Source organism: Spinacia oleracea, chromosome 1, assembly GCF_020520425.1.
Source record: "Spinacia oleracea cultivar Varoflay chromosome 1, BTI_SOV_V1, whole genome shotgun sequence".
In the NCBI taxonomy this organism is placed as follows: domain Eukaryota; kingdom Viridiplantae; phylum Streptophyta; class Magnoliopsida; order Caryophyllales; family Amaranthaceae; genus Spinacia; species Spinacia oleracea.
Window position 1 is genome coordinate 71,752,754 of NC_079487.1, and position 72,089 is coordinate 71,824,842.

Sequence of the window (72,089 nt, forward strand, 5' to 3'; positions counted from 1 at the left end):
CCTAAGAACGATTTAATGTACTAACCACTATGTTTTATGTGAATATGTAATGTATCAACCATGCTTATGCGCGAAATCAAATGATTGGTTATGACATGTATGTTTTAAATGAATGACGAATAGAACGATTAAGTATGTCATGTAAGATTTCTAAGAATGGCAAGTTCGACTGAGCTCCAGTTTCGAGGACGAAACTTTTTCTAAGGGGGTAAGAGTGTAATACCCCGAAATTTTTAAACTCAATTTATTAAAAATAAAAATTATTTATTAGCTTAATATCGTTTTAAATAATTACGAATAATCGAATTTCGTTATTTTAAACGTTTTTACGATTTATTTTAAACGATAAATTCATAAACGAAAATTTATTTATTTTTCGTTAACGATATTTTACAAAGAATTATTTTAACTAAACATTTCTATTTTTAATAGTTTCCAAAAATAGCAACAAATTTCAGATATTTTGGTCAAATCTTGTGAAATTACTAAAAAGCCCTTAAAAGAGCCAAAATCCCATATCTCTTTCTCTCCTTGCTCTCCACGTACAAATGGAGTGAAGGATTTCTCATCCTTCTCCTTTTCCCTAAAAACCAGTCCACATTCATTGAAATATTCAAGTTGGATTCTTTCTCTTCTTCCTTTACAAACTCAACATTCATAGACCAATTTCAGACATCAAAAAGAAAATCAAAACAAATTTCAATTCCAATCTCCCTTTTCTCCTCTCTGATTCGGATCATCACCCACCACCACCACCGGCAGTAGCTGCCACCACTGAAAACCCCGCCACCACCGTTCGCCACTGTCAACCACCTAACCCCACCACCCTGTTGTTCCGGCCAACCGCAAACACCACCACACACCTCCGTCTCTGCCCTCTTCCTCATCCCACGCACGCCCCTGCATCCCTCTTTTCTTCCTCCTTGACGCACCACCCACGCAGCACCACCACTTCCGACAACCCTCACCATCCCGTGAACGAATCTCCGCCACAACACCACCGTCTAATCGCCCCTATATGCGCCCAAATCTACCACGAAACTCTCTCACAAACCTCCCCTGCTCCTTCCTCCTTCGCGCAACTCACTGCCTTTCCTTCGCCTATACCACCGCCGCTCAACCACCACCTTTAGCGTCGCATCTCCGGCGCTGCGCCGCCCAGCCAGCCGCCTTCCCTCCTCTGCTTCGCCCTCCCCTGTTTCGGTCCCTTTCCCTTCCCTTGCTCGTGTGCTTCTTTCCAGAAAACCAAATAAAATCAAGTTTCAATTTGAAACTTGATTTATTCTCCCAAGCCCAACTTGAGTTGGTTCATTTTAATTGTTTGGGCTTTTAGGATAAGTCATATTCAACTATCAGATTTTTCTACATATGAATATTGATGTTTTAATAAAGTTTTATTATATAATTATTTACTAATAAATTATTTAGTATTTTCAGGTTTAATTATTGATTTTTATTAAAATAAATTACTAGCTTTATTTATCAAAAACGGAATTTAAATAATATTCATGAAAATCGATTTATGAAATATATATATATATATTTTGATTGAAATTTCATTTAATAATATTTTCATTAAGTTATGAAATTATATTTCTTATTAAAATACGTTATTCGAAAATTCATTATTTATAAACTTATTATTTATAAAACGTTGATTTTAAATTATTTATCGTTTTAGGTACTGATTCAATGATTTAATATTTTGAAACAAATTGGACTCGGAGCTCAGGACGAACGAACCAAGGAAAACAAAACCCTTAGCAAATCGCGGAAGTGAGGTAACGGCTATTGCTAGTACCCGCAAGTCCCTTCTAAATGTGTTTATGAAATCATGACAATATGATTGAATTTATGATCTGAATGCTTTGACATGTTTTATTGAATTGCGGGAAATGAATTATGTTTTGATTGAATAATTTATTATAATATGATTTGATGGAATTATTCCTTATTTTACGATTGATTGAATTTCTTATAACATGATATTATGATTGATTGAATTTCTTATAAAATGCTGCTTATAAGAAACCATGAAAGAAAAGATGTTTGATCGTATGATCCAAAGGAAACATGTTACTTCAACTGAAGTAAAAAGGTTAAAATGTAAAATTAAATGAAACATGATAAATGAAAGTGAAAGACCTAGTCCGTTTGGCAGTATATGTTCACAGGTTACGATTCTCGGTCATGCATGTACCCATGGGGCATCCGCCCATTGAGCCAAGGCTCTCATGTTTTTCGGGCCAAGGCCCCATGTTTTATGGACAGCGGTCCATCGTGGAAGACGTTCCACCATGTCATACTTGCCACGGCTAGCATGTGCAACCTAAAGTTATGAATGAATTAAATAAAGGACTTTATAAAATGTTTTACATTATTCTATTCTCCCTGTGTTATTAAATAAAATGAATTGAAATGAATTTACGTTGCTAGAATAGTTCGTTACTGAGTCTTCGGCTCACCGTTTTTGTTTTCTGTTTTAGGTACTGCGGGGAACGATGGAAACGAGTAGTTGCGAGGAATTTCACTTTAATAATATTCACCTAGTTTATGCTTAAAGTTATAATAGTTTAATTAAGAACTTTTAGTAAGCTATGTACTTTTATTTTGGAAATATAAAGGATTATTATATTGATTTGGAGTTTAAAATGGCTTAGAATATGATGGTTGCCTTGTAATTCCCAAGAGGGAGTTACGGCAGGTAATGTCCCGATCAAATTAGGTTAATTCCGCTGCTAATTATGATTTAATACTTGGATTAGAGGTCAGGGTGTTACAAAATCAATCTCTTGATTTGAGTTCCAGAAACCTTTAGCATTGTTGCTTAGACCATGTCAACAAGTTAACATTCAAAAGCTCTATTTTATGGATTTTTGAAAGTTGGTTGATTTCTAGATCAATTCAAGACAAGCTAGTCTTACTTGTTGAAAGTAAAAAAAGATATGAACTATTGTTAGAACGCCTAGACAATAGAGTTCAAAGCTAAATAATGATTTTATGACTTTATTATTTCACATGGATTTGAGTGAATATAGGTTAATTACTCAAAGTGATATAAGTTTGAATCTGTTTGACTAGTTCAAAGATTCACAGAAAAATATAAACGAAGTCCACTTGGCAAGAAATCATAAAGATCTAGGTTAGATCATGTTAATGATTACTTGAGACCAAAAAATGATCATCAATAATTATGTGTTGTAATTTCACGATCTAGCTCCATAAGATATGGCATATCTACGTTGGATTGATCGAAGTCAATTAGTACTTGATTCGATCAATGATGAATCATAAAGAATTTTCCTATAAATTCTAAAACAAAATGCTCAACTACCACCAAACTAAACCAAATTCGTCAAAGCTATTGAAAAGTATTTTCAGAATATCTTTTCAATAATATATATCTAAAGAGTTGCTAAACTCAGTGGGAGCTTAGTGTTTGTTATTCAACAAACTAAGGCCCAAGAATAGATATATGTTTCATTTTGATTTATTCAAATGAGACACACGGTTATTGTTTCTACCACGAATTTTTGAGAACATAATGTTTGTTTGCTCGAAATAATGTCCTTTTGGAGATTCGTTTCCAAAATGACAAGTGGGAGAAAATAGACCTCGAAAGTCTTCGAGGCGAACAACAAACATAAACGGACATTCCGGAGGCTTTTCGAAGTGCTTCAGAAAATCTGAACTTATTATTTAAGGACTTTAGAAGTGGCTTTAAAGAATAGACATCTCTTAGAAGACTTTACAAGTGCTTCAAGGAGAACAGAATATTCAAAGGACTTTCAAGTGTCTGTTGATATTCTATTGTTTGATGTTCTATACCCAAGTAGGCATAGAGTTCAAGTCATTGAAACTTTGAGATTCTTCTATTAGATAGTGAAGAAACATAGAGTTCGGGTCAATGAAACTATGAGATTCTTCTATTAGATAGTGAAGAAACCTACAACTTGCAGTCAAACTATTATCATTAATGAGTTTGTGACTTGTAAGAAAGTTATGACGAAACCCAGATTCCCTAAAATGGTTAGAGGCCATAAAACATACTCAATGTTTTGATAACTAAATTGAAATTTTGTTGATTTGTAAGAATAGGTTAACACCTATTGGTTGCAAATTGGTTTTAAGGATAAAAACCATCAAACATGAAATTATGTTCACACACAAAGCTAGATTAGTTGCTAAAGGTTACAAGCAAATTCATGGTATGGATTGTGTTGAAACCTCATGCAAAATCGTAATGATCAAGTCTATAAATCAAGCAATGATTGCATATTGGTAAATATGGCAATTGGATGACAAAACGTATTCCTCAATCAAATGTTAGAATAAACTATGTACATGACATGTCATAGGATTTGGGGATCCAAATAAATACTTGAAAAGGAAAGCTAGCTTATGAAATCTAAGTACAGATTTAAGCAAGCAATTGGGAATTGGAACTGTATTTTAGTAAAGCTAATAAGTATTTTAGTTTCATAAAATGCAGATATATAAGAAGTTTAGTGGAAGTACGTAAAACTTAATTGGTCCTGTGTGTATCACACACATATCTCTCTATTGTGAAATAACATTCAAATGCTAAATGACTTAGATTTGAAATTATTCATCACTGACGGACCAAGGCGAAATTTAGTACATACTAGGTTTTAAGATCTATTTTACAAAGATCTTATATTATTGTTTTGGATTAAGTAATGGCAGTTACTAAATCAAACACGAAAGGATCCATTGGAGATATTCAACCCATGTGAATAAATCTATGTAAAGAATGTTTGAACTATGTATAAGCATTTACTAAGTTAAACATCAAAGGATCTAAATGAGATTCTTCACCTATATTATATGTTAAAGAATTTAGTTGGATTCAGTATCTACTGAAACTGAATGAGCTAAAGTTACATGAATAGAATTCAATTGGGAATTATTCTGCAAAAGAATTTATCATGTATAATATAATATGAGGATCGCCAAAAACGTATCGCATGGCTTTAGGCATGACGAACACATACCAATCTCTATTGGTCTAAGTAAAGATCAACTAGATTGAGATCAAGAAAAACTTATGGTACTTGAAAAGGTACATAGGATTGGTTCTTGATTCAAGGAAATAAAGATATGCTAAATATTGATGCTACACGCATAAACACTGGCAAAGGATCAAGAAAGATCCCTTTGGAGTTAACCATTGGCAAGAACGAGCTATAGAGCATCGTGTTTTGAAATGGCAACATGGATTGGAGACCATGAGTTGTTGCCTGGGAAATTAAATATTAATTTCTATGTTCTGAGATACAGCTGGAAAGTCTTCCACATGTCTATGACCTGCTTGGATAAGTAAATCCAAACAAAGCATCACTAGCAACCCAAACAGTTGAAGTAAAAATAATTATTGCCTAAGTAGCAATGAAACAGAGTTGTTTATGTTAAAGAGTTCTTCATTGAACTTTGGTAGATCATATGTCTGCTGGCTTGATGGTTCTTCATTGAAAAATGCGTAGAACTACTCTTGAAGCAAGAAAAGACTAGATCACAAAATAAACTTACTCAAAAGATCTTATCATCTATCTCGAAGAACATTTCGATGAAAAAGATATTGAGATTGGCAAATCATGATAACTAAACCTATGCAACAAGTGAGATACAACACTCACATTGTGGCACTGGAAATCAAACATAGTTTTGAATTCCTTTAAATATTTTAAAGATAGGTTCGAGGCCCATGGTTGTAAAACATTGGGGTTGAACATTTATCATATATGAAATATATTTTTCATATTCCATTTAATCTTGGTTTAGTATTAAATGATGAGTCCGTTCAATTTGACGATATATTCAAGATAGACTGTCAGGACCAGTCCTGTGACTAAGAAATGTCTATCAAGTGAACTTGAATGTCAAAAGTTGAAAATGGTCCATGGTCGGAGTTTTCTATAAAGATGGACGCATAGAAAACGTTAGACGACTGGAATGCAAGATGACTAGTAGTTCTGTTTCTTGAACTATGTGGACATGGCAATGTCGTAATCATTTGCATAGATACTTACTTTGGGAAGACTAGTATCGGACAGACCTATGAATCTTTAGTGTAAGAGATGAAAATCCGTCATAAGTAAATTTCATTAAAATTATTAGACACTAAATCCTCAATACCTGAGTGATTTGAGATTACTTGTTTGAGAACCGCTTACTTTTACGTTGTCAACCGTCGCACCGTAAAAGGAGGCTATAAAGGCAACGCTCACGTATTAACCTATCAAACGAAGTCTAATCTCAAGATCGCAAGATTGGGATTGTCCTCCCATAAATCGGGATGAGATGTTGAAAGTTGTACAAGACCACTCGGAGAGCTAGAAACTTTAAAATGCATGGACGTGCTCAGATGAATCATATAGGCTATGATTATCTGTTTATTTGATCAGTTGAACTCTGAAACCGAGAAACACCTCTGGACGTAATAAGGATGACAACTCTTACCTTAGGTTCAAGAGCAAGCATCGAGTGACAAAGGAATTAGGAAATGCACACTTGTCCCTAAGGACAAGTGGGAGACTGAAGGAAACAATGCCCTTGGTCCAAGTATACATTTAATGTTAAGTCTAATAAATGCGGTTCAGTATTAATTAACAAGTTAATCATTCGGTGAGATCAAGTGAGCTGAATGCCTAGCTAGAGGCCGCTTCAGTTCAAGTGGAATTAATTATATTAATCCACAGCTTACTCTTGACTGAACCCGTAGGGTCACACAAATAGTACGTAAACGGATCAAGTATTTAATGGCATTAAATACTCCATCTATGGATATTCGGAATCGACGGATCTTGGTTTCAGTGGGAGCTGAGATCGTCAAAGGCAAGTAAATGAGTACTCCGGAAACGATAATATTGCCGGAAACGGAAATATGGATCGTATCGGAAATATAAATATTATCCAAGTCGTAGATGTTGCCGGAAACGGAAACATGGTACGTATCGGAAAATATTATCGGAAATGGAAATATTGCCGGAATCGGAAATATTTCCGGAAACGGAAATATTGTCAGAATCGGAAATATTATCGGAATCGGAAAATAATTCCGGAAACAAAAATATTAAATATTTGTTCGAAGCGGAAATTAATTCCGGAATCGGAAATGTTAATATTGTTCGTATCGGAAATGAATTCCGGAATCGGGAATTTAATCGGAAGCGCGTCGTACGAATTAGCATCGGACGAGACTTGATAGACGAAGGCCAAACACGAAGCCAGACCCGCGCCCAGCAAGTTAAGCGCCCAACACACACGCTGCCAAAGCCTCGCCAGGCCCAGCGCAAGGCCAGGCCCAGCAAGGCATGGCGCGCGCGCATCGTGGATTGCGACGCATCATGGGCTGCGAGCTGTGCAGGTCGCGTGGGCCGCGAGGCTTGCGCGGGCTTTGCGGTGCTCGTGCTCGTGTGCGGTTGTGTGCGATACGAATCCTAAATCTATTAAAATTCGTTCTATGATTAAATCCTAATCCTAGTAGATAGAATTAATTTAATAGAGTTCTAAAGGGATTCTAATTAAACTAATTGGTATTCTAATAGGATTCTAAATCATTTTCCATGACCCTATAAATATGTGCCTAGGTTCACAAATTTATACACAAGTTTTCAAGTATTCAAAGCTAGGATTTTTAAGCAGAAAAATCAGCCATAACACTTGCCCTATTTAGCCGAAAATAAGTAGTACCTTAAGGGCGATTCTAGTTGGTCAATCTTAAGGCGGATCCGGACGTGCTGCGGACTTTCTACGGAGGGACGACACTTGGAGTCCTAAATACTTGTTCTTGTTCGGTTCGGGCGCATCTAGGGAGGGCATGCTACAAAGTGTATGCATTCTATACTAATTATATGATTATGTGCAATTAATATGTATCCTGACATCTAGGTTTTTCCGCATGATTTATGTTGTCCATATGTATCATAACCTAACAGTATCTAATACTTAAGAAGTTGAATTAGCAAGTATACAGTCTATAACAAAAATACCAGAAGATGGAACGACTGTTCCGTTCTTCTGATCTTCCTTAAGCTTTAAGAAATCTCTCTTCCAATGCCCCTTCTTCTTGAAGTAAAAGCATTCAGATTCAGAAGTGGGTTGGCTCACCTTCTTCTTTCCAGACTTGGTGCCGCCAGCTTGCTTATTTTGGCTGGCCTTCTTGCCACCTTTCTTAGCATTCCTCTTCTTACCGGAATTCTTGAACTTGCCCCCATGCACCATATGCACATCTTGCTTATCACTTTTGAGCGTCTTTTCAGCGGTCTTCAGCATACCGTGTGTGAGGGGGCCGAAAAAGCGCGAGGCTAATGCGTGACCTCGTCCCTCGTGGGTGTGAAGATTCTTTTTATTCAATCAAGTGTAATTGGATTTCCTGTGAGTATACACCCAATTGACTAGTAATATAGGAGTCGCCATTCAGTTTTTAACGACAATGAGAAAAACTGACAAAACCCGGTTATCGTGACATAAAGGGAGTGCAATTATGTTTGACCACGACGGCCGTAGGTTCCCTTGTGATCCCTGCAGTGGGGATCTCTCAATATACACCCGCAAGGTAGAGATTGAGGGTTCGGGGGACTGTAACTACCGAGGGGAGTAATTCGCTCGTCGATAACTCCAGAGGCAGGATATCCTTACTAGCTCAGCATAAATAATTGAAGGGACATGCGTTAACTATTAAACTAATCTGAATTGATTTTAGCAATATGCAACATGTAATACTAATTCGATCGTGATTATCTGGTTTAAATAGCATTAAGGGACCTAGCATGATAATCCGATTTCCCAAAAATATTATATTTGTTAGGCGTGATAGAACAATCAGATTAGGTTAGTTTAACAGTTCATAAAAAGGGCGAGGAAAGCAGTTAAATCATCGAAAAGGGACACGTTACGACGCACCCTTGAGAGGTGCGTCATGGTTCTCAGAAAACTAACCACTTTGACTTTGCTATTTCTCCTTTTTATTTAACGAATCTCAATTATGGGACAGGATACGTTCTGTTCGATTTATGGATCGATTGCGACAGAACGCGTGAACAGTTTCGCAACGAGAGGCTTAGGCTAAGGGTTGGAGTCAATACTCAGAATATAATTGTGTGTTGTTGTGTGTCCTTTCACGTCGAAATTAGGGGCCTATTTATAGGGAAGAGTTCGTGGAAAGATAGAATTGCAGAGTTCTAATCCACAAAGAATTAGGAAAAAACACGTACCCAGGTATTTTCAGCGCCCAGGCCTGGGCGCCGAAGATTTCGGCGCCTAGAGCCAGGCGTTGAAAATAGGGTCCGGGCAGTTTTGTTTAGTCAGATTCGGATTCCTAAAATCCGTAGAGTTTGAGATTAATTCGAGTCTTTTAGCGCGTATCAATTTTATGACGGAATGCGTCTGGGCCCGTTACGAACTCTAGGCTCGTTAGGATTTCAATTAATACGTAACTCTTATTTCCGAATCATATTAGGAATAGGATTCTCGCAGTTTTCTATCTCATTTAGGATTTATGTTGGAATGCAACACCTAATTCTGGCAGGTCTCTATCTTTTATGATTTGCCACTTTTAGAAGCTACCTTTTACGGCAGTTACTATTTTTAGCAGGTTTCCATAAATAGCAGGTTTCGGGTGAAATGAAATGGGGAATCAAGATTCGTTTATTTTATAGGAGATGCGTTGTCAAGTGTAGTTTTTACGTCTTCATCATCGAACATTTCCCTTTCGTGAATGGGGACAAAAGTAGGTGTCTACAGTTAGCCCCCACTTTGACTGAGTCTTGGAGTAAGACGATGGTCAAAGTATTAGACGGAGTGCGTCACACAAGCCATGGTGTATGTGACCTATTTTGCGAGGGTCTCACGAGCCCCCGAGTGATAACATTTGACTTAAGGGTCATCACTTGAAGTGTCGACATATCCCTTACGTGTCATTGGGATTTGTCAACAGATAGTATAGAAACTTCCTCACTTTGTCATTGGAAGGATCTAAAGGTGCGTAGAAACTCCCTCACTTTGTCATTGGGAGTAGCTACAGATGTTTTCGAAATTAAAGTTGTAAAGTGTAATTGGGCCTGGCCAAGCCCAATCACGAGGTAAAACGTTTTTAAAGATTCTCATTTTCAGGGCTAGCTAAACGAGAAAACCCCCTTGTTTTTATAGGACGTAAAACGAAGGAAAATCCAGCACATCGTTCTTTTTTGGAAAAACAGAAAACCAATCCTTTAATTTTTGGAAAAAGGGAAAACAAAAAAAGGTTATCGCTGCAGCGACTAAGGACCTGCGCGGTTAGTGACGCAGACCCCGCCCGCTGAAGGTGGGCGAGCCTGTCCGCTGAGGGTGGACGCCCCGTCCGATAGAAGTGGACGAATCTGTTTTGATGTTTTGAAAATAAGGACCTACGCGGTTTGTGACGTAGACCCCGCCGGCTGAAGATGGCGAACCTTATCCGCTGAGGGTGGACGCCCCGTCCGATAGAAGTGGACGAATCTATTTTGAAATTTATTTTGCTTTTTTTGAAAATAAGGACCTACGTGGTTTGCGCCGTAGACCCCGCCGGCTGAAGATGGCGAGCCTATTTTGAAGATTTTATTTCTCTCGAAAACTGAGGACCTGCGCGGCTAGTGACGCAGACCCCGCCCGCTGAAGGTGGGCGAGCCCTGTCCGCTAAGGGTGGACGCCCCGCTCGCTGGAGGTGAGCGAACCTGAATTCGTCTTTTCGATTTGGGATTCGTGTGCCGCGATCTTGCCCGTTTGAGGTGGGCAAGTCCCTATTTTTCTTGTGATTTCTTTTGAGAATTTCTTTTTATTCATTCTTATAGGAGCGAATTCTTCCGAGGGATGCTCGGATTTAGTTGCAACCTGAATGTGGGTTGACAATGTGTTTAGACGGACCATTGTCTTGTGGTCATCATCTTTCATGGTTTGAGCTAGTCTTTATGGCTCAATCTTGCCACTACCTGGGTCCTTGATTAGGGGACTATGTATAAGTATCAACGGCGACCTTTGTCTTGAGGTCGTAATCCGGTTTTATCTTTTGAGGTTATCCAAACACGGGACTTCGTACAGTGTAGTTTGGGAATACCGTTTTAACTTTGCACACTTTCTTTTGAAATATATATTTTCTTTCGAGCCCCCAAGCACTCGTGCTTGACGGTCATTTTTTGTCAAAGAGGTTCCTACGCATTTTGTAATGTCTTTGATTGTGTTTGGAATCGTGCTCGTAAGCGCGAGCGATCTTTGTAGTGGTGTGCTACTTTGACAAATTCGTGAGGTGCGACTTTCGGCAATTTTCAAGTCGAATGAGTATGGCAGGGCCCAATAGAAGTTAGGGCCTTTTTTGAGCCTGGGTTCATTTTCGGCGCCCAGGCCTGGGCGCTGAAATAATTCACGCCCAGGTGGGGCGTTGAAAGTGTTGTTTGGGCTGGTCTTTTGATGACACAGTTGGCCTCTTGTTCATTCGTTTATTTCACTTGGAAGTTCTATGTATTCTCTTTTCTTTTGTTTTTTCTTTGTTTTTAGAACGTGATGATTTTCTTGAGAAGCCGTAGCCGATTGGTGGACTACGGTGCTTGTCGCTTTGGGGCGATTATTTTAAGGAACTGTTGCTCTTAAGGCGTACAGTTATTGTGATAGTTGGGCGAGTCTATATGGCCCGAGGAACATACCTTGAGGCGTAAGACTTTGACCGCTCTTGTTGTTGTATATTTTTCCTTTTGAACGCGTTCGTGAATGTTCGATACTTAGAATGATTATATGTATGTACGAACGAGCGTTCATAGAATGGCCGTTGTGTGCAGTCCATTAATCAGTTTGCTTGAATCATTTTTTTTTTAGCAATGACTGATTTTGAATAGTTTGCTTAGAAGCTTGATAAGGTTCAGACCCGTTCATGAAGTGGGCTCAAACATCGTGCCCTTTCGATTGTTCAAACATTTGCTTCGAGATTTTTTTTATTTTGCTATGGTTGTTTCGTAGCTTGGAGCTCCCAAGTATGCATGTTGGGATGCTTCCTTTTGGCGTACGATTTTTGTAGGTTCTTTCGAAAAAGATGCCTTGGGGTTCCGCTCGTGTAGGTGCGAGCTATCCCTTTCGTGGTAGGTAATATTTTGCTACCTTTAATCCTTAATGTAGAAGTCATGGGGCTTGCATTTTGAATTTGGGCGATAAGTAGTCTTTGCCTCTTTTAGACGTGCTCTTGGTCGTGCCTACATTAGTGCAATACGCCTTACTCTTCTTTTAGACTTGTACCGTGGGACGGTTGAACTTATGGTGCGACGTAGGCTTGTGTGGCCTAACGGCGTGTCTTAGAACATTCCTCCAGGTGTTGGGATATCATTATTTTTTGCATTGGAGTACTTCATCATGCCTCGTTCAGGTGTTCGAACAAGTGTAGCATCTTCTGCATGGGTTTGGACGGCTTATTACTTCGTTCGATGCGAGGATTCATAGGTGTTTCTTTCTTATTTTTATATCTGGGTAAAACTTGGCTAGCAGAAAGATTCAGCGCCCAGGCTAAGGCGTTAAAGATATCGGCGCCCAGCTCTGGGCGTTGGAAATGATTTCTGGGTATATTTTGACAGTTCTTATCCTTGATTTTTTTTCTTTCGCTTTTACTTTGGAACGTGGTAGACTGTGAAACGGGCGCTTGTAGGGTGAAAAAGCGCGAGGCTAATGCGTGACCTCGTCCCTCGTGGGTGTGACGATTCTTTTTATTCAATCAAGTGTAATTGGATTTCCTGTGAGTATACACCCAATTGACTAGTAATATAGGATTCGCCATTCAGTTTTTAACGACAATGAGAAATACTGACAAAACCCGGTTATCGTGACATAAAGGGAGTGCAATTATGTTTGACCACGACGGCCGTAGGTTCCCTTGTGATCCCTGGTGTGGGGATCTCTCAATATACACCCGCAAGGTAGAGATTGAGGGTTCGGGGGACTGTAACTACCGAGAGGATTAATTCGCTCGTCGATAACTCCAGAGGCAAGATATCCTTACTAGCTCAGCATAAATAATTGAAGGGACATGCGTTAACTATTAAACTAATCTGAGTTGATTTTAGCAATATGCAACATATAATACTAATTCAATCGTGATTATCTGATTTAAATAGCATTAAGAGACCTAGGATGATAATCCGATTTCCCAAAAATATTATATTTGTTAGGCGTGATAGAACAATCAGATTAGGTTAGTTTAACAGTTCATAAAAAGGGCGAGGAAAGCAGTTAAATCATCGAAAAGGGACACATTACGACGCACCCTTGAGAGGTGCGTCACGGTTCTCAGAAAACTAACCACTTTGACTTTGCTATTTCTCCTTTTTATTTAACGAATCTCAATTATGGGACAGGATACGTTCTGTTCGATTTATGGATCGATTGCGACAGAACGCGTGAACAGTTTCGCAGCGAGAGGCTTAGGCTAAGGGTTGGAGTCAATACTCAGAATATAATTGTGTTATTGTGTGTCCTTTCACGTCGAAATTAGGGGCCTATTTATAGGGAAGAGTTCGTGGAAAGATAGAATTGCAGAGTTCTAATCCACAAAGAATTAGGAAAAAACACGTAGGGTCCGGGCAGTTTTGTTTAGTCAGATTCGGATTCCTAAAATCCGTAGAGTTTGAGATTAATTCGAGTCTTTTAGCGCGTATCAATTTTATGACGGAATGCGTCTGGGCCCGTTACGAACTCTAGGCTCGTTAGGATTTCAATTAATACGTAACTCTTATTTCCGAATCATTTTAGGAAGAGGATTCTCGTAGTTTTCTATCTCATTTAGGATTTATGTTGGAATGCAACACCTAATTCTGACAGGTCTCTATCTTTTATGATTTGCCACTTTTAGAAGCTACCTTTTACGGCAGTTACTATTTTTAGCAGGTTTCCATAAATAGCAGGTTTCGGGTGAAATGAAATGGGGAATCAAGATTCGTTTATTTTATAGGAGATGCGTTGTCAAGTGGAGTTTTTACGTCTTCATCATCGAACATTTCCCTTTCGTGAATGGGGACAAAAGTAGGTGTCTACAGTTAACCCCCACTTTGACTGAGTCTTGGAGTAAGACGATGGTCAAAGTATTAGACGGAGTGCGTCACACAAGCCATGGTGTATGTGACCTATTTTGCGAGGGTCTCACGAGCCCCCGAGTGATAACATTTGACTTAAGGGTCATCACTTGAAGTGTCGACATATCCCTTACGTGTCATTGGGATTTGTCAACAGATAGTATAGAAACTTCCTCACTTTGTCATTGGAAGGATCTAAAGGTGCGTAGAAACTCCCTCACTTTGTCATTGGGAGTAGCTACAGATGTTTTCGAAATTAAAGCTGTAAAGTGTAATTGGGCCTGGCCAAGCCCAATCACGAGGTAAAACGTTTTTAAAGATTCTCATTTTCAGGGCTAGCTAAACGAGAAAACCCCCTTGTTTTTATAGGACGTAAAACGAAGGAAAATCCAGCACATCGTTCTTTTTTGGAAAAACAGAAAACCAATCCTTTAATTTTTGGAAAAAGGGAAAACCGAAAAAGGTTATCGCTGCAGCGACTAAGGACCTGCGCGGTTAGTGACGCAGACCCCGCCCGCTGAAGGTGGGCGAGCCTGTCCGCTGAGGGTGGACGCCCCGTCCGATAGAAGTGGACGAATCTGTTTTGATGTTTATAAAATAAGGACCTACGCGGTTTGTGACGTAGACCCCGCCGGCTGAAGATGGCGAACCTTATCCGCTGAGGGTGGACGCCCCGTCCGATAGAAGTGGACGAATCTATTTTGAAATTTATTTTGCTTTTTTTGAAAATAAGGACCTACGTGGTTTGCGCCGTAGACCCCGCCGGCTGAAGATGGCGAGCCTATTTTGAAGATTTTATTTCTCTCGAAAACTGAGGACCTGCGCGGCTAGTGACGCAGACCCCGCCCACTGAAGGTGGGCGAGCCCTGTCCGCTAAGGGTGGACGCCCCGCTCGCTGGAGGTGAGCGAACCTGAATTCGTCTTTTTGATTTGGGATTCGTGTGCCGCGATCTTGCCCGTTTGAGGTGGGCAAGTCCCTATTTTTCTTGTGATTTCTTTTGAGAATTTCTTTTTATTCATTCTTATAGGAGCGAATTCTTCCGAGGGATGCTCGGATTTAGTTGCAACCTGAATGTGGGTTGACAATGTGTTTAGACGGACCATTGTCTTGTGGTCATCATCTTTCATGGTTTGAGCTAGTCTTTATGGCTCAATCTTGCCACTACCTGGGTCCTTGATTAGGGGACTATGTATAAGTATCAACGGCGACCTTTGTCTTGAGGTCGTAATCCGGTTTTATCTTTTGAGGTTATCCAAACACGGGACTTCGTACAGTGTAGTTTGGGAATACCGTTTTAACTTTGCACACTTTCTTTTGAAATATATATTTTCTTTCGAGCCCCCAAGCACTCGTGCTTGACGGTCATTTTTTGTCAAAGAGGTTCCTACGCATTTTGTAATGTCTTTGATTGTGTTTGGAATCGTGCTCGTAAGCGCGAGCGATCTTTGTAGTGGTGTGCTACTTTGACAAATTCGTGAGGTGCGACTTTCGGCAATTTTCAAGTCGAATGAGTATGGCAGGGCCCAATAGAAGTTAGGGCCTTTTTTGAGCCTGGGTTCATTTTCGGCGCCCAGGCCTGGGCGCTGAAATAATTCACGCTCAGGTGGGGCGTTGAAAGTGTTGTTTGGGCTGGTCTTTTGATGACACAGTTGGCCTCTTGTTCATTCGTTTATTTCACTTGGAAGTTCTATGTATTCTCTTTTCTTTTGTTTTTTCTTTGTTTTTAGAACGTGATGATTTTCTTGAGAAGCCGTAGCCGATTGGTGGACTACGGTGCTTGTCGCTTTGGGGCGATTATTTTAAGGAACTGTTGCTCTTAAGGCGTACAGTTATTGTGATAGTTGGGCGAGTCTATATGGCCCGAGGAACATACCTTGAGGCGTAAGACTTTGACCGCTCTTGTTGTTGTATATTTTTCCTTTTGAACGCGTTCGTGAATGTTCGATACTTAGAATGATTATATGTATGTACGAACGAGCGTTCATAGAATGGCCGTTGTGTGCAGTCCATTAATCAGTTTGCTTGAATCATTTTTTTTTTAGCAATGACTGATTTTGAATAGTTTGCTTAGAAGCTTGATAAGGTTCAGACCCGTTCATGAAGTGGGCTCAAACATCGTGCCCTTTCGATTGTTCAAACATTTGCTTCGAGATTTTTTTTATTTTGCTATGGTTGTTTCGTAGCTTGGAGCTCCCAAGTATGCATGTTGGGATGCTTCCTTTTGGCGTACGATTTTTGTAGGTTCTTTCGAAAAAGATGCCTTGGGGTTCCGCTCGTGTAGGTGCGAGCTATCCCTTTCGTGGTAGGTAATATTTTGCTACCTTTAATCCTTAATGTAGAAGTCATGGGGCTTGCATTTTGAATTTGGGCGATAAGTAGTCTTTGCCTCTTTTAGACGTGCTCTTGGTCGTGCCTACATTAGTGCAATACGCCTTACTCTTCTTTTAGACTTGTACCGTGGGACGGTTGAACTTATGGTGCGACGTAGGCTTGTGTGGCCTAACGGCGTGTCTTAGAACATTCCTCCAGGTGTTGGGATATCATTATTTTTTGCATTGGAGTACTTCATCATGCCTCGTTCAGGTGTTCGAACAAGTGTAGCACCTTCTGCATGGGTTTGGACGGCTTATTACTTCGTTCGATGCGAGGATTCATAGGTGTTTCTTTCTTATTTTTATATCTGGGTAAAACTTGGCTAGCAGAAAGATTCAGCGCCCAGGCTAAGGCGTTAAAGATATCGGCGCCCAGCTCTGGGCGTTGGAAATGATTTCTGGGTATATTTTGACAGTTCTTATCCTTGATTTTTTTTCTTTCGCTTTTACTTTGGAACGTGGTAGACTGTGAAACGGGCGCTTGTAGGGTGAAAAAGCGCGAGGCTAATGCGTGACCTCGTCCCTCGTGGGTGTGACGATTCTTTTTATTCAATCAAGTGTAATTGGATTTCCTGTGAGTATACACCCAATTGACTAGTAATATAGGATTCGCCATTCAGTTTTTAACGACAATGAGAAATACTGACAAAACCCGGTTATCGTGACATAAAGGGAGTGCAATTATGTTTGACCACGACGGCCGTAGGTTCCCTTGTGATCCCTGGTGTGGGGATCTCTCAATATACACCCGCAAGGTAGAGATTGAGGGTTCGGGGGACTGTAACTACCGAGAGGATTAATTCGCTCGTCGATAACTCCAGAGGCAAGATATCCTTACTAGCTCAGCATAAATAATTGAAGGGACATGCGTTAACTATTAAACTAATCTGAGTTGATTTTAGCAATATGCAACATATAATACTAATTCAATCGTGATTATCTGATTTAAATAGCATTAAGAGACCTAGCATGATAATCCGATTTCCCAAAAATATTATATTTGTTAGGCGTGATAGAACAATCAGATTAGGTTAGTTTAACAGTTCATAAAAAGGGCGAGGAAAGCAGTTAAATCATCGAAAAGGGACACATTACGACGCACCCTTGAGAGGTGCGTCACGGTTCTCAGAAAACTAACCACTTTGACTTTGCTATTTCTCCTTTTTATTTAACGAATCTCAATTATGGGACAGGATACGTTCTGTTCGATTTATGGATCGATTGCGACAGAACGCGTGAACAGTTTCGCAGCGAGAGGCTTAGGCTAAGGGTTGGAGTCAATACTCAGAATATAATTGTGTTATTGTGTGTCCTTTCACGTCGAAATTAGGGGCCTATTTATAGGGAAGAGTTCGTGGAAAGATAGAATTGCAGAGTTCTAATCCACAAAGAATTAGGAAAAAACACGTAGGGTCCGGGCAGTTTTGTTTAGTCAGATTCGGATTCCTAAAATCCGTAGAGTTTGAGATTAATTCGAGTCTTTTAGCGCGTATCAATTTTATGACGGAATGCGTCTGGGCCCGTTACGAACTCTAGGCTCGTTAGGATTTCAATTAATACGTAACTCTTATTTCCGAATCATATTAGGAAGAGGATTCTCGCAGTTTTCTATCTCATTTAGGATTTATGTTGGAATGCAACACCTAATTCTGACAGGTCTCTATCTTTTATGATTTGCCACTTTTAGAAGCTACCTTTTACGGCAGTTACTATTTTTAGCAGGTTTCCATAAATAGCAGGTTTCGGTTGAAATGAAATGGGGAATCAAGATTCGTTTATTTTATAGGAGATGCGTTGTCAAGTGGAGTTTTTACGTCTTCATCATCGAACATTTCCCTTTCGTGAATGGGGACAAAAGTAGGTGTCTACAGTTAGCCCCCACTTTGACTGAGTCTTGGAGTAAGACGATGGTCAAAGTATTAGACGGAGTGCGTCACACAAGCCATGGTGTATGTGACCTATTTTGCGAGGGTCTCACGAGCCCCCGAGTGATAACATTTGACTTAAGGGTCATCACTTGAAGTGTCGACATATCCCTTACGTGTCATTGGGATTTGTCAACAGATAGTATAGAAACTTCCTCACTTTGTCATTGGAAGGATCTAAAGGTGCGTAGAAACTCCCTCACTTTGTCATTGGGAGTAGCTACAGATGTTTTCGAAATTAAAGCTGTAAAGTGTAATTGGGCCTGGCCAAGCCCAATCACGAGGTAAAACGTTTTTAAAGATTCTCATTTTCAGGGCTAGCTAAACGAGAAAACCCCCTTGTTTTTATAGGACGTAAAACGAAGGAAAATCCAGCACATCGTTCTTTTTTGGAAAAACAGAAAACCAATCCTTTAATTTTTGGAAAAAGGGAAAACCGAAAAAGGTTATCGCTGCAGCGACTAAGGACCTGCGCGGTTAGTGACGCAGACCCCGCCCGCTGAAGGTGGGCGAGCCTGTCCGCTGAGGGTGGACGCCCCGTCCGATAGAAGTGGACGAATCTGTTTTGATGTTTATAAAATAAGGACCTACGCGGTTTGTGACGTAGACCCCGCCGGCTGAAGATGGCGAACCTTATCCGCTGAGGGTGGACGCCCCGTCCGATAGAAGTGGACGAATCTATTTTGAAATTTATTTTGCTTTTTTTGAAAATAAGGACCTACGTGGTTTGCGCCGTAGACCCCGCCGGCTGAAGATGGCGAGCCTATTTTGAAGATTTTATTTCTCTCGAAAACTGAGGACCTGCGCGGCTAGTGACGCAGACCCCGCCCACTGAAGGTGGGCGAGCCCTGTCCGCTAAGGGTGGACGCCCCGCTCGCTGGAGGTGAGCGAACCTGAATTCGTCTTTTTGATTTGGGATTCGTGTGCCGCGATCTTGCCCGTTTGAGGTGGGCAAGTCCCTATTTTTCTTGTGATTTCTTTTGAGAATTTCTTTTTATTCATTCTTATAGGAGCGAATTCTTCCGAGGGATGCTCGGATTTAGTTGCAACCTGAATGTGGGTTGACAATGTGTTTAGACGGACCATTGTCTTGTGGTCATCATCTTTCATGGTTTGAGCTAGTCTTTATGGCTCAATCTTGCCACTACCTGGGTCCTTGATTAGGGGACTATGTATAAGTATCAACGGCGACCTGTCTTGAGGTCGTAATCCGGTTTTATCTTTTGAGGTTATCCAAACACGGGACTTCGTACAGTGTAGTTTGGGAATACCGTTTTAACTTTGCACACTTTCTTTTGAAATATATATTTTCTTTCGAGCCCCCAAGCACTCGTGCTTGACGGTCATTTTTTGTCAAAGAGGTTCCTACGCATTTTGTAATGTCTTTGATTGTGTTTGGAATCGTGCTCGTAAGCGCGAGCGATCTTTGTAGTGGTGTGCTACTTTGACAAATTCGTGAGGTGCGACTTTCGGCAATTTTCAAGTCGAATGAGTATGGCAGGGCCCAATAAAAGTTAGGGCCTTTTTTGAGCCTGGGTTCATTTTCGGCGCACAGGCCTGGGCGCTGAAATAATTCACGCCCAGGTGGGGCGTTGAAAGTGTTGTTTGGGCTGGTCTTTTGATGACACAGTTGGCCTCTTGTTCATTCGTTTATTTCACTTGGAAGTTCTATGTATTCTCTTTTCTTTTGTTTTTTCTTTGTTTTTAGAACGTGATGATTTTCTTGAGAAGCCGTAGCCGATTGGTGGACTACGGTGCTTGTCGCTTTGGGGCGATTATTTTAAGGAACTGTTGCTCTTAAGGCGTACAGTTATTGTGATAGTTGGGCGAGTCTATATGGCCCGAGGAACATACCTTGAGGCGTAAGACTTTGACCGCTCTTGTTGTTGTATATTTTTCCTTTTGAACGCGTTCGTGAATGTTCGATACTTAGAATGATTATATGTATGTACGAACGAGCGTTCATAGAATGGCCGTTGTGTGCAGTCCATTAATCAGTTTGCTTGAATCATTTTTTTTTTAGCAATGACTGATTTTGAATAGTTTGCTTAGAAGCTTGATAAGGTTCAGACCCGTTCATGAAGTGGGCTCAAACATCGTGCCCTTTCGATTGTTCAAACATTTGCTTCGAGATTTTTTTTTATTTTGCTATGGTTGTTTCGTAGCTTGGAGCTCCCAAGTATGCATGTTGGGATGCTTCCTTTTGGCGTACGATTTTTGTAGGTTCTTTCGAAAAAGATGCCTTGGGGTTCCGCTCGTGTAGGTGCGAGCTATCCCTTTCGTGGTAGGTAATATTTTGCTACCTTTAATCCTTAATGTAGAAGTCATGGGGCTTGCATTTTGAATTTGGGCGATAAGTAGTCTTTGCCTCTTTTAGACGTGCTCTTGGTCGTGCCTACATTAGTGCAATACGCCTTACTCTTCTTTTAGACTTGTACCGTGGGACGGTTGAACTTATGGTGCGACGTAGGCTTGTGTGGCCTAACGGCGTGTCTTAGAACATTCCTCCAGGTGTTGGGATATCATTATTTTTTGCATTGGAGTACTTCATCATGCCTCGTTCAGGTGTTCGAACAAGTGTAGCACCTTCTGCATGGGTTTGGACGGCTTATTACTTCGTTCGATGCGAGGATTCATAGGTGTTTCTTTCTTATTTTTATATCTGGGTAAAACTTGGCTAGCAGAAAGATTCAGCGCCCAGGCTAAGGCGTTAAAGATATCGGCGCCCAGCTCTGGGCGTTGGAAATGATTTCTGGGTATATTTTGACAGTTCTTATCCTTGATTTTTTTTTCTTTCGCTTTTACTTTGGAACGTGGTAGACTGTGAAACGGGCGCTTGTAGGGTGAAAAAGCGCGAGGCTAATGCGTGACCTCGTCCCTCGTGGGTGTGACGATTCTTTTTATTCAATCAAGTGTAATTGGATTTCCTGTGAGTATACACCCAATTGACTAGTAATATAGGATTCGCCATTCAGTTTTTAACGACAATGAGAAATACTGACAAAACCCGGTTATCGTGACATAAAGGGAGTGCAATTATGTTTGACCACGACGGCCGTAGGTTCCCTTGTGATCCCTGGTGTGGGGATCTCTCAATATACACCCGCAAGGTAGAGATTGAGGGTTCGGGGGACTGTAACTACCGAGAGGATTAATTCGCTCGTCGATAACTCCAGAGGCAAGATATCCTTACTAGCTCAGCATAAATAATTGAAGGGACATGCGTTAACTATTAAACTAATGTGAGTTGATTTTAGCAATATGCAACATATAATACTAATTCGATCGTGATTATCTGATTTAAATAGCATTAAGGGACCTAGCATGATAATCCGATTTCCCAAAAATATTATATTTGTTAGGCGTGATAGAACAATCAGATTAGGTTAGTTTAACAGTTCATAAAAAGGGCGAGGAAAGCAGTTAAATCATCGAAAAGGGACACATTACGACGCACCCTTGAGAGGTGCGTCACGGTTCTCAGAAAACTAACCACTTTGACTTTGCTATTTCTCCTTTTTATTTAACGAATCTCAATTATGGGACAGGATACGTTCTGTTCGATTTATGGATCGATTGCGACAGAACGCGTGAACAGTTTCGCAGCGAGAGGCTTAGGCTAAGGGTTGGAGTCAATACTCAGAATATAATTGTGTTATTGTGTGTCCTTTCACGTCGAAATTAGGGGCCTATTTATAGGGAAGAGTTCGTGGAAAGATAGAATTGCAGAGTTCTAATCCACAAAGAATTAGGAAAAAACACGTAGGGTCCGGGCAGTTTTGTTTAGTCAGATTCGGATTCCTAAAATCCGTAGAGTTTGAGATTAATTCGAGTCTTTTAGCGCGTATCAATTTTATGACGGAATGCGTCTGGGCCCGTTACGAACTCTAGGCTCGTTAGGATTTCAATTAATACGTAACTCTTATTTCCGAATCATATTAGGAATAGGATTCTCGCAGTTTTCTATCTTATTTAGGATTTATGTTGGAATGCAACACCTAATTCTGACAGGTCTCTATCTTTTATGATTTGCCACTTTTAGAAGCTACCTTTTACGGTAGTTACTATTTTTAGCAGGTTTCCATAAATAGCAGGTTTCGGGTGAAATGAAATGGGGAATCGAGATTCGTTTATTTTATAGGAGATGTGTTGTCAAGTGGAGTTTTTACGTCTTCATCATCGAACCTTTCCCTTTCGGGAATGGGGACAAAAGTAGGTGTCTACACCCTGAAGCTCAGTGAGCGTTTTTTCCAGACTATTCATACTGTAGTTCAGCTTGAACTGATCATACCCGCTATGAAGAGAATGGAGGATGGTGTCTGCAGCCATTTCCTCAGAGAACTGTTGATCCAGCCGACTCATATTCTCAATGAGTCTAATAATTTTGAGAACATGTGGACTTAGGGGCTCGCCTTTCTTAAGCTTGGTCTCAAGAATTTTCCTATGAGTCTCGAATATTTCGACTCGAGCCAGATCTTGGAACATGTTCTTTAACTCACTGATGATCGTGAAAGCATCTAAGTTGATGAACGTTTTTTGTAGATCTGCACTCATGGTTGAAAGCATTAGACATTTTACATCCTTCTTGGCATCAATCCTACGATTGAGGGCTGCCTGAGTGACCCTGTCGCTTGCGGCTTTGGGCATCACCTCTTCCAGGACATACTCCTTTTCTTCCGGCATAAGAACTATTTGCAAGTTCCTTTGACAGTCAAGGAAGTTTTTCCCGCTCAACTTCTCCTTTTTCGAGAATTGAACGGATGTTGAATGAATTGTTGTTTGCCATAGTTAAAACTACAATTGAAAAGAATAAACAAGTAAATAACCATTCACAGTTTCTCTTAATAAACTTAAATTCTAGCATTCATGCATAATTCAATATTTATTAAGCATTTTATTCAAGTTATTCGTTCCGGCAGATGTGAATAAAATGATTCCAATACCCTTAAATCATTGAAGAATTAAGCACATTATGTATTTAGACTCAATTCTAAAATATTTTAGGTAAGAAAATCCTTTACTAATAGTCTAGAAACTACTCTTGGTTGATAGGTACGTCTAAGAACTTATTAGGTAAACCTATCTCATTTGCCACGACATAAAAGGACTCCTTACTTATATCGTTGAGTTTCACCAAAACTAACATGTACTCACAATTATTTGTGTACCTTACCCCTTTAGGATGAATAAGTAACACCTCGCTATGGCGGAAAACTATTACTAAGATTGATGTAAAGGTTATCCAAGTAAGTGTTATTTTGGCATGACACCTTTTAACTCAATTTTTAAAGTTTGAAACTTAAGGCTCTTACTATCACTACTACAAAATAGGCTTATAGCAACGCCCTTTTATGCAACAGTTTCAATGGCGTTGCTATATCATACTTATTGCAACAGTTAAATAATTATTAATTTGAGTAGACTTTAACTTTAGAAAAGTGTTACTATAGAAAATCTATTGCAACAGTTGTATAATTTAATTATTTATTGCAACAGATTTTATTTATATAATATTTTGATGAAATATTGCAACGGTTTTTTTTGTCAAATATCTAAACAACATTAAAAATTAAAAATCAAAAATTAAAAATGCTGAAAAGTTTTTGGAACTTTTTGTTGAGCGCTAATTATTTTTGGTTTCCCTCCTTCAATCCCAAACCCTTACGTTTCACCCCAAAGTCCCAAACCCTTCTGTTTCACCCAAAGCCTTCGTCTCTTTCGTTGCTTCGTTCTTCTTCTCTGTTCTCTTCCACCTGATTCATTCTTGTCAATCCTCTCCATCATCGTTTGCGTTTCTGAATTAAGAATTGGGTCCTTTGCATCGGAGAAAAGTAGAAACCCGCAAATTGCTTTTGTGAATTGGCTAGAAGGACATACAAGGTAAGTTTGTATATATTTCATCGAATTTTGTCTTAAATTTCAGAATTATGCTGCTTAATTAACTGGTTAAAATTGGAATTTTTTTGTGTGGTTTTGAGTCTGTTTCTTAATTCGGGAATTCTGTTGATTTTTATTATGTGCGTATGATTTATTTACAATTTGTTTTTGTTGATTCCACAATATCAATCAACTGTATTATCGATCGATGGTTATTTTTGGATGATTTTATTCTGAATTTTGGTACTTTCCGCTGTAATTTATTTGTTCTTTAATGTCTCCTTCTTCGTTTTCTGAACTTGTTCCTCTGTGTTCTTACTTCTGTGTATGCAGTTGCATCTATTTCTCTTCTAAATGCAAGTTTGTTTCCTATGAGTTCTTAATCTTAAAATTTCTAATACTAAATGCTACTGCACTATGCTTCGAATTCGGTGTTTCCCTTTTTAGAGTCACGGACCTGATTAGTAATGCCACGAGCAAATAACTTCACATATGATGCTGCTAGTTTTTTTTTTTTTGGGTGCTTGGGTGTTGCTGGTGCGTGGCTTATGGTTTCGTTCTATTCAGGTGTTGGGTGCTAGCTCTTTGATGATGTGTTGTTGTTGGTATAGTCTGATGGATAGGTATGGTAACTGCTGTGTTTTGTGTAGTTGGTTGGGGTTCTGCTGCTTCTGCAGACTGTGCTGTTCTTGCTAGGTTGTGTGTGTTTTGCAGCTGGTTGGGTGTAGCTGTGGTTCAGGGTCTGGGTTTGATGTTGCACTGTTGTTGGGTCTGGTTCTAATGTAGCTGTTGGGTATGCTACTTAACACTTGTTTGTTTGTTCAACTTGATATGTTCTTCTTGTAAGTTGGGTTGCTGTCCTAGTTGGTTGTTATTGAACTATCCATATCTAAGTGAAACAACTACTCTGTATTTTCAGATGTTGGTGTGCAATATTTTGACATCAATAGAAACTATTATTGCTTAGTTTTTTTCCAATCTGATTGCCAGCAGCTTGAATGCGGGGGATATATTTAGGACACGGTTGGGAGAACATGACTGTCTTGGCTACTGTTATCTATTAATTGAAAAGAGTAACTGAGTTGTGATGTAGACAAAGAGAGAAAAGCTCACTTGGGGAATTGCTTTTATTGCAATGTTTTTGTGTATCGTGTATGTTGTTAAGGATACTAATTAATTAATTCCAAGTAAAACCATAGTGTCGATTCCCTATTTTACTTATTTATGACTCTGTTCTTGTTTTTATATGCTCGATCAATATCATACTCTCTAATTCAACAATAATGATTCTGAACTTGGTTTTTGGTACTTGTTATTTTGGAACTGATTTTTTGATTTTGAAATTCTGCTATGAAGCAGCCCTTCCGTTAAGCTGGTGCAGACTGAGCACATTTTGACTGCTGTTGGTTTTGGGCAAAAATTCTCTTGGAATCAAAGGTACTTCCACTCATTGATTTGTGCTTTCTTTATTGGGTTTTTGACTAACTTTATCGTTTTGATTATTTTTTGGTTTGTTGTAACTGAAATTACTTGTTATTTAAATTGGTTGTAACTTAAGTTACTCGTTATTTTTGCCCATAATTATTTTGGTATCTATGTTGAAGTTGATGTTTTGAATTGATTCCCTATTCTACTTCTTATGCCCTTTTCCTGTTTTTGTATGCTCTAGATCTCTTGACTTTTTATAGACTTTTTTGTGATCTATAGACTTTTTTTTGTGTAATTTAGGCATTGTCGTTGTGAAATATATTTAACAATGGATCAAAATTGGATGAACTTCCCTAGAGGGTCAGAAGGTTTTAAAGCTGCTTTGAATATTTTTCTTGATGGTTATTTTGCAAAGGATGCTATTGGAGGACAAACCTTTTGCCCTTGTAAAAAGTATTCTAGGCGTTTTTGCCATTCTAGAGACGTCATTTATGATCATTTGATTGTTGACGGATTTGTAAAGGGATTCAGGGAGTGGGTCGTTCAAAGGGAAGCATCTTCATCTACAAGTAACGATATGTCTGGAATTAATGATCAAAATACATATGATGATATCGATGGTTTATTACATGATACTTTTATTGAGGTGGAAGAAGGTTTAGATGGAGATCAAGGTGTTCCAAGTGAGCCAAATGAGGAGGCTAGAAAGTTTTATAAGCTAGTAGAAGAAGGGAAGCAAGAGCTTTATCCGGGTTGTAAAACTTTCTCAATGTTATCCTTCATAATCCGTTTATTTCTCTTCCAGGTCCTTAATGGCTTAAGCAATGCGGCCTTTGGGGATCTCTTAGACTTATTAAGAGAGGCGTTTCCTATGGCTCGACTTCCAAAATCCTATAACGAATCTAAGAATATAATCAAGGATTTGGGTCTTGATTATAAAAAGATACATGCTTGTCCCAACGATTGCATTCTTTACAGGAAGGAGTATGAAGGAGCTGATGTTTGTCCCAAGTGTGAAACATCAAGGTGGAAGTCTAAGAACGTCCCTGCAAAGGTTTTGAGGCATTTTCCTTTGAAGCCTAGACTCCAAAGACTTTTCATGTGTTCTAAAACAGCTGAGTCAATGGTTTGGCATGATAAAGAGCGAACAAAAGATGACAAAATTAGACATCCAGCAGATGCACAATCTTGGAAGGACTTTGATGAGACGTATCCTGACTTTAAAAAGGAACCAAGAAATGTTCGACTAGCTCTTGCCAGCGATGGATTTAATCCATTTCGAACTATGAGTGTTGCTCATAGCACATGGCCTGTTGTGTTGATTAATTATAACCTTCCACCCTGGTTTTCTATGAAACCTGAATATTTTATGCTGTCTTTGTTAATTTCGGGCCCTAAGTCTCCTGGAAATGACATAGATGTTTATTTGCAACCGTTGATTGATGAACTGAAGGAATTATGGGAGTATGGGGTTGAGACATATGATGCATTTAAAAAGCAATCATTTCAATTGCATGCTGCTTTAATGGGGACGATAAATGATTTCCCGGCTTACGCTATGTTATCTGGATGGTCTACTAAAGGAAATTATGCATGTCCTAATTGTAACCATGATGTGACACCGAAATATTTGCCTCACAGCAAAAAAAATTGTTATATGGACACCCGTAGGCTTCTTGATGCAAGTCATCCATGGCGAAAGGATAAGAAATCATTTAATGGAGAAACAGAGGATAGGTGTGGACCTTCTCCGTTATCAGGCACTGACCTAGTAAATGAGTTAGAGAACTTTGTAAATGATTTCGGGAAACCAAAGAAAGGTGGAGGAAGTAAAGGTCCATGGAAAAAGAAACCAGCTTTTCTTCAATTGTCATATTGGCCTAATATCAAATGTCGTCATAATCTTGACGTCATGCATATTGAGAAAAATGTTTTTGACAATATTGTTGGCACGTTGTTAGACATTCCAGGAAAGTCTAAGGACCACAACAATGCGCGTCTTGATTTAGTGGCCCTTGGCCTAAAGCCACATCTCCACCCTTATCTTTCTGATGATGGCAACCACATGTTATTTCCACCGGCACCTTATACAATGGGTAATGAAGAGAAGGATTTGTTCCTTAAAGTTATTAAAGAAACAAAGTTACCTTCTGGGTATGCATCGAATATAGGGAGATGTGTACAAGTTAAAGAAAGAAAGTTTGCTGGTTACAAAACTCATGATGCACACGTTGTGCTTCATCACTTGCTTCAAGTTGCTGTTAGAAAAACATTGCCAAAAACTGTAGCAGTACCTTTGATTAGATTGGGTAATTTTTTTCGGGGTATATGTAGTAAAATTGTCGATCTTAAAGAATTAGACAGATTAGCATCTGAAGTGGTTGATGTAATTTGTCAATTTGAAATGATATTTCCTCCTGCTTTCTTTGATATTATGATGCATTTACCCGTTCATTTAGTAGAGGAAATCAAATTTGGTGGACCTGTGCAATATCGATGGATGTACTTTATTGAGAGGTATCTTGGTAGGTTGAAGTCATATGTCCGAAATAGGAGTAACCCCGAAGGAAGCACAGCAGAAGGGTATATGATGGAAGAATGCTTGACTTTTATTTCTCGATATTTACGTGAAGGTGTAAACACTAGACTGGACAGAAGATGTGCTAGGAATTTCGGGGTGGCTGATAGGGATGAGGAATCATCTATTTTTCCTAAGATAGGATATCCTCCTGGAGGAAAAGGGAAAAGAAAAGGGAGAGATTTACTTTGGATTTTCAAAGTTTGAAGCAAGCTCATAGATATATCATCTTCAATTGCGGCGATGTTACAGTGGAAACTTATATCAAGTAAGATGTTATAAATATTTTTTATTTACTTCATTTTTATTTTAATAATGACTTATACATTTTTTTTCTTCAAATTTAGAGAACACCAAACTTGGGTGAATAGCCAGGGTCGAAAGCGTAGATGGGATACCGCACAAAGTCATAGTAGAGATTTTATTGTTTGGTTTCAGGAAAAGGTTCAAATGGAACAAGTTAATGGTGACATTTTTTGGTTGTCTAAGGGTCCTAATCCTAAGGCCAGGAGGTACACTGGATATTGTATTAATGGTTATAAGTTTTACACAAGAGAGCGCGACTCAAGAGTAAAGACGCAAAACAGCGGAGTCACTTTAACAGCCTTCACTTCAAGTTTTGCTAGCTCAAGGGACCGAAATCCTGTAGATGGAGATGTTACCTACTATGGTGTTATAGAAGAAATTATTGAATTAGACTTTTGGTCTCAATTCAGTGTTGTGTTATTTAAGTGTGATTGGTTCCTTGGTGATATCGATGAGTGTGGGCTTACATATGTCAATTTCAAGAAGAAATGTTCCAAAGATGATCCTTTTGTATTGGCTTCTCAAGTTCAACAAGTTTACTTCTCCCAAGATCCAGTTGAAAATGATATTCAGTATGTTATGCAGGATGTTCCAAGAGATCTTTTTGATTTTGAGGAAGAGCTTAATAAGGAAACATATTGGGAGGATCCTGTTGATTTCAATTGTAATGGCATGCCTCATGTTGATGCAAATGATATTCATGCAAGAGCCGGTGGTGAAGTACGATCTATAAACATAAGTGATTTGTTAGATGTTCCGGCCGAGCCTGAAGTTGACTCTGACCATGATGATACGGATTGGGATTGGATGCTTGCTATTGAGGATATCCCGATTCCTGAGTCATAGGGGTTACCTAAGGATAACCAATCCAATCAGTTTTAGTTTCTTTAATATACTTTTTATATACTTTTGTGGTAATATTTGGATAAGGGAATGCGTTTGAACCTTTTAATTTTTGTTGTTGAAGATACCCCAAAGATGAGTTTGAACCTTTTGATGTTCCTGGTCTGCTTAGTTCTATTTTTTGTGCTTAGGTTATTTTTAGTGCTTAGTTTTATTTTTTCAGCTTCTTTGTTGAGTAATGTTCTGCCTACTTATAACCTTAAATGTTGACTTTGTGTGTTTTGTTCCAAAATCGACCATGCTGGCTGCTGTTTTCTGATTTGTTGTTTATTCCGAGTTCTTCGGTTCTGGTAGTCAGGTCCGCCTGCTTACTTAGTTCCGCTTTTTTGTGGTGGTTAGTTATAATGTACTACTAATGTACTGATGTGTTTTGATATTGTTTGTATAGCTTTTAGGCTAGCTTGCAACTTGGTTTTGTTATTGTTTGTATAGGTTTTAGGCTAGCTTGCAACTTGGTTTTGTTATTGCTTCCAAATTTATCAATCGAGTACAATAGCAGCACATCCATAAACTTAATGCAGCAGCAATTCTAATGATCATTTACATTTTCTTCTCAAATGCCCCTGTTCTAATTTAACCCTGATGCTTCCCCCTTTCCATTATATCATGAAAACAAAAAAAATTATCATTTTGTTTGGAATTTTTTGTTAAAAAGGTCACAGTATTTTGTGGATTTCCTGAAAATTAGTAGGCAATCTACCTCAAATATTAGTTGGAACTTAGAAGGCTGACAATCAAGGCATTCCAACAGCATGACAGACTTAGACCTAGTAACTTTGGAAACTTGTAGAATAGATATGCTACAGACACCAACTACTCAATTGCCCTGCTGAAAATCTATCATGGACTTTTTTAGTTCGTTTTTGCATCTTCTCCTGGAGTACACTAGTATTGCACTGAAAATTAAATTCTAATACTTCCTGTGCTGTGGTTTCTAATATTCAAAAATTCTAATAACACTAGTATAGCACTGAAAATTAAATTCTAATGTCTAGTTTCTTTTCTTCTTTCTTTATGCACTGTAATTAGTGCGTTGTATTTCTGTGGTAATATTACAGTCTCTGTGGCTGTCTTGAATTTTGAGATTTCTGATTTGTCTCTCTTTTGTGAAATATTCAGAGATTTTATTATATTTTGCTTGTGTCATGTCGTCAAACCATTGTTCTAAAAGGTTTACTTATTTTTCCAATATGGATGCCTACAATTCGTTTATTTTCTTTTCATCCCTCGAACTAATCTTTTGAATATTTGTTTGTTTTTGTTTGCATTATTGCAGTAGAAAATGGCAAAGAATGGAAACCAAAAAGCTGACAGAAGCTCAACTACAACTGCATTAGCACCGTATGAGAAAATAAGGTCCATGACCATAGAAAAGAATGCCCAAAAATTTAGAGACCTCGGGTTATTTGATATTGCTCAACAAATGCGGGATAAAAATAAACGTTTTGCAAAAGGAAAGGAGAATGTCAATTGTAACCAAGATGATCAAGACTATGTACCTGAAAATGATCATGACTCTAATGATGATGAGGTGGAGATTTCTCGAGTGAAAAAGGTGGCAACTGAAGCCACAACCAATTCCGCAGCAAAATCTATACCAAAAAAGGTTTTACTTTCCAATTATCATTCTTCTTTTTTGTGTCTAGTGTTCTGAATTTCTGAATTTTGTTCTACTTGGTTCTGTTTTGTGCTTAGTTCTTTTACTGAATCACTTATTGGAGATCGCCTTAGTTGCTATCTCCATGTACCTCTCAAAGCTGAATATGGCTCCAAGTCAAGACATTAGACACTGCAGTTAGACCGCCAAAATCTGACAACAATTACAGATGAAATTCTATGTCAATTTTATAACAAAACAGACATAGTGTCTGCTAAAAGTTAACCTGATCAAACACTTTAACAACTGAACAAGTTACAGACGTGCCCAGACATTTAGCCAATGTTCTACTCCGTATTATTTAACATCACCTAACACCTTGTATAAGCATGTCATTGCAAGGAACCCAAATAGGCCTCCCATCAGGTTACCCCTATTACTGATATACTGTATTTTCTTCCTTTCTGATCTGATTTCCAGCAGTCATTCACATGAAAATGGATGTTGATAACTTTCTAGTTTGTGCATTAAGTGATGGTGCATGCCTGCCTTCAATTCCATGTTTCAAGAATTTTACAAATATAAAAGGTGATGCAAATGATGGCATATACATTTATGATTACGTGAAATTTTAAAAGAAAATTAAATGCAAATGTATTTTAAGTAAGTGCCTTTATTCAATGATTGGCAACTAAAACAAACAAGACTTAGGATTAGTAATCACCACTTGGAAGCAGAGTTACCTGGTTCGTGGTTCGCTTCGGTACGGGGTACGGGTTCGGGTTCGCGGTTCGCGGGTAGCTGATTTTCGGTTCGTGAGAGGTTTATGGGATTTTTTTTTGTGTGTGTGTGTGTGTGTGTGTTTTAGTGTCATTCAAATTGAGGCCTAAATTCTTAAGTACTCGTACAACCAGAACTAGTTGATCTGTGCAGACTGCAGAGTCTGACTTTTAGTAATTTTCTAAGTATGGGATATTGATCAAACATTTAATAATTAATACTGATGCTCAAAAATAAGTCAACTAAATAAAATTCAATAGATAAAAAACTAAAAACAAAGAAGATTAAACAAACAAAGAAGTTTAAATACTCTACTGCATAAACATTAAACAAACAAAGTACTTAAAAAACAAAGAACGTTAAACAAACTAAGAAGTAATTAAAAAGCAAAGATCCTCTACTGCCATGAATTCTAAACAACAAAGAACTCTACTGCATGAACATTAAACAAACAAATAATTCTACTACTGCATCTGTTTCTTCCCCTTCCCCTTTGCCTTCTGACTTTTTATTTCACTTGCTTCCACCTTTATTCTTTTATATGGGTTATCTATTATCGTGAGATCCTCTTCATCTTCAACATTTGAATCCAATCCAGCCCATCTCATGTCTTCTAATTCAGCAGGTGAGTCTTCAAGACAAGAATTTTCAGGATCAATATCCCATTTTCTAGAGGGACCTTGCTTGTAACTTTCAGAGAACCTAGACAAAAGACGAAGATTAGAATGGATGTAAACTAACTTATCTGCCGTTGAACAATTTAATCTGTTTCTTTTCAAGCTATGAACAAGCCCGAATGTACTCCAAGCCCTCTCTGCCAAAGAGCTACTAATGGGTTGAGCTAACACCTTCTTAGCCACCTCTGCCAATTCGGGAGTTTGTGATCCATACATAGACCACCAATCAATAGCTTCCATGGTGACAGCATCCATTTGGGCTTGTGGCAGTGAGTATATCCCTTTCTTCAACTGAAATTCAGTAAATTGATCACGTAACTTTTTTTCTTCATATTTGTCTTCAGTTATTTTCCCAAATGCTTCCATACAACCCATAACCACCTCTTTATCAAGATTAGGAGCCCTTCTAGTATACCCCCCAGGAGCAGGAGATTCTAAGTAAATCTTGTCATAAAAACGAGGTGAAAGAGCAAAACCTAAACAATGGAGAGGAATGGTCATCTTATCCCACCTTGTTACCAATATTGTTTCTACTTTAGCAAACTCAGAGACATATTTGCTATCCCTCATAATATCTTTTATTTCACCAATCATGTTATCCATTCTCTCATATATTTCCCCCATCTTAGGACCATCACCATCACAGAACTTCAGTAATTTGTAAAGTGGTTTGGTGAAACTTACAATTTCTTGAGCTTCACTCCAAAAATGTGGATCTTGAATAGTTCTTGTTATCAATTCACCCATAGCTCTTGTATCTGCATCTTGTCTCTTCAACCACTCTCTACATGCCTTGAAAACAATAGTAGTTTCAAGTGCGTCTCTACAAGAGAGTAACCTCTTCAACATTATGTAGTGACTGCCAAATCTGGTCTTTGCTACCTTCAATAAAATTCTAGTTGAACGAGCTTTAAACAATGCTAACAAGTATTTATGACTAGTGAAAAAATTCACCACTTCTTTTCCACATTTGTAAGTGCCTCGCATCCAATCAAAAGCAGCAGCAAGATCTTTAAATACCAAGTTCCAAGTATGACATACACATGGAGACCAGAATATGTGTTTGTGTACCTTTTCTATTTCTCTTCCAGCAGCTATGCAGTTCTTAGCATTGTCTGTCACCTTCCCTGTTTTCTCCACCGCATTGAATACTCCAGCATACATAAACATGGCACCTCTACTGTTTGTTGCAATGACATTGATAAGTTGATCACTTTTGCAATTAGACCAACCATCCGAGACAACAGATACACCATGAGTGTACCAAGTATCTTTTACTGGAGCCAAATCTTTTTCGACGCTCCTCTTACATTCATCAAGCAAAGTGGTACGTGCTTTCTCAAATGATGGTGATTTGTAACCTTTTGGAGCATTATTAATAGCATGTACCATCTCTTGCCACTGAGGGCTTCTTAGACAATTAAAAGCTATGGCATTTGCACAAATACACCTCATGATTTTCAAATCAACTGTTGCCCTTTCCATGGTCCCAAATGCTATTTCAAGTGGGGATCTGCTAGGAGTTGGTGTTGTATGTTTAATGAGGATTGAGTTCTTCAATCTTGCTGACACTTGCCCCGAACTTTCTGCATCTTTAACTTTCTGCATCACCTTTCTATATGCATCACGGTTGTTCAGCAGTGCAGAACAACGTTTAACGTCTGCTTTTATGCCGGGGCGCGATCCAAAAATATGGACATGCATTCTGGTATAGGAGCTTTTATGTGTTTCCTTGCAATGGTTGCAAGTCCACCACTTTGAACCTCCTGGATTCTTGCCTTCTACTTTTCTTGACAGGATTGTGATTTCACCATTTAACAAAGGCAGATAACTACGGCTTGTGTTTTTCACCTCCTGTTGTGGTGGAGGCGTTACTTCATCCCCAGAATCATCATCTTCACTTTCGAATCCCATGGCATCATCATTGTAAAGTATGGGATATTGATCTTCTTCTTCTTCTACTGGTTGTTGACTGACTTTCTTTTTCCCAAAAGCCATGTTAATTTGTAGAATATATTACAGACTTATGTAATCTGTATTACAAAGAAAGAGGAATTAGGTAGAAGCGTCTATATTGGTGTGCCTATATTGTTTATGGTTGATTCATTATATACCGTGAGAGTTGTGTAGTTTCCTTAAACCTTTGGAGTGAAATCAGTCAATCAGATCACCAGGCTTTCTTTTTTTTCCAAATCTGCCGATGATAAGAGTCCTAATTTCTTCAACTGGTTGTTTATATTATGTAAAGATTTAGGTGCAAAGATTTATTCCTTCTTTTTGTCCCCTTATTATGCGTAACAAATGGCTTATTATGCTTAACATACAAAATAGTAATGATTTTTCTTCCCTTAGACTCTGACTCTGACTTGTTTATGGGATTTTGTTATACTTATATGCAATATGCGGTTAACTTGATTGCATATAATTTGCTTTTTAAAATGATTTGCATATAATTTTAATGATTTGCGTATTCATGTGTCGTATAGTATTTACTATTGAAAACAAGTAACAACCAGTATTCTAGACTTCTAGCCTTGACAGGAAACTAGGAAATAAGGTTGCACCACTCAGTATAATGTCCTTATGTTTGTCACGCTCCACTCATGTTGCGTGTGTGCCAGACCGACAAAAAAAATTATGTTGGTGTTATTTTTGTTACTGACAATTTATTTTCTTGGTGTTAGAAGGCAAGGACGAGAGAACAACCACCTAGGAAGAATAAGAAGCAACCATTGTGCCCATCGATGGCAATGGATGATTTCCTTTTGACTGAACAACAAATGGATCCCGCTCAAGCACTACAGTTACAGCAAGAAGTGCAACGATTGGAACAAGACCGACAAACAGCTAGGCGCCCACTTTCTGCCATTGTTCCAATGGAAAACCAAGGAGAAAGTGATCTCTCACAACAAGGTTATTGTTTTCAAACACCACCTTTTTGGTTCATATCATATATTTTGTTCTGCTAAGTCTTATGATAAAAATGAATAAAAAAGGCTTTATACTGATGACATGTTAAGATAATGGGTGTTTCAGTGTTCTGTAACTGTGTGTCATGTGTCATGCAACAGCAAGCTGGAAACTATGGAACATTTGTTTTTTTAGTGTTCAGCTGAGGTGTGGAGCAGAATTCTGTGATTGATTGGCAGAGACAGTTCGATAAGGGGGAGCATAATTCTGTGTCTTATTATTTTTTTAAATTACCTGAAGGTCTTAAACTGGTAGATGGGTCTTATTATTCTTCAGTTTCAAACCAGATTTTTTTTCTTTGACATGATTAGAGTAAGAAGGCAAAGCATGCAAAAGTTGTATAATCCACTATCCCCATGACTTTTTCATACAATCATTTATCTTAGTTAAAAAAGTGGAAACATACCAAGGCCGAAATCACCAATTTTAATGTTATTCCGAGCATGAAAGAATATGTTATTTGACGTCAAGTCACGATGAATGATTCTATGCCGTGTATGTGTACTAATGGCAGGTCCTAAAAAGAAAGGCCGAGGCCCAACAAATTTGTTTGATGTCCATGCTCGCAAATGGGAAGACCGTATTGCTATTTATTGTAATGAGAAAGGACAACCAGTTGGACCTGAAAAGGCGAGGAAAGAGCTAACCAGATTCTTAGGAACCATTGCTCATGACTACAATTGGGCTCCCTTGACTTATACAAATTGGAAATCAGTTCCAAATAAGGATAAAATATGGGAATTCGTGAATGTAAGCTTCATTGTCTTACTTTACTAGCTCGATCCTTACACTTTAATTCTTTCCTTTTTATGTTATTTGTTATATTTTGATGTATAACAAAAAAATCATTATTTTAGAGCAAGTACATCCTTCCACCTGAATCTCAAGATTGGGTAATGGACACCCTTGATCAATCTTGGAGAGGATTCAAATGTGCGCTGAAAAAAAAACATTATTATAAGTATGACAATCTTGAAGATAGATTGAATGATGTTCCAGAAAGAGTGCCCGAAGAACACTACAAGACGTTCCTAGCTTATTGGGAGACGACCGCAGCAAAGGTACTAGATGATTATGATTTTGCTCTACTTTCATGCTCATTATTTGTTTTTTCTTTTGTTAAGCTTGGAGTCATATTAGGATGCTGCCTGGATATTTTTTTTTATTTTCTTTCGATTTTCTTTCATGTTTGGTATGTCTGGTACCCTGCTGGATATAACAAAAATAATGCTACTTAGTATTACTGTTTATACAATTTGGAGGGAGAGGAATCTCAAGCGTTTTCAGAATGTACAAACTGATGAATCTCTATTACTGAAGCAGATTCAGCTCAATACTTATATCAGATGCCTCCACTATCCTAAACTCTCTGGCTTAGTGCCTTAATTTTGGTCTCTGCTGGTTGAGTTTTGCTTCTGTTCGTTTAGTTGCGGACACAGTTCTGTTGCTTCTGCAGGGGCTTTTGGGTAGTGCTGGTCTGGTTTCAGGCTGCTAGCTTTGGCAGGCTGCAAATGTTGTTCTGTTGTGTCTGCATTCAGTTTTGTTTGTGTTGTCTTATTCCTGGTTTTCTCCCTGGATCTGGTGTTTAGGTGCAGTCAGTCTGTTTTCTTAGTTCAGCTAGTGTTTCTGCTGAGTGCGGTTTGTTTGCTGCTGGCTAGTGCTCTAGTTCCTGGTTCAGCGTGTGTTGATGGGCTTCTGGTTAAATTTTGTGTCCTGTTGCTGTTGCTTTATTGTTGTTTACTGCTAGGGATGCGGGTTGTGCTCCCGTAGCTTTTGTCTCTTTTGCGTTGTTTGGTTGTTGTGTTGGTTTTTTTTCTTCCCTTTGGTAATAAAATATCTCTATTTTACCCAAAAAAAAACAAAAAAGAGCAGAATAGTGAATAGTTGGCTTCTTAAAAAATCATCAGATGTTTTTGTATCTTTTAATTTAAAGAAAAGAAAGGTTTGACTATATGATGAAGTGTCTTCATGGTGCATGATTACAGTACACCTGCTCATATCCTCATACAACACTCAAAATATAACCTAATTCTCTAAAATTACCTGTTTCAAGATATGCTCATTATTTGTTTTTTCTTTTGTTAGAAAACAAGTTTGCAGAATTCAGAAAATCGTCGAGAACTAGACAACATGCACACAGTTGGTCCTGTTTCTTTCGCCATGAAGCATGAAGAGATGGTGCGATATGCAATTCATATTGAGCTTAATTATAATGGTTTTGTAATGAAAAACTGATATATTTTGTTTTTCTTATAATTCATTTCTTAGTTACGGAAAGATGGTGTTGCACCATCAAAAAGAAAGATGTTTGAAGAGACTCGACGACGAAAGGAAGGAAAAACATATGATCGGCCTTATGATGATACTGAACAGAAGATAGTAATTATTATACAATTCTTGTATTTTAATATACATACAAACTAGCTATTGTATCATACACATTGAATTAACCAACTTATTTTCTTTAATATAGCAAGCAATGAGGAAGTTGGAAGCTTTGCAAGATGGACAAAGCAGTGATTCTCGTAAGGATTCATTTGTTGAAGTAATGGGGAATACACGTCGGGGATCAGAGCTGTTAGTTGGACGTGGTGTCACTCGTATGAAGCTGAAGGAGAAGAAAACTAGTACTTCTTTGATTTTACCAGAGGAAGTCATGGAGAACATTAAAACTGCTGTTATTGCTGATGTGCAGAAGGATATAAGTGCTGAAAAAGAAGAGTTAGCAAAAGAAAAGGAAGTCCATGCTGCACAAGTTGCTACAGAAGCTGCTGATATGCAAAGAAAGTCAAAGGAACTTGAATTAGAGGCCTTAAAACTACAACAAATGCGTAGGGAATTTGAAAGTCAACAAGAGAATATTACTCTTGATGTGATAGCTCTGTCAATTGCACAACTACGCCAAAAAGATCCTAGTTTGACACCTCAAATGATTGAAAAAGCTATAGTGTCAGCCACTGCAGATGGTCCATAGCATATAGGTTTCTTACCTATTGGTATGTTTTCTAATTCATAATATTCCTTCTCCTTATTTTTGTGCACCTGTTCCACAACGCAGTATTTTGCCTTCAAAACGCAGGAATGCTAAATTGTGAAATAATACAAAGAACATCAATAATGATCAAACCTTAGTAGGTTTAGAAAGCTATCATATCAATTCATCAAGGCATTATATATGTTCATGAAATGATTGAAGGTGTACAACAATATGTTCATGCAATAAATTGACAAGTACATATATCTGATCCGGTGGACCAAAGATCAATGGGGTCCATAATATATGTTTGATCGATCCATTTTTGGAGTTGGGTATTCAATATTGGCCCTATTATTAATATGAATTATCGGTTTTTCCCTAAAATGAGAGTTTAGTATAGACGTATAGTTATGGTAGAAAAATGAGAGTTCAGTATAGAAATATAGTTATGGGAAAGTTTATTAATGTATAACCTGTGATTAGTGTGATAAGTCTGTAACCACTTTCTGAAATTCGTGTCTATACATTGAGCCAAGTATATAAAGGAGTACGTACTCCGTAATATGATACGGATTAATGTGATATGACCACAAAACTAGCTAGTTGTTGATACGAATGATGTATCACGTCATTGCAACTAAGCAAATGCAAGAGAATGTTGTTAACTTAACTTAATCGTTGGTAAATGAAACTGAGAATAGAAAGTATATGTTTTGATTCATTTATGTTTTGGCTTTATCTGTTGAAAGACGAGTCCATGAGAATTGTTTGGATGTCATAAACTGATAACTTTCAACTGCTAACAAATATGGCCCTTTTTTTTATGGGGCAGCAATCACTTGGGTTTTTTTCCAACTAAACAATTGCCCCACTCAGAAAAAGGAATGAGCTTTGAATGGTCCTAATTGGTAATTTCACCATGTACTTGGACGATTTCACCATAATTACTCCATGAATGTCCCTTCTGTTTTGTGCTTTAGCATAAATGCCATAAGGTGCTTATCGCCATATGGGCTGTTGATTGGTGCCTACTGTGTTTGTGAAATGGCATATAGAACCAGTTTTAAGGACTGCATGAAGTTGACCTCTTTTTTCTTTTGTTTTGCAAAAATCTTAGCTTGTTGTATATCATAGGTTGCCTTTGTAAACTTATTTGGTTAACAAGTTCATTCCTATTTTTTAAGGTTTATCTTTTGTCATTCATGTTGAGCTTCTTTTTTCTTAAATATTTGGATTTTATTCATTGATATTGAATTCTTATTAAAATTTTATACTTGATTTGTTTGTTGTGCAGGATGGTGCATATAGTCAAGAAGTATGAGCTACTTTAAATATGTGGAGATTTATAGGGAACATAAATATTAGACAGGTTTTAAGAAATAAAGCTAACGTATAGAGATTATTGCAGGATTATTTAATTTTAATGGAGGTAGTTTTAGAACATTTTTTGAACCATTCAGACAATTGTAATAGATATTATTATTCTTATGAATTTACAAAATTTTAACTTATTTGTTATGAAAATCTTATTATATGTAGTTGACATTTATTACAGGTATATGGATAACTAAATCCATTGAGAATATAGCTATAGATCAATTGAAAACTTTGTATTACAGGTATATGGATAACTAAATCCATTTGAGAATGTAGCTATAGATCAATTGAAAGCTTTGTATTACAGGTATATGGATAACTAAATCCATTTGAGAATGTAGCTATAGATAAATTGAAAGCATATAAACTCAATTTAAAGCGTTGCCATAAGCTAAATTGAAACCGTTGCTGTAAGCTCAATTGAAAGTGTTGCCATAAGCGCAATTGAAAGTGTTGCCATAAGCTTAATTGAAAGCGTTACCATAAGCTCGATTGAAAGTGTTGCTATAACTAAAACTAAAAGTGTTGCCATAACTCGATAGAAAATGTTGCTATAGGTACAATTAGATGTGTTACCATAAGTGTAAGAAAGTGTTGCTTTAGTTTTAAACTCCAACCAACAACCAACTAATAAGTGTTGCCTTAAGTTAGCAAAAACCGTTGCCTTAAACGTGTAAATGTTGGCTTAAGTTGTTGAATAACTGTTGCCTTAGGTTAAAAGTGTTGCCTATAAAAAGCGTTGCCATAGTTAATTATGGCAACAGTTTATCATAATTGTTGCCTAAAACCGGGAAACTGTTGCCATAAACTTATAGCAACGCCCCCTATTGGTAACGGTTTTTTAACCGTTGCTATAGGCCTATTGCAACGTTTAATTGATCTATGGTAACTGTTTATTGCCGTTGCTATAAGCCTATTTTGTAGTAGTGTATGTTGGTTAGATTTTAAGTGAACTAAAATTCTTAATCATGCAACATAATCAAGCCACAATCTCATGCATAATTAAGACATATTTAAAGCAATAAATAACTTAAAGCATGCATAAGATATAAATGTGATCTAGTATGACCCGACTTCATCTTGAATCTTCAACTTCAAACTCCGTCTTGAAAATGGATTGGAAACTCCGTCTTGAATTTCACCATGGGAGGCGTCATTTTTTCTTCAAATAGGATAAGCTATAATTGAAACTAATTGCAACTATTTGATGGTACGCAGACCATATTTAAAATTAAAAACTTTGGTGCATTAGACCAATTTTACATTCAAATTAATGGTACGGAGACCATATTTACTATCTTGTTTGGGTCATACTAGTCACTTTCCATAACTTGCAAAACAGTACATTTACAATATACCATTCACCCATTCATTTATCAATGAATGGAGAACATAGCAAGTTAGTAAAACTTATTATGCATCACATAAATATTTGCAACAATTAATCAAGGCTTCCAATAATCTACAAATTATTCAATCCTTATTAATTCTAATCGAGTTGTTTTAACCTTAAAGGAATGTAGACCTAATCAAGAATCTATATCTATTACTATATACTAAAAGAGACACCAGGAATGACACGTGTCATTTCCTGGTGCGATTTTTTCCCGCCAAAACATTTTTATATTTTTTTACTTTAAAATAAATAAATTACATTACGTTTTTTTAGGAAACTAAGATAAAAATATATTTTAATTACCATAGATGTGTACTGCATAATATATTATTGGAGGAAAGCTAAATCAATATTATTTTTTCCTTTATGATATAGTTTTATTTATTTATCATCAAAACTTTTTAATCTGATAAGAAATATAAAAAATATTGATAAATGAACTTCTAATGTTAGTCTACTATTAATAATATAATACATGGTAACTGGTAAGTAAGAATGTTAATTAAAATAATACATGGTAAGTAGACTAACATATAAGTTTATTTATCAAGATTTTACTCAATTCAAAATATGTTGTATTTGACTAACTCGGTTATGCTCGGGTCTTTTCGAAAATTAGTCTTTGGTCATCCGGGTTTGGTTAACGTTGTTAGATCTTTCTACATACAAGTAAACAACTATAATTTTTAACTTTGTATAGTAATATGCAAATTTAGTTCATTTGAATATTTTTTTTACACAACTTTGAATTTATATTTTTTCATATATCCTTTTTACTTTCATGTTTTCCTAATATCACAAGTATTTTAGTTACTATTAAAATAACAAATTGTTTCAGTAGTAACCGTGCGTTGCACGGGCCCTAAACTAGTATTATACTAAAAGAGAGGAAATCAACGTGCTGATGACAAATGTCACTACATGATTCGCCTCTCTTATAAATTAATAAAGTAATTAAAATTATGTTGTTTTATTTAAGGAAAGATATGCGCTAGATAATATATTATTGTTTTCCAATATTAATCTTAAAGATTCTTTTAATAATATACATTCTAAGAATACTAAATAAAAATAGAAAATTTAAAAAAAATATACACAAGTAAATATTTTATTCCCGTGTTTATGTAAACGTTACGTAAATATGGTGCACTAAATATTTAAAATGAATATTCTGCAAAATATAGCATAAAATATACTCATAAGTTTTCAGGATACTACCTGTAAAGATGACATGTTTCATGTCTTATTTATTTATTTTAATCTAAATATTAATATCATTAACTTTTGAAATATGGTACATAATACAAGACATTATAATGTACTATGTATCTATCTATCTATATGCTATACTAAAGGAGAGGGTACCTCAATGTAGTGCTAATAAACACATGTTATTTTTAATTTTACTTTTCATTTTTATTGCTTAAATATATACCATTTATATTACTATATATAGATCACACAATCTATGTTATTGAATATAGGTAAAATAATATCTATTTACTAAATTAAAGAAATTATTTTAATTAAAGATTTTATTGACTTCTATTGTCCATATACCACAAAGGTAATATGGAAAATGATACAGAGAGAGTGCATTCTATATACATTTCGTAGTATAATATTGTTGAAATTATAATATGACTATTATTAAATTATACGTACTCCAACTACCTAGTACTTATAAGAAAAGAATATCAAATATTATTTTAAAAAAGCATTTTCTTTGTTTATTTTTTATTTGCAACATTTCCTTAAAACGGAAAAATTGCAACACACTATAAATGGAAAACTATTTTGTATGATTTTATATTTCACCATCACTTTAATATATTTATTAATTATAATATCTCAAACACCAAAAAAAATAATGGAACCCATTTTCGGTTATACCCTTATATTAAAGAACTTTGATTCCTTCTTATTTAAGGGTGAAAAAGTGTACGTTCCTACTACATAGAAACGGAAAAAGTTATCTTAAAAAGATCACTTCCCAACTCTTTCACAATTCTTTTATTCAGTAGTCCTTCCGTCCGATCCCTTTATTTGCATCATATTCATCTTTGGTATATCCGTTTGAGATTACTCTATACATTAAACGAACAATTTTCCCACTTGCTCTTTCTCTCTTTCTCTATCTCTTCTGTCATTGACCACTTTATCAACTCATGTGCATTTTTTACACTCAATTCTTAATGAAGTAAATTTTGGCCATGGGACAATCAAAAGGGTTGGACTGAGTTTATTAGACAGTTAACCGAATAGGTAACGTCATGTAATATTGACCAAATATAGATATGTTACATTGTTAGTGGGGTGGGTTTTTGGGAGACCCTTATGCAACACCCCAAGTGGGAAGGGAATTGGAGGAAAGTTTAATTTGGTGGGTGATGCAGATAAAAAAGTATATGCCTCAGGTGACAATGCAATGATGAATTTTAAATTGTACCCTCCCAATTACTCGCATATCCTTCATCTAATTCATTGTGAATAGTAATTTTAACAACTAACCTACATATTATAACATTTTATTTATTTATTCAACTACACTAATAAGACAACCAAATTGGCAAATACTCTAAAATAGAGTTTTAAAATTGAAAACTACCAAAAAACAAGGTATATGGTGGGTTTGGATAAAACGGTGGGTGATGGAGAGAGAATGAATTTTATTTTATAGATGGGTAGCATACATATTGTGGGTGGCAGGGATAAGAATGAGATTTTAGGTGGGTACGAGTGTGGAGGGACAATCCTCCGTACCCGCCACGCCTTAACTAAAAGTCATCTGATAAAGTAAAATGATGTGTGTAAGTGTTATGTGATCGGATAATAATGTAAATGATGGGGCGAGTATTTGGTGAGTAGATGAGAATAACTATAGTAATAAAGGGTATATGAAAATAAACTATAGAAATAAAAGGTATATGAGGATAAGGTGATGAGTGAGAATGAAAGTAATTTTATCTACATACCCTTATTTGTTTTATTTTTATTTTTTTTAATAAATAAGATATAAAATACGGCAATGACAAATCTAACCATAATTAATTTTAATTAAAAAATATCTACAAGCTCTATTTTGATTAATTGTCAATAAATATAGTTTAGATTTCGTGCAAATTTAATATTTTGCGTAACAGATTATAAATCGTGCATCGCACGGGTATTATACTAGTTTAATGACTAAAAGCTCCCGCTAAAACCAAGAAATTTACATGCTTTACAAATTTTAAACATAAAATTGTATTTCCTAGTCCAACAGCAAACTTACAATTTTAATTAAAATTTAAAGCTCATATAAAATAATATTTAAATCTTTTACTTTATTTTCAGTTGATTAAAATTAACTAATTTAAATTTTATCAAGGTTTTAATTTTAGTAAAATAATTAGTATAAATAAATTTAAAATAATTAAATTATTCAAAATTAAATTCCGAGAAAAAATTAAATTATGAAATTAAACTTAATTAAAATCGTTTTCAACCGAAAAATTAAAACGAACCAAAGGGCCAAGACAAAGCCATAGGCTTCCGCCCATGCCTTGTCGAGGCCTTGTAGTAGTAGCGCCCATGGGCCGCGTGCACGAGTGCATCGCCCATGGCCTTCCACTTCGATGGTCGTTGCGCAAACATCGAGCAAGCCACGCATAGCACGCAGCAAGCCGAGCAAGCCACGCACTACGCGCAGCAGGCATCCCTCGCGGGGGCGAGGCATCGCTCGCTGGTGCGAACCAGCGCGCGCGGGCTCGGATGCTTGCAGCCTTCGCTTGCCTATCTCTCACATGCACACCGCACACACCGCATTGCAGGGCAGCCCCCGCGCGCGTGAGCCCGTGCCTTGCTCGCTGCCTAGTACCGCATGGGCGACGAGTTCCCTTGCTCGTCGTCGCATGCCCGCACTATGAAACACCCCTTAAGGGTAACACTTAGCTTCCATTGCTTCGTGCGTGCAAGATTCGTGAACGATTTTCATAAAAATCAAAACTTTTATAATTTAAATTTATTGACAAATTAATATATAGCTCATATTAATTTCATAAATTTAGGTGAAAAATCAAAAATTTATTATTCAAATTAATTTTCGATTATATTTATTTTTATGGATTCAAATCTAGGTCATAAAATTTTAAAACTTTTCAATTTTAACAAATTTAATGGTGGTTTTTTAATCATAGGATCCTAATTAAATTGCTAATTAATTATGAAAATCAAAGCAAATTCTAAATTATTCGAATTTCAACAAATTAATTACAATTACAAATTAGGTTGTATAATTAACAAGATTAGGCTTTAAAATTGTTAAACATATACAGTAGGCCAATCATAGATTCAAGATTTACATACAAGATTCGCAAATATTTAATTTAACATCATAAAAATTATAAATTTTGCGTTCGAAAAGTTAAAACCTCCAAAAAGTCATAGTTAGGCTTCGAATTTGGGAATTCTGGATTCGGCACCAAATCTTTGATTTTAGTCAAAATTTTAAAACGTCGTTTACATGCGAAATTCACTATAAAATTATGCGATTCCAACCATTATTGACTAAACTGCCGAAAAATCCTGCGAACATATAATAAAATAATCGCACGAATTTGCAATTAATTACCCCTTTAATTTATTGCAAATTTATAAAATTTAACCATGTTTACTATAATTGATTGTGGAATTAATTAGAGGCTCGTGATACCACTGTTAGGTTATGACAAATATAAATCATATATTTCATGCGAAAAAATCAAAAAGCCAGGAATCCAAATTAATTGCGACATATTCAATTAGCATAATTTAGGATACATACATGTGACGCGTGCCTTCGCTAGCTGCTCCCGAACCGAACAAGAACAAGTTTAGGACTCCAAATGTCTCACCTCCATAGATAGTCCACAACACGTTCGGATCCGCCTTAGATTCAATTAACTAGAATATTATCTAAGGTATTATGTTTTATTCGAAAGCTTAGTTATTAGTTTTAGACAAATTATCAAATTCGTTTAAACTTAAACTATATAAATACTTGTTGATTGTGATGTATAAATTGTGATTATGAATCACCTATTTATAGGGAGGAAATATCGGACTTACATTTCCACTAGGATTCAAATAACTAATTCTATCAGAATTCTAGTTAAATTAATCCATTAGAATTTAACGTTTAATTAAACACTAAACATTTAATTCTTGAGGAATTAGGAAAACGATTAAGCAATCCTAAACGAACAAGGATTAGTAGCATTGCACACACACACACGCAGCCCATAAGGCCACGGTGCGCGGCTCAGCCCAAGGCAGGCTGGCAGCACGCGTCCCATCCTTGGGCGCTGCTGCTGGGCCTAACCTGGCTCGCTTGCTGCGGGCTTGGCCATGCCTTGCTCGCTGCTCGCGGGCCTCGCAAGCCTTCCTGCGCGTGGGCTCCGCTAGGCGCGGGCCTAGCTTCGTGCTGGGCCTTGCGTCTAGCAAGCTCGTCCGACGAACGTTTCATTCGTCGCGCTTCCGATTCGTTTTCCGATTCCGGAATTCATTTTCGATTCGAATAATATTTAATATTTCCGATTCCGAAATTTATTTTCGTTTCGAACAAATATTTGATATTTCCGATTCCGGAATTTATTTTCGAATCCGACAATATTTCCGATTCCCGTAATATTTCCGTTTCCGGCAATATTTCCGATTCCGACAATATTTCTATTTCCAATAATATTTTTCGATACGTACCATGTTTCCGTTTCCGGCAACATCTATGACTTGGATAATATTTATATTTTCGTTACGATCCATATTTTCGTTTCCAGCAATATCATCGTTTCTGGAGTATTCATATTTTGCCTTTTGACGATTTCAGCTCCCACTGGAACCGAGATTCCGAATATTCATAATTAGAATATTTAATTCACTTAAATACTTGATCCGTTCACGTACTATTTGTGTGACCCTACGGGTTCAGTCAAGAGTAAGTTGTGGATTAATATGATTAATTCCACTCGAACTGAAGCGGCCTCTAGCTAGGCATTCAGCTCACTTGATCTCACTGAATTATTAACTTGCATAATTAATTAATACTGAACCGCATTTATTAGACTTAGCATTGAATGCATACTTGGAACAAGGGCATTATTTCCTTCAAGCCCTTCGACGGCGACCTGAACCATTCTCCCGCCACTTCAGTTAGCGTGGTTGGAAAGTACCTGCACCAACACGCTTCGGATTGGGGGCACAAAGACATTTGCTGCTCGTACGAAGTTATGTGGTCTCATGGATCGGTGGTCCCGTTGTATATTAGGTGCGCGGGCAGCCTTACCTTCGGGATCTCTTCCAGTACCATCTCTTTGATGAATGGGGATGATGGCGAGTCATAATTTTCCTCCATAGCCTAGCTCTGATTCCGCCACTCCTCAAGGTCTCGGCGCGAGAATGCTCGGGCGTGCGTCGTGGGCTAGGAGTTCTGTCATGCCTCCTCCTTCTTCTTCCAGCAGTTTGGCTACTAGTTTCGGGTCGATCGTCAGACCTTCTCGAATTGCCAATCCTCTCGTGAACCGATGGTCTCAACCTGCTGAGCACAAAGCTTCGGATCCGAGTATCTTGACTTGTAGTTTTGCTTCTAAAAGTTTGTGGGGTGGGCGATCTGAACCACTCTGGTTTCTGTTGAGCCCTTTCTTTAGTGTCCCACGTACCTTCCATCCACCTTGACGTTAGATGAGTTCCTGTCAGCGGTGGGAGTGTTTGATCAGATCTAGGGATCTCCCCGCTAGGTGGTGGGTCCAGGTTTATCCGTCGCCTTGTCCTCTTCCGCTCGCGGCGGTCATTTGCCAACCCTTGTTCCTTTTTGTTGAAAATGAATTTTTGCATTATGGTTATGGCTGCGACGATCTCTTTCCGTGTAGGGATTGGAGGTCTAGAAGATACGGTAGTGTTAGCCTGGCTCGGTTGCGGTTGCACCATCGACCGTGGGCGTATCTCTGACTGGACACGCACCTCTACTTCGGACTCCGAGTCCGTATGAACACTGAAATTTACCATTTTTAGAGCAAAATGGTTGATTTCTCAAGGCTTTGAAGTGTCTTCCCCACAGACGGCGCCAAATTGTTCCGGTGTTGAAACAATGGGGCTTCGGATGAAGGCCTTATTCGTTGTAGTGGAAGATATTGCTTGCTTGGATGAGTTGTGTCCGAATTTACCTGCACAATGAACAATGTAACTGGCCCCGTGGGTGTTCCGAGTCCGTATGAACACTGACATTTGCCATTCTTGGCATATAAATTTAATTCACTTGCAGTCTTTGTAGTCTCGGCTTCTTGTTAGCAACTTGTTTTGGTCTAACAAGTTTGAATAATCTCGTCAAAAAAAAGTGGCTAGTTAGCTTAACATAATATTTTCCTTAAAAGAATAGTAAGTTCAGAGAAGAGACTTATTTAGATAAGTTAGTCTATGTCTACAGAAGTATAAGTTCAGCTCACTTATACTGTTTGTGGTGTAGATGAGTTAGTTTATGCCTACAAAGTACAAAGTTCAACTCACTTGTACTGTTTGTGGTCTCGCTAGTATCTCTATTAAAATCACCACATACAAGACGAGAAAGCTATATATCTATGACAAATAAATAAAGGAGTGACAACGGCAATTGACGTTTGTTGCTTCATTCAATGTTGAGTATTAATCAATCATTCGATTCATACCATATAACCTTGATGATGTGTGACACTGATATGTTAAATTTTTTTGCTGCAGAGAGCAGTAGCCCTGATATCAGCAGGTGCGGGAGCTGCAGCAGCCATAGTGTACTTGGCACACAAGGGAAACAACTGAAGGAAATAATGCCCTTGGTCCAAGTATGCATTCTATGTTAAGTCTAATAAATGCGGTTCAGTATTAATTAACAAGTTAATAATTCAGTGAGATCAAGTGAGCTGAATGCCTAGCTAGAGGCCGCTTCAGTTCAAGTGGAATTAATGATATTAATCCACAGCTTACTCTTGACTGAACCCGTAGGGTCACACAAATAGTACGTAAACGGATCAAGTATTTAATAGCATTAAATACTCCATCTATGAATATTCGGAACCGACGGATCTTGGTTTCAGTGGGAGCTAAGATCGTCACAGGCAAGGAATGAATACTCCGGAAACGATGATATTGCCGGAAACGGAAATATGGATCGTATCGGAAATATAAATATTATCCAAGTCGTAGATGTTGCCGGAAACGGAAACATGGTACGTGTCGGAAAATATTATCGGAAATGGAAATATTTCCAGAATCGGAAATATTGCCGGAAACGGAAATATTGTCAGAATCGGAAATATTACCGGAATCGGAAAATAATTCCGGAAACGGAAATATTAAATATTTGTTCGAAACGGAAATTAATTCCGGAATCGGAAATATTAAATATTGTTCGTATCGGAAATGAATTCCGGAATCGGAAAATTTAATCGGAAGCGCATCGTACGAATAAGCATCGGACGAGGCCTGCCGGACGAGGCCCAGCACGAAGCCAGGCCATCGCCCAGCAAGCCAAGCGCGCCGCACAAACAGCCACGCCAGGCCCAGCGCAAGGCCAGGCCCAGCAGGCTGCGCGCAGCGCGCAGCGCGCACAGCGCGCACAGCACGCGCAGCGCACAGCGCGCGCGGGCGCTGAGTGGGCTGCTGCTCGCGCGCACGCATGGGGCCCATCGTGGCTGCCGTGCGTGTGTGTGCAAGTGTTTGTGTTCGTGCACGTTTCCTAAAACATGCAGAGTTCGGTTAATGATTAAATTCCTAATTCTATTTGATAAATTAATTAAATTAGAGTTCTTATAGGATTCTAGGTTTAATTAATTTGTATCTGAATAGGATTTCGATTCCCTTTCCATACCGCTATAAATATGAGGCTAGGGCTCACAATTTATAACACAAGTTTAAAAAGTATTCAAAGTGAGTTTTTGAGAGAAAAATTCAGTCACACATTTGCCTATAAAGTGCCGAAAATAATAGTACCTTAAGGGCGATTCTAGTTGGTCAATCTTAAGGCGGATCCGGACGTGCTGTGGACTATCTACGGAGGGACGACACTTGGAGTCCTAAAGACTTGTTCTTGTTCGGTTCGGGCGCAGCTAGGGAAGGCACGCAGCAAAGAGTATGCATCTAATCTATGCTAAATGATTATGTGTAAATAATATGTTTTCCTGGGTTTATGGTTTTTCCGCATGATTTATGAGTTGTCATATGTATCATAACCTAACAGTGGTATCACGAGCCCCTTATTATTTTCATAATCTAAATTGCATGAACATGGTTAAATATTACAAATTTGCAAGAATTAAAAGGGGTAATTAATTTTCGTAATTGTTAATTAATTGCAAATTGCGTTTATTTAATTATACGTACGCAGTTTTTCGGCAGTTTCTTCGTTACTCATCCGAATTGAGTGATTTTTGTGTCAATTCCGCATGTAAAAAGCATTCTAAAATTTTGACTTTTGAACCCAGAATTCTCAAATTCGAAGCCTAACTATGACTTTTCGAAGGTTTTAGTTTTTCGAATGCAAAATTTCGTAAATTTAAGATGTTAAATTAAATATTTGCGATTCTTGTTGATAAATCTTGAATTTTTGATTGACCTACTGCATATGTTTAACAAGTTTGAATGCCTAGTCTTGTTAATTATGCAATCTAATTTGTAATTATGATTAATTTGTTGAAAATTAGAATAATTTAGAATTAATTTGATTTTCATAATTAATTATAATTTAATTAGAAACCTATGATTAGAAACCACCATAAAAATTGTAAATTTACGATAAATTTTAAATTTTTTTGACCTAGACTTGAATCCATAACAATCGGAAATCAATTGGATAATAAATTTTCGATTTTTCGCCCTAAAATTATGAAATTAATATTATTTATTAATTTGTCATTAATTTTAAATATAAATTTTAAATTTTTATGCGATTCGTTCATATAACTTGCACGCACGAAGCAATGGACGCTTCGTGTTACCCTTAAGGGGTGTTGTATAATGCGGGCATGCGACGACGAGCAAGGGAGCTCGTCGCCCGTGCGGCACGAATGCAATGAGCAAGGGCGTAGTGCACGAGCACAAGGCAGCAGCCCTGCCTTGTGTCGTGTGCCACGACCAATGGACGAATGGGCATGGGCGTAGGGCGAGCCAAGGCAGTCGCGTGTGGGCAGCAAGCGAGCTGCGCCACAACGCGCGTTGCCTCGCACAAGAGCGCGCAGCCTCGCGCGCAGCGAGCGCAAGCTCGCGTGCCACGAGCGCTGCGCCTAGCATTGCTCGCGCGCACAGCGAGCGATGTCGCCCGCCCAGCGAGCGATGTCGCCCGCCCAGCGAGCGATGTCGCGCGCCCAGCGAGCGATGTCGCGCGCCCAGCGAGCGATGGCTCGCGCGCCCAGCGAGCGATGTCGCCCGCCCAGCGAGCGATGTCGCGCGCGCACTGCGAGCGATAGCCCGCGTGCGATGAGCGCTGGCGCGCGCAGCGAGCACCAATGCGTGCGGAGGCTTGCGATAGGGATGCAGCAGCTATGCGACGAGCGCATGGGCTGCGCGCACATGGCCAGCAATGGCTGTGTGCGTGCGGCCCATGGGCGTGCTACGCGTAGGGTGTTTGCGTTACGATTAGATCGTTTTGAATGTTTAATTTGAAAATTTCAGTTCACGTAATTTTAATTAATTTTAAAATTAATAATTTAAATTATTTTCTTGGATTTTAATTTTGAATATTATAATTATAATAAATGTTATTTATTCTAATTATTTTACTAAAATTAAAATCATGAATTAATTTAAATGCGACTGAAATTAAATTAAATTTTTTTGGATTCAATTATAAATTTATATGAGCTTTAAATTTTAATTAAATTTGTATGTTTCCGGTTAGACTAGAAATACATTTTTACGTTTAAAATTGGTAAAGCATATGAATTTATTGGTTTAAGTGGGAGCGCTTTTTAGTCATAAACTCTTGATTAGGTCTACAAATCCTTAAGGTTAAAACAACTTGATTAGAATTAATAAGGACTGAATAATTGGTAGATTATTGGTGCCCTTGATTAATTGCTGCAAATGTTTACGTGATGCATAATGTGTTTTACTAACCAGCTATGTGGGCCATTCATGATAATGAATGGGTGAATGGTATATATTGTATATGTACTGTTTTGCAGGTTATGAAGTGACTAGTATGGCCCAAATAGGATAGAAAATATGGTCTGCGTACCATTAATTTGAATGTAATTGGTCTAAAGTACCAAAGTTATTTTTCAATTCAAATATGGTCTGCGAACCATCAAATAGTTGTAATTAGTTATAGCTTATCCTATTTGAAGAAAATGGTGCCTCCCACGGAGATTTTCAAGACGGACTTTGAAGTCAAAGCTTCAAGATGAAGTCGGGCCATACTAGATCACAAATATCTTATGCATGTTTTAAGTTATTTATTGTTTTAAATATGTCTTAAAATGCATGAGATCAAAAGCTTGATTATGTTGCATGATTAAGGATTTTAGTTCACTTAAAATCTAACCAACATAGTAAGAGCCTTAAGTTCCAAACTTAAAAATTGAGTTAAAAGGTGCCATGCCAAAATATACACTTGCTTGGATATCCTTTACATCAATCTAGTAATAGTTTTCGCTCAGCGAGGTGTTACTTATTGGTCCTAAAGGGGCAAGGTACACAAATAATTGTGAGTACATGTTAGTTTTGGTGAAACTCAACGATATAAGTAAGGAGTCCTTTTATGTCGTGGCAAATTCGATAGGTTTACCTAATAAGTTCTTAGACGTACCTATCAACCAAGAATAGTTTCTAGACTATTAGCAAAAGGCTTTTGCTTACCTAAGATGTTCTAGGATTAAGTCGACAAACTGTGCTTAGTTCTTCAATGATTTTAGGATCTTGGAATCATTTTATTCACACCTGCCGGAACACATAATTTGAATAAAATGCTTAATAAACATTGAATTATGCATGTATGCTAGAATTTAAGTTTATTAAGAGAAACTGTGAATGGTTATTTATTTGTTTATTCTTTTCAATTGTAGTTTTTAATATGGCAAACAACAATTCATTCAACATTCGATCAATTCTCGAAAAGGAGAAGTTGAACGGGAAAAACTTCCTTGACTGGCAAAGGAACTTGCAAATAGTTCTTATGCAGGAAGAAAAGGAGTATGTCCTAGATGAGGCGATGCCCGAAGCTGCAGGCGACGGGGTCACTCAGGCAGCCCTCAATCGTTGGATTGATGCCAACAAGGATGTGAAATGTCTAATGCTCGCCACCATGAGTGCGGATCTGCAGAAAACGTTCATCAACTCAGATGCTTTCACAATCATCAGTGAGTTGAAGAACATGTTCCAAGATCTGGCTCGAGTCGAAAGATTCGAGACTCATAGGCAAATTCTTGAGACCAAGCTTAAGAAAGGCGAGCCCGTAAGTCCACATGTTCTCAAAATGATTGGACTCATTGAGAATATGAGTCGGCTGGATCAGCAATTTTCTCAGGAAATGGCTATAGACACCATCCTCCATTCTCTTCATAGCGGGTATGATCAGTTCAAACTGAACTACAGTATGAATAGTCTGGACAAAACGCTCACTGAGCTTCACGGTATGCTGAAGACCGCTGAAAAGACGCTCAAAAGTGATAAGCAGGATGTGCTTATGGTGCGTGGGGGCAAGTTCAAGAAATCTGGAAAGAAGAGGAATGCTAAGAAAGGTGGCAACAAAGCCAGCCCAACTAAGCAAACTGGCGCCAAATCTGCAAAGAGAAAGGTCAGTCAACCCACTTCTGAATCCGAATGCTTCTACTGCAAGAAGAAGGGGCATTGGAAGAGAGATTGCTTGAAGCTAAAGGAAGATCAGAAGAACGGAACAGTCGTTCCATCTTCAGGTATTTTCGTTATAGACTGTATACTTGCTAATTCAACTTCTTGGGTATTAGATACAGGTTGTGGCTCACACTTATGTTCCAATCCACAGGGACTAAGAAGAAGTAGAAAGTTAAGCAAGGGTGAAGTCGACCTACGAGTGGGAAATGGAGCACGGATTGCTGCATTAGCTGTAGGAACTTACTATTTGTCGTTGCCCTCCGGGCTAGTTTTGGAACTGGAAGAATGTTTCCATGTTCCAAGTCTTACTAAAAACATCATTTCAGTTTCTTGCTTAGATGCTAAGGGATTTTCCTTTATAATAAAAGACAATAGTTGTTCGTTTTATTTTAAAGAGATGTTTTATGGATCTGCTAGATTAGTCAATGGACTTTATTTATTAGATCACGACAAACAAGTATATAACATAAATACCAAAAAGGCCAAAAAGGATGATTCAGATCTCACCTATCTGTGGCATTGTCGATTAGGCCATATAAACTTGAAACGCTTAGAAAGACTTCAAAGAGAAGGAATTCTAGAACCATTTGACTTAGAGGATTATGGTAAATGCGAATCATGTTTACTTGGCAAAATGACAAAGCAACCTTTCTCTAAAGTTGGAGAAAGAGCAAATGAACTATTGGGTTTAATCCATACAGATGTATGTGGACCAATGAGTACAAATGCTAGAGGTGGTTTCAGCTACTTTATCACTTTCACTGATGACTTTCAGTAGGTATGGTTATGTCTACCTAATGAAGCATAAGTCTGAATCCTTTAACAAATTCAAGGAATTTCAGAGTGAAGTAGAGAATCAATTAGGCAAGAAGATTAAGGCACTGCGGTCTAATAGAGGCGGTGAATATCTGAGCTATGAATTTGATGACCATCTGAAAGAATGTGGAATTCTATCAGAATTGACTCCTCCTGGAACACCACAATGGAACGGTGTGTCAGAACGGAGGAACAGAACCTTGCTAGACATGGTCAGGTCAATGATGGGTCAGGCCGAACTTCCATTAGAATTTTGGGGACATGCACTAAATACAGCTGCACTCACTATAAATAGAGCTCCGTCTAAAGCTGTCGAAAAGACTCCATACGAATTATGGTTTGGAAAGCCTCCAAATGTGTCTTTTCTTAAGATTTGGGGATGTGAAGTATACGTCAAACGATTAATTTCAGACAAACTTCATCCAAAATCTGACAAATGTATCCTTGTGGGCTATCCAAAGGAAACAAAGGGGTATTACTTCTACAATACATCTGAGAACAAAGTGTTTGTTGCTCGAGATGGTGTCTTTTTGGAGAAGGATCACATTTCCAAAATGACAAGTGGGAGAAAAGTAGACCTCGAAGAAATTCGAGTCGAACAACAAACTCTAGAGAATGCTCAAGATGACATTCAGGATGAAACTCAGAGATCTTTAGAAGAATCTGGTGAGAATCATGGTCAATCTAGAAATGTTACCCCGCGTAGATCGCAAAGATATAGATCTCAACCGGAAAGGTACTTAGGTATTTTGACGAACGAGAGCTATGACGTTCTATTACTTGAAAGTGATGAACCTGCGACTTACAAGCAAGCTATGACGAGCCCTAGCTCCAAGCAATGGCAAGAAGCCATGCAATCTGAATTAGACTCCATGTCTGAAAACCAAGTATGGGATTTGGTCGATTTGCCAGATGGCTACCAAGCCATTGGAAGCAAATGGGTTTTCAAACTGAAAAAAGGACAAGGATGGGAAACTTGAAGTTTTCAAAGCTAGATTGGTTGCAAAAGGTTACAGGCAAGTCCACGGTGTGGATTACGATGAAACCTTTTCACCAGTTGCAATGCTAAAGTCTATTCGAATAATGTTAGCAATCGCTGCATATTACGATTACGAAATATGGCAGATGGATGTCAAAACTGCTTTCTTAAACGGCGTTTTAACAGAAACTGTGTTTATGACACAGCCTGAAGGTTTTGAGGATCCAAAGAATGCTAAAAAGGTATGCAAGCTAAAGAAGTCAATCTACGGATTGAAGCAGGCATCCAGGAGCTGGAATATACGTTTTGATGAAGCAGTCAGTGACTTTGGTTTCATCAAGAACGCGGACGAATCTTGTGTATACAAGAAGGTCAGTGGGAGCAAAATTGCTTTCCTAGTATTATATGTCGACGACATATTGCTTGTCGGAAATGACATTCCTATGTTGAACTCTGTCAAGATTTGGCTTGGGAAATTTTTTTCGATGAAGGATCTAGGAGAAGCACAGTACATATTGGGCATCAAGATTTACAGAGATAGATCTAAAAAGATGATTGGACTTAGTCAAAGCACTTATATCAATAAGGTGCTTGATAGGTTCAAGATGGCGGACTCCAAGCGAGGCTACCTACCCATGTCTCATGGAATGACTCTAAGCAAGACTCAGTGCCCAAAAACACTTGATGAGCGTAGACGAATGAATGGGATTCCATATGCATCATTGATTGGTTCAATAATGTATGCTATGATATGTACACGCCCGGATGTTGCGTACGCACTCAGTGCTACGAGCAGATACCAGTCAGACCCAGGAGAGGCGCATTGGACTGCTGCCAAGAACATTCTGAAGTACCTGAAAAGGCACAAAGATGACTTCCTGGTCTATGGTGGAGATGATGAATTAATTGTTAAAGGCTATACGGACGCAAGTTTCCAAACCGACAAAGATGATTTCAGATCACAGTCTGGGTTTGTCTTCTGCCTCAACGGAGGAGCAGTAAGCTGCAAAAGTGCTAAGCAAAGCACCATTGCGGATTCTACAACTGAAGCGGAGTACATTGCTGCACATGAAGCAGCAAAGGAAGCTATATGGCTAAGGAAGTTCATAGGAGAACTTGGTGTAGTCCCCTCCATTAAAGGACCAATAGCCCTGTATTGTGATAATAACGGAGCTATTGCACAGGCAAAAGAGCCTAGACACCACCAGAGAGTCAAGCATGTACTTCGTAGATTTCACCTTCTACGAGAGTTCGTTGAAAGAAAAGAAGTCGAGATAAGCAAAATTGGAACTGATGACAACATATCAGATCCATTAACTAAACCTCTGCCGCAGGCGAAGCACAACTCGCACACTGCAGCTATGGGAATCAAGCATATTGGAGAATGGCTTTGATGTCTCTGTTTAATGTTTTAAAGTTTTAGAGTTTAAATCTTTGTAAAACATTATTGGTTAATCATTCACAATAAATGAAAAGAATTCATTTTTCCATTTAATTTGTGGTTTATTAAATGATGAGTCCCTTCAATTTGACGATATATTCAAGATAGACTGTCAGGACCAGTCCTGTGACTAAGAAATGTCTATCAAGTGAACTTGAATGTCAAAGGTTGAAAATGGTCCCTAATCGGAGTTTTCTATAAAATTGGACGCATAGAAAACGTTAGACGATTAGAATGCAAGATGACTAGTAGTTCTGTTTCTTGAACTATGTGGACATGGCAATGTCATAATCATTTGCATAGATACTTACTTTGGGAAGACTAGTATCGGACGAGACCTATGAAACTTTACTGTAAGAGATGAAAGTCTGTCATAAGTAAATTTCATTAAATTATTAGACACTAAATCCTCAATACCTGAGTGATTTGAGATTACTTGTTTGAGAACTGGTTGCTTTGACGTTGACCAACCGTCGCACCGTAAAAGGAGGCTATAAAGGCAACGCTCAGGTAATCACCTATCAAACGAAGTCTAATCTCAAGATCGCAAGATTGGGATTGTCCTCCCATAAATCGGGATGAGATGCTTAAAAGTTGTACAAGGCCACTCGGAGAGCTAGAAACTGTGAAATGCATGGCCGTGCTCGGATGAATCATAGGCTATGATTATCTGTTTATTTGATCAGTTGAACTCTGAAACCGAGGAACACCTCTGGACATAATAAGGATGACAACTCTTACCTTATGTTCAAGAGCAAGCATCGAGTGACAAAGGAATTAGGAAATGCACACTTGTCCCTAAGGACAAGTGGGAGACTGAAGGAAATAATGCCCTTGGTCCAAGTATGCATTCTATGTTAAGTCTAATAAATGCGGTTCAGTATTAATTAACAAGTTAATAATTCAGTGAGATCAAGTGAGCTGAATGCCTAGCTAGAGGCCGCTTCAGTTCAAGTGGAATTAATGATATTAATCCACAGCTTACTCTTGACTGAACCCGTAGGGTCACACAAATAGTACGTAAACGGATCAAGTATTTAATAGCATTAAATACTCCATCTATGAATATTCGGAACCGACGGATCTTGGTTTCAGTGGGAGCTAAGATCGTCACAGGCAAGGAATGAATACTCCGGAAACGATGATATTGCCGGAAACGGAAATATGGATCGTATCGGAAATATAAATATTATCCAAGTCGTAGATGTTGCCGGAAACGGAAACATGGTACGTGTCGGAAAATATTATCGGAAATGGAAATATTTCCAGAATCGGAAATATTGCCGGAAACGGAAATATTGTCAGAATCGGAAATATTACCGGAATCGGAAAATAATTCCGGAAACGGAAATATTAAATATTTGTTCGAAACGGAAATTAATTCCGGAATCGGAAATATTAAATATTGTTCGTATCGGAAATGAATTCCGGAATCGGAAAATTTAATCGGAAGCGCATCGTACGAATAAGCATCGGACGAGGCCTGCCGGACGAGGCCCAGCACGAAGCCAGGCCATCGCCCAGCAAGCCAAGCGCGCCGCACAAACAGCCACGCCAGGCCCAGCGCAAGGCCAGGCCCAGCAGGCTGCGCGCAGCGCGCAGCGCGCACAGCGCGCGCGGGCGCTGAGTGGGCTGCTGCTCGCGCGCACGCATGGGGCCCATCGTGGCTGCCGTGCGTGTGTGTGCAAGTGTTTGTGTTCGTGCACGTTTCCTAAAACATGCAGAGTTCGGTTAATGATTAAATTCCTAATTCTATTTGATAAATTAATTAAATTAGAGTTCTTATAGGATTCTAGGTTTAATTAATTTGTATCTGAATAGGATTTCGATTCCCTTTCCATACCGCTATAAATATGAGGCTAGGGCTCACAATTTATAACACAAGTTTAAAAAGTATTCAAAGTGAGTTTTTGAGAGAAAAATTCAGTCACACATTTGCCTATAAAGTGCCGAAAATAATAGTACCTTAAGGGCGATTCTAGTTGGTCAATCTTAAGGCGGATCCGGACGTGCTGTGGACTATCTACGGAGGGACGACACTTGGAGTCCTAAAGACTTGTTCTTGTTCGGTTCGGGCGCAGCTAGGGAAGGCACGCAGCAAAGAGTATGCATCTAATCTATGCTAAATGATTATGTGTAAATAATATGTTTTCCTGGGTTTATGGTTTTTCCGCATGATTTATGAGTTGTCATATGTATCATAACCTAACAACAACAAGATCAACTGGGCAGCCATCTGCCAACAGTGTGGTAGTTTATGCGAGCGCGTTAGTGGAGCTGTTGTTGCATCTTTCATTGATGCTTTCATCTTCATGGCAGGAATTTTTGCTTGACCTCATTGCCTCCTAGTCATCGCCCCTACCAAAACTTTCATGTTGCTAAGTCCGGACCAGGTCTGTCAAAGAATCAGAGTTCAACCACAGGTGAAGCTATCATGTCAGCTGCTCCCTGCCAGATGATTAGTATTCTAGTTAAACTTTATTGGGCTTCAGATTGGCATGCAAGTTATTTATCAAGTAAACTCCAAAGAATGTATATTGCGGGGTAGTTTTTATGAACATGAGCATGAAAATGAATATGAATTATTTAATTATTTTGTACTCATTAACGTTTGTTAGATTTACAACTTTTTAGTATATAGGATTTGGTGAAAAGTTAATAGCTTGATATCAATGTAAAACAATTGGAGTAATTGTAACTTGGCACTTATTGTGCTAGTTACAAATATCTGTTTTTTAGCTTAATTGGACAGTACTTGTAACAGACACATTTAGCTCTTGGTACAAAAAAAAACAAGCATTTATAACTGACACTTCTTTAACCCGGTACAAAAAGGTAGGCATTTGTAACGGACATCTAATTGTCCGTCACAATTATATCTTCATTTTTAATGTACAATTGAAATGCTCATTACGAAAAACATGTTTTTCGTAACGGACAACGTCCGATACAAAATCTTTATTAGTTGTAACCCAGACATTTGTATCAAACACCACCCGTTACAATAAATCTATTTTTGCCTGTTACAAATGACGTTTTTCCACTAGTGCCTTACAACATAATTCCCCTTGTTGGCTTATAGACTCTAGTAATCTTCTTCTTATTTACTTTACCTTACCAATACCTTTTTTTTTTACTTATTTCCTTAGCATCTCTATTCTATAAGATAACTTTTGGGGTTATTAATAAACGAAAAAGATATCTTAATTTTAAAAAGAGAAAACTGTAAAGTGGTAGTAAATAAAAAAAAAATTGGAACTTTAAAGTAGTAATTTAAGATAAAAATTTCATAAGGTAGTAAATACAAAAGTAGTGTGTTTTTAAGGTAGTAAATACCAAAAAAATCCTAAAATTAACACGTCTAATTTGGCCCACCTAATAAAAACTTTCTAGATTTGCTGCTGACTGTGCGCATATTAATTGGGTATTATTATCGAAGTGAAGGGTTGATGAGATAACTCGGCAAATTTTTGGTTGTACCCGGGTATAGCCAAAGTTGGCTGTACCCCCATCCAAAACGACGTCGTTTGGTATTATTTAATATGAACATTAATATAATGGTATGGAAATGAACATTTACTATTTCGTAAATAAACATTTATTTATTTATTAGGAAATGAACATTTACTATTTTGGAAATGAACATTTATTTATTTATTTGGAAATAATCTTTTATCCACTCATTCAAATATGAACCTTTATCTAATTATTTGGCAATCCTCATTTATTCAACCAATTTAGAAATGAACATTTATCTACTGATTGTGAAACAAGTATTTACTAATTTTAAAATGAACATAGTTATTGCATTATTATGTTATTACTTTGAACATATATTTACACATATTGAGCAATTAAAACATGTCAAATGGCATATTTTACCAAAAACATTGAACATTTTAGGCATTGCCTATGTAAAATTGTACTTGAATTACAATATGTTGGTAGAAATCATCCACTTATTTTTCTATATCTTCAATCTTGAATCTTGCTTTTGATGTAATTCGGGTTCTTATACTTTTGGATGTGTGTATGAAGTATGATTTGAACACAATATTTGACTTTCACGATTTCAATTTCCTTATTGTTGTAGGCTGAAAATGAAAATAGCAAGTAATTTGATATGATGATCATAAACATGCATTTACTGATTTGAAAATTATGAGCATGCTAAGAAAACAAATAGGTTAAAAAGAAAGAACAATGGTTTAAAAGATGCTCAGTAATATAACAAGAAAGACCAAAGAATACAAAAGGTATGAACAAATAAAACAAAAAGTACGAACAATTTCTTAACCAGATGATTATTATGAACAAACAATTCAACAAAAAAGAACAAACAATACAAAAAAAAACGTAAAATGCCAGAAGAAAGTACAAACAGTAAAACAATTATGAACAATTATGATGAATTTAAAAAATCAACATGAAAGAACAAACAATACAAAAAGAAAGAACAAACAATACAGGCGCTTGTAAAAACATAAAAGATCAATGAAGAGCTTAATTTCATTATGAACAGACAAAGAAATAAGAAAGAACAAACAATTCAACAAAAAAGAACAAACAATATAAGGAAAAAACATAAAATTCCAGAATAAAGAACAAACAGTAAAACAATTATGAACAATTTTATGATTAATTTAAGAAAGCAACATGAAAGAAGAAACAACACAACGAGAAAGAAAAAACAATACAAAAAGAAAGAACAAACAATACACGCACTTGTAAAAATATAAAAGATCAATGAAGAGCTTAATTTCATTATGAACATTAACGACATGATTATTATGAACAAACAAATAAATAAGAAAGAACAAACAATTCAACAAAAAAGAACAAACAATATAAGAAAAAAACATAAAATTCCAGAATAAAGAACAAACAGTAAAACAATTATGAACAATTTTATGATGAATTTTAAAAAACAACATGAAAGAACAAACAGTACAACGAGAAAGAATAAACAATACAAAAAGAAAGAACAAACAATACAGGCGCTTGTAAAAACATAAAAAGATCAATGAAGAGCTTAATTTCATTATGAACATTAACCAGATGATCATTATCACAAACAAACAAATAAGAAAGAACAAACAATTCAACAAAAAAGAACATAAAATTCCAGACGAAAGAACAAACAATACAACAATTATGAACAATTTGAAGGAAATAGTGCCCTTGGTCCAAGTATGCATATAATATTAAGTCTAATAAATGCGGTTCAGTATTAATTGACAAGTTAATAATTCAGTGAGATCAAGTGAGCTGAATGCCTAGCTAGAGGCCGCTTCAATTCAAGTGGAATTAATTATATTAATCCACAGCTTACTCTTGACTGAACTCGTAGGGTCACACAAATAGTACATAAATGGATCAAATGTTTAATGGCATTAAATACTCCATCTGTGGATATTCGGAATCGACGGATCTTGGTTTCAGTGGGAGCTGAGATCGTCACAAGCAAGAAATGAATACTCCGAAAACGATGATATTGCCGGAAACGGAAATATGGATCGTATCGGAAATATAAATATTATCCAAGTCGTAGATGTTGCCGGAAACGGAAACATGGTACGTATCGGAAAATATTATAGGAAATGGAAATATTACCGGAATCGAAAATATAGCCGGAAACGGAAATATTGTCAGATCGGAAATATTATCGAAATCGGAAAATAATTCCGGAAACGGAAATATTAAATATTTGTTCAAAACGGAAATTAATTCCGGAATCGGAAATATTAAATATTGTTCGTATCGGAAATGAATTCCGGAATCGGGAATTTAATCGGAAAGCGTATCGTACGAATTAGCATCGGACGAGGCTTGCTAGACGAAGGCCCAACACGAGGCTAGGCCAACGCCCAGCAAGCCGCACGCCAAGTGCTCGACCAGGACCAGCGCAAGGCCAGGCCCAGCCAAGCACTGGCGGGCGCGCACGAAGCTCAAGGGCTGCGAGGCCGCATGCGCTGTGCGCTCGGCGTGGGCCGCAAGGCCTGCGTGCGGGCTTGCATGCGTGTGCGTGTGCTCGTGTTCGTAACGAATCCTAATCCTATCGGAATTCGTGCATTGATTAAATCCTAATCCTAAAAGATTAAATTTATTATTTAGAGTTCTAATAGGATTCTAATTAATAAATCCATATCCTAGTAGGATTATAATTCCTTTCCATAAACTCTATAAATAAGGGCCTAGGGTCACATATTTGATAGACGATTTTGAAGTATTCAAAGGTAAGTTTTTTGAGCAAATAATCAGCCAAACACTTGCAACCCAAATAGCCGAAAATCCTAGTAACCTTAAGGGCGATTCTAGTTGGTCAAGCTTAAGGCGGATCCGGACGTGCTGTGGACTATCTACGGAGGGACGACACTTGGAGTCCTAAAGACTTGTTCTTGTTCGGTTCGGGCGCAGCTAGGGAGGGCACGCTACAAAGTGTATGCATCTAAATTATGCTAAATGATTATGTGTAAATAATATGTTTCCTGGCTTTATGGTTTTTTCGCATGATTTATGTTTTGTCACATGTATCATAACCTAACAGTGGTATCACGAGCCTGTTATTATTTTCATAATCTAAATTGCATAAACATGGTTAAATTTTACAAATTTGCAAAGAATTAAAAGGGGTGATTAATTTTCGTAATTGTTAATTAATTGCAAATTGCGTTTATTTAATTATATGTACGCAGTTTTTCGGCAGTTTCTTCGTTACTCATCCAAATCGAGTGATTTTTGTGTCAATTTCGCATGTAAAAGGCATTCTAAATTTTTGACAAAAACATTATTTTTCGGCCGAACCCAGAATTCCCAAATTCGAAGCCTAACTATGACTTTTCGGAGGTTTTAGTTTTTCGAACGCAAAAGTTTGTAAATTTAAGATGTTAAATTAAATATTTGCGATTTTTGATTGACCTACAGTATATGTTTAACAAGTTTGAATGCCTAGCCTTGTTAATTATACAACCTAATTTGTAATTATGATTAATTTGTTGAAATTCGAATAATTTAGAATTAATTTGATTTTCATAATTAATTAATAATTTAATTAGGTATCCATGATTAAAATCCACCATAAAAATTGTTAATTTATGTTCAAATTTTAATTTTTATGACCTAGATTTGAATCCATGTTAATCGGAAATTAATTGATTAATAAATTTTCGATTTTTCGCCCTAAAATTATGAAATTAATATGTTTTATTAATTTGTCATTAATTTTGAATTAAAAATTTTAAATTTTTATGAAAACGCTCATTAATGTTGCACGCACAAAGCAATGGAAGCTACGTGTTACCCTTAAGGGGTGTTGTATAGTGCGGGCACGCGACGACGAGCAAGGGAGCTCGTCGCCCGTGCGGTACGAATGCAGCGACCAACATAGCGCATGGCGTGCGCACGAGGCAAAGGAGCCTATGCGTGTGTGTTGTGTGTTGTGGCGATGGGCGAAGGGAGAAGGCATGGCACGAGCAGAGGCGCGCGCGTGCGCGAGGGCGAGAGCTGGTCGCCCAGCGATCGCTGCTCCGCGCACCAACACGCGTGGCCTCGAGGGCTTGGTTGCGCGCGAGCGAGCAAGCACTCCCATCGTGGCTGCTGCAATGCATGCGGGCAAGCAGGCTGCGCGCAAGCGTGGCTTGGCTTGCTGCGTTTGCGCATGGCTGCTGCTGCGATGAGCCATGGGCCAGCGATAGGTCGTGCACTCGACGGGGCTTGGGCGCAAGCCCAAGTGCTCGTCATGTTACGATTATCAAGTTTTAAATTTTAATTTGAGATTTTCAGTTCATATAATTTTAATTAATTTTAAAATTAATAATTTAAATTGTTTTCTTGGATTTTAATTTTGAATATTATAATTATTATAAATTTTAATTTATTCTAATTATTTTACTAAAATTAAAAACCTTGAATTAATTTAAATTCGACTGAAAATAAATTAAATAAGTGGATTCAATTATAAATTTATATGAGCTTTAAATTTTAATTAAATTTGTATGTTTCCGGTTAGACTAGAAATACATTTTTATGTTTAAAATTAGTAAAGCATATGAATTTATTGGTTTAAGTGGGAGAAATTTTAGTCATAAACTCTTGATTAGGTCTACAAATCCTTTAAGGTTAAACAACTTGATTAGAATTAATAAGCATTGAATAATTGGTAGATTATTGGTGCCCTTAATTAATTGCTGCAAATATTTATGTGATGCATAACGTGTTTTACTAACCAGCTATCTGGGCCATTCATGATAATGAATGGGTGAATGGTATATATTGTATATCTACTGTTTTGCAGGTTATGAAGTGACTAGTATGGCCCAAATAGGATAGAAAATATGGTCTGCGTACCATTAATTTGAATGTAATTGGTCTAAATTACCAAAATTGTTTTTCAATTCAAATATGGTATGCGTACCATCAAATAGTTGTAATTAGTTTAATTATAGCTTATCCTATTTGAAGAAAATGGCGCCTCCCACGGAGATTTTCAAGACGGACTTTGAAGTTGAAGCTTCTAGATGAAGTCGGGCCATACTAGATCACATTTATCTTATGCATGTTTTAAGTTATTTATTGCTTTTAAATATGTCTTAAATATGCATGAGATCAAAGCTTGATTATGTTGCATGATTAAGGATTTTAGTTCACTTAAAATCTAACCAACATAGTAAGAGCCTTAAGTTCCAAACTTAAAAATTGAGTTAAAAGGTGCCATGCCAAAATAACACTTACTTGGATATCCTTTTTTCATCGATCTTAGTAATATTTTTCCGCCATAGCAAGGTGTTACTTATCATACTAAAGGGGTAAGGTACACAAATAATTGTGAGTACATGTTAGTTTTGGTGAAACTCAACGATATAAGTAAGGAGTCCTTTTATGTCGTGGCTAAATCGATAGGTTTACCTAATAAGTTCTTAGACGTACCTATCAACCAAGAGTAGTTTCTAGACTATTAGCAAAAGGCTTTTGCTTACCTAAAAGATTTTAGAATTGAGTCTAAATACATAATGTGCTTAATTCTTCAATGGATTTTAGGGTCTTGGAATCATTTTATTCACACCTGCCGGCACAACAAAATCGAATAAAATGCTAATAACTTGTTTGAATTGCATGATTGCTTTAATTTTCAAGTTATTACTCATGATAAATGTTTAGACTTTTCATGCTTCAATGTATGTTTTAATTATTGTTTATAATTAAATATCTTGCACTGCAGTAAATCCTTTTAGAAAGGTAACAGTAAATTTCCTCAATTGGTAGTGAATCCAAGAACGATTCACGGAAATGAGAGATGTGAGCAATTTAAAATGTACGTTTCTTTTAGCGACTTTTATGGTTGTTTTCGAGTATCAAAGTCGAATGGCAAACCGATTGGTGCTTGTGAATTCAAAATACAATGTAGTTTTGAGATCATAAAGCATTGAGTTTAAACGCTCAGCTTTACCAATGGTTAACAACCTAATATCTTTGTCCATTTAATTCTCGAATGAGTCTAGTCCCTAGACATTCGAATAGATTGATGCTTAGAGAACTTTAGAAGCTTCTGGTAAGATCATCTAGTTGAAGCAAAACATTCAACATAAATAAAATGGTAAGAACTTTATTGGAGTGACATTGGACATGTCTAAACAAAGTATAAAAGTCAACACTAGAGAATTCAATTCTTAAGGCTATAAGAAAGGGTACAAGAAATAGGAAAACAAGGAACAAATGAAAGGAATTTACAGTTCCGTTTCTACCTTAAAGTTTATGTTTAAAGAAAAGTGACCTAGCAATCAAACTTCCTTGGTATCATATACCGCTTGAGGTTCTTACTTCGGTAATAACTCAAACAATAGAAGCTAGGCTACACTAATGGCCTACAAGTGGAAAATGAAGCATGACAATGCTACATTAGTTGTAGGGTCATCTGGTTTGTTTTAAGTCCTTTCAAAGGCTGGAACTTAATGGCTATTTTGTTCCATAATCAGCATACCTAAATTTCTGTTTTCAAACACAGAAAGACTCACATTCAGAAGAACAAAAACAATGTCTGTTTGTTTATTTGAATGAAATGGTCATTTACGGGTTGAGTCAATATGCTTGATTAAAACAAACAAATCTTTAACAATAAGTCTTTACTAGGTTCAAATCAATCTCTGGATTTGAGTTCCACTAACCTTTAGCATTGTTGCTTAGACCATATCAACAAGTTAACATTCAAAAGCTCTATTTTGATGGACTTTTGAAAGTTCATTGATTTCTAAATCAATTTAAGACAACTAGTCTTACTTGTTGAAAGTAACAAAAGATATGAACTATTGTTAGAACGCCTAGACAATAGAGTTCAAAGCTAAAGAAAGGTTTTATGACTTTATTATTTCACACAGATTTGAGTGAATATAGGTTTATATACTTAATGTGATATAAGTTTGAATCTGTTTGGCTAGTTCAAAGATTCAGAAGTATAAAATCCACTTGGCAAGAAATCATAAAGATCTAGGTTAGATCATGTTGATGATTACTTGAGACCAAAAATGATCATCAATGATTGTGTGTAGTAATTTCACGATCGAGCTCCATAAGATATGAAATATCTACATTGGAATGATCGAAGTCAATTAGTACTTGATTCGATCAATGATGGATCATAAAGACTTTTCCTATAATTTCTAAAACAAAATGCTCAACTACCACCAAACTAAACCAAATTCGTCAAAGCTATTGAAAAATTAATTTCATAATACTTTTTCAAATATATCTAAAGAGTTACTAAACTCAGTGGGAGCTTAGTGTTTGTTATTCAACAAACTAAGGCCTAAGTATAGATATATGTTTCATTGTGATTTATTCAAATGAGACACAAGGGTATTGTTTCTACCACGAATTTTTGAGAACATAATGTTTGTTTGCTCGAAATAATGTCCTTTTGGAGATTCTTTCCAAAATGACAAGTGGGAGAAAATAGACCTCGAAAGTCTTCGAGGCGAACAACAAACATAAACGGACATTCCGGAGGCTTTTCGAAGTGCTTCAGAAAATCCGAACTTATTCTTTAAGGACTTTAGAAGTGGCTTTTAAAGAATAGACATCTCTTAGAAGACTTTACAAGTGCTTCAAGGAGAACAGAATATTCAAAGGACTTTCAAGTGGCTGTTGATATTCTATTGTTTGATGTTCTATACCCAAGTAGGCATAAAGTTCAAGTCACTGAAACTATGAGATTCTTCTATTAGATAATGAAGAAACATGGAGTTCAGGTCACTAAAGCTATGCGATTCTTCTATTAGATAATGAAGAAACCTACAACTTTTAGTCAAACTATTAATTATCATGTAGATTAATGAGTTTGTGACTCGTAAGAAAGCTATGACGAAACATAGATTCCCTAAAATGGTTAGAGGCCATATATAGACTTAATGTTTAATTGGTTAAAGGCCATAAAAACATACTCAATGTTTTGATGACAAAATTGAAATTTTTTGTTGATTTGCAAGAATAGTTTCACACCTATTGGTTGCAAGTTTGTTTTAAGGATAAAAACCATCAAACATGGAATTGTGTTCACACACAAAGCTAGATTAGTTGCTAAAGGTTACAAGCAAATTCATGGCATGGATTGTGTTGAAACCTCATGCATAATCGTAATGCACAAGTCTATAAATCAAGCAATGATTGAATATTAGTACATATGGCAATTGGATGACAAAACGTATTCCTCAATCAAATGTTGGAAGAAAACTATGTACATAGCATGTCATAGGATTTGTGGATCCAAATAATGCTTGAACTGAATGCTAGCTTATGAAATCTAAGTACATATTTAAGCAAGCAATTGGGAATTGGAATTGTATTTTAGTGAAGCTAATAAGTATTTTAGTTTCATAAAATGTACATGATTCTTATAGATATATAAGAAGTTTAGTGGGAGTACATAAAACTTAATTGGTCCTATGTGTATCACACACATATCTCTCTATTGTGAAATAACATTCAAATGCTAATGACTTAGATTTGAAATTATTCATCAATAATGGACCAAGGCGAAACTTAGTACATACTGGGTATTAAGATCTATTTACAAATATCTTATGATATTGTTTTGGATTAAGTAATGGCATTTACTAAATCAAACACGAAAGACTCCATTGGAGATATTCGTCCCATATGAATAAATCTAAGTAAAGGATGTTTGAACTATGTATAAGCATTTACTAAGTTAAACATCAAAGAGTCTAAATGAGATTCTTAACCTATATTATAGAATTTAGCTGGAATTAGTATCTACTGAAACTAGATGAGCTAAAGTTACATGAATAGAATTCAATTGGGAATCATTCTGCAAAAGAAATTATCATGTATGATATAATATGAGGATCGCCAAAAACGTATCGTATGGCTTTAGGCATGACGAACATATACCGGTCTCTATTGATCTAAGTGAAGATCAACTAGATTGAGATCAAGAAAAACTTATGGTACTTGAAAAGGTACATAGGAATAGTTCTTGATTTAAGGAAATAAAGATATGCTAAATATTGATGCTGCACGCATAAACACTGGCAAAGGATCAAACAAGATCCCTTTGGAGTTAACCATTGGCAAGGACGAGCTATAGAGCATCGTGTTTTGAAAATGGAAACATGGATTGGAGACCATGAGTTGTTGCGTGGGAAATTAAAATATTAATTTCTATGTTCTAAGATACAGCTGGAAAGTCTTCCACCTATCTGTGAACTGCTTGGATAAGTAAATCCAACCAAAGCATCACTAGCAACCTATACAGTTGAAGTAAAAGTACTTATTGCCTAAGAAGCAAAAAAAAACAGGGTTGTTTATGTTAAAGAGTTTTTCACTGAACTTGGGTAGGTCATATGTCTGTTGACTTAATGGTTCTTCATTGCAAAATGCGAAGAACCACTATCGAAGTAAGAAAGACTAGATCACATAATAAACAAATTCAAAAGACCTTATCATCATATCTCGAAGAACGTTCGATGAAAAGGATATTAAGATTGGCAAATCATGATAACTAAACCTATGCAACAAGTGAGAAGCAACACTCACGTTGTAGCACTGGAAATCAAGCATAGCTTTGAATTCCATGAACTGTTTTAAAGATGGGTTTGAGGCCCATGGTTGTAAAACAATGGGGTTGAACATTTATCATATATGAAATATATTTTCATATTCCATTTAATCTTGGTTTAGTATTAAATAACGAGTCCCTTCAATTTGACGATATATTCAAGATAGACTGTCAGGACCAGTCCTGTGACTAAGAAATGTCTATAAAGTGAACTTGAATGTCAAAAGTTGAAAAAGGTCCCTGGTCGGAGTTTTCTATAAAGATGGACGCATAGAAAACGTTAGAGGACTAGAATGCAAGATGACTAGTAGTTCTGTTTCTTGAACTATGTGGACATGGCAATGTCATAATCATTTGCATAGATACTTACTTTGGGAAGACTAGTATCGGAAAGACCTATGAAACTTTACTGTAAGAGATGAAAATCTGTCATAAGTAAATTTCATTAAAGTTATTAGACACTAAATCCTCAATACCTGAGTGATTTGAGATTACTTGTTTGAGAACTGGTTACTTTGACGTTGACCAACGGTCGCACCGTAAAAGGAGGCTATAAAGGCAACACTCATGTAATCACCTATCAAACGAAGTCTAATCTCAAGATTGCAAGATTGAGATTGTCCTCCCATAAATCGGGATGAGATGCTTAAAAGTTGTACAAGGCCACTCGAAGAGCTAGAAACTGTAAAATGCATGGCCGTGCTCGGATGAATCATAGGATATTATTATCTGTTTATTTGATCAGTTGAACTCTAAAATCGAGAAACACCTCTGGACATAATAAGGATGACAACTCTTACCTTATGTTCAAGAGCAAGCATCGAGCGACAAAGGAATTAGGAAATGCACACTTGTCCCTAAGCACAAGTGGGAGACTGAAGGAAATAGTGCCCTTGGTCCAAGTATGCATATAATATTAAGTCTAATAAATGCGGTTCAGTATTAATTGACAAGTTAATAATTCAGTGAGATCAAGTGAGCTGAATGCCTAGCTAGAGGCCGCTTCAGTTCAAGTGGAATTAATTATATTAATCCACAGCTTACTCTTGACTGAACCCGTAGGGTCACACAAATAGTACGTAAACGGATCAAGTGTTTAATGGCATTAAATACTCCATCTATGGATATTCGGAATCGACGGATCTTGGTTTCAGTGGGAGCTGAGATCGTCACAAGCAAGAAATGAATACTCCGGAAACGATGATATTGCCGGAAACGGAAATATGGATCATATCGGAAATATAAATATTATCCAAGTCGTAGATGTTGCCGGAAACGGAAACATGGTACGTATCGGAAAATATTATAGGAAATGGAAATATTACCGAAATCGGAAATATAGCCGGAAACGGAAATATTGTCAGATCGGAAATATTATCGGAATCGGAAAATAATTCCGGAAACGGAAATATTAAATATTTGTTCGAAACGGAAATTAATTCCGGAATCGGAAATATTAAATATTGTTCGTATCGGAAATGAATTCCGGAATCGGGAATTTAATCGGAAAGCATATCGTACGAATTAGCATCGGACGAGACTTGCTAGACGAAGGCCCAGCACGAGGCTAGGCCAACGCCCAGCAAGCCGCACGCCAAGTGCTCGACCAGGCCCAGCGCAAGGCCAGGCCCAGCCAAGCACTGGCGGGCGCGCACGAAGCTCATGGGCTGCGAGGCCGCATGCGCTGTGCGCTCGGCGTGGGCCGCAA

General features: G+C 37.3%; 2 protein-coding genes across 2 annotated transcripts; one reads left to right on the top strand and one right to left on the bottom strand.

Annotated features, from left to right (window-relative positions):
* The first annotated feature begins 24,881 nt into the window (after positions 1-24,881).
* On the top strand, positions 24,882-29,414 carry LOC130465435 (uncharacterized). The gene is made up of 4 exons (XM_056834187.1): positions 24,882-25,030; positions 25,613-25,693; positions 25,985-28,463; positions 28,701-29,414. The coding sequence occupies exons 1-4, from the start codon at positions 24,882-24,884 to the stop codon at positions 29,412-29,414; spliced, it is 3,423 nt and encodes a 1,140-aa protein (XP_056690165.1).
* Positions 29,415-32,312: 2,898 nt separating this feature from the next.
* LOC110780995 (uncharacterized) lies at positions 32,313-34,523 on the bottom strand. Its single transcript, XM_021985262.2, has one exon. It carries the CDS (start codon positions 34,521-34,523, stop codon positions 32,313-32,315), a length of 2,211 nt encoding a protein of 736 aa, XP_021840954.2.
* Positions 34,524-72,089: the final 37,566 nt, after the last annotated feature.

Coding starts and splice junctions, on each gene's coding strand:
- LOC110780995 (XM_021985262.2), bottom strand. CDS start 34,523: ATGGCTTTTGGGAAAAAGAAAGTCAGTCAACAACCAGTAGAAGAAGAA.
- LOC130465435 (XM_056834187.1), top strand. CDS start 24,882: ATGGTAACTGCTGTGTTTTGTGTAGTTGGTTGGGGTTCTGCTGCTTCT. Junction 25,031..25,612: donor TTGCACTGTTGTTGGGTCTG/GTTCTAATGTAG, acceptor TCTGCTATGAAG/CAGCCCTTCCGTTAAGCTGG. Junction 28,464..28,700: donor ATTTACTTTGGATTTTCAAA/GTTTGAAGCAAG, acceptor GTTTGGTTTCAG/GAAAAGGTTCAAATGGAACA.